Below are 72,089 nucleotides of genomic sequence, written 5' to 3'. Positions count from 1 at the left end.
AGGGAAAAGGCCTCATTACTCACAGGACTGGAACTCATAAGAAACAGTTAAGTCAAACCTACAGATATGATAGGGATAAATTACTATGGAATTTCATTAAAGTTATGGTGTTCATGAGTAGTCAGGGCTTTTTTTTGGTCACTTTTTTTACATCTTTCAAACTATGTTTGGATAGCTCAGTTTGTTTCTTTTTAATTAATTTTGTGTCATAAACTTCTGTTGTATTTTTAAAACAAAATCTGCAGTTTTATGTGTTTCAGTGAAAGACTTTGACATTAAATCTTCTAAAAATCCAACAAGCCGGATTTCATTCAGAAACACCAGCTGGGATTGTAACAAGCCTGATTCATTCTTTTAAATTCCCACAACATTTGAACTGGGAAGGGAAACTTAATGGACAAACTGTAAATGACGTTATGTTTACCCTCAGCATCACCTATCCCAGTGACCTGGTCCCTATGTTCCCGAAAACTGGAAAATCCATGACCAAGGGTCACAGTCTAAGGCTGCGGAGTTAGCCATTTAGGACTGAGATGAAGTGAAATTACTTCACCCAGAGAATGGTGAGCTTGTGAAATTCTCTACCGTAGAAGGTGGTTGAGACCAAAACATTGAATATTTTCAAGGAGGAGTTAGATATAGCTCTTAGGACAAAAGGGATCAAAGGATCTTGGGGGAATACGGGAACAGGGTACTGGGTTGGTTGATCAACAATGATCATATTGAATGGTGAAGTAGGCTCGAAGGGCTGAATGGCCTACTCCTGTTCCTATGTTTCTATGTTTCTCTGCAAATACTCACCAGATTCTTGATCCCTAGTTCATACGTGTCCGAGACAGAAACTTGCTAAAAGACAAACAGACCCAATGATGACTGTTCCACACAAGAATAACTTGCACTGATATAGCACACCTTTAACAAAGAAATGAAATGCCTACAAAGCATTCGGCAGAGGCTGGCGGAGGCAGATGCAAATTAATAGTTGGCTCACTCTGAAATGGAACGTTTCGGAGGGAATTCAAGAGCAGTGAGCTCAGGAGGCAGGGGGTGCTGAAACAGATGAGGACATCAACATTAATGGTGATGGGAGGGAGGGTGTTTGTGAGCACACCCCAATTATTGATAACCCTGTATACAGTGGCCATGCCCACAGCCCAAAATTCTTAATAATTTTATGTGGCCCAATGGATTGTCTTGTTTAGATGGAGCAGTGATGAGGAAGGAAGGTACTGGAGGAAACAATTCAGCCATTCAAGCCAGATCTGTCACTGTTCAGTGAATCATGGCTGATCTGCCACATAACTCTATTTAACTATCTTTGCCTCATATTCCCTTGATATCTTTGGTTGACTAAAATCTATCAATAGATGTCCAATGAACAATTGACACAGGACCAGTTGCTGCTTCCAGAAAAAAAATCCCAATTCCTTTGCACCTGGAAAATTTTCCTAACTTCATTCTTGAAAGGTCCAGTTTGAATTTAACTATGTCCTCGAGTTGTTAACCAGTCACAATAGTTTCTCTCTATTCACCCAACTGTTCTGCTTAATACCGTGAAAGCTTTGAGCAACTTACCTCTGAAGTTGCACAATCCAGAGAATACCAAAGTTACTTCTGGAATTGTTCCTTTTAATTTAACAGATGGAGACCAGTTGTCATTCCGGGAAATGGGCAATGCACTGTCTCCAAGGCCAAAACATGCTTCCTAAAAGGGCAGGGCCCGGAAAAGATTGTTTCAAAGCTGACTGGGGCTGCAATAAGAATTAATGCTTTGTGGGACATGACACCACAGAGTGTCTGTTGATCCAGCATGCTTCAGCTTTAGAGAAAGGGAATCCTTACTTGGTCTCTCCTCCATGTTACCCTAGACCCACAACACTGTGGTCAACTCTGAACTGCCCGAGTAAGGGGTGGGCAATAAATACTGGCCCAGCCAGAAAGTTCACATCCAATGAACAAATTTGGAAAAAAAACCTCGGCGCTCTTGACTTCTGTGGGGTAGCTACACGTCTTGGTAAACAAAGATGGGACAATAGGTAAAGGAGAATGACTGAACTCCCCCCTCCATCCTACCCACCCACCCCTCCCCTATACTTTTCTAATTGGACACACATTGTGAGGACTCTGAGGACCTTCCCACTGTCAGTGGTCTAATGGAAGAGGCTATTCTTTGTTCCATTCCTCCTGCCCCTCCCCTGACAGCTCAGTCAGACCAGGCCAGTTTGGGAGAGCCGATCAAGGGCAAGACAAGAGAACTATGATGTGCAGTTTTCTTCTTAGCCATCTCCCCTCCTTTGAGTGCACTCTCTCCCTGAAACATGCTCGGCCGGCCATTATCTGTGTTTGAGTGTTGATGGGAATGTTCTTGTCTGCCCTCCACACACACGTACTTTGGGTAGAACAGTGACTCAGAACAGGAGTTTGGTTCTCACAATTCCACCACCTAACAACCTGCAACCTCACCCCCAACACACCTACATCCATCCCCTCACCCCCTGCCACCAGCATACCCTCCAATCCCAGGCATTAAGAAACTACCTCCATGACTTTAAGGCCACTTGGCTAACTTGATGTAGGACAGCAAATAGAATGGACCTTTCATTTTGTGTGAATTAGTTACTCAAGTGTGTGACCTGTTACGGGAACAGGATGCCTCATACAACAACAACATGCATTTAACAGCTTAACACATTGTGCAAGAACCTTATTGGGGTCAATGTGTCACAGAATCACTTGGGACAGCTGACCAAAAACGTAGCCAATGAGATAGGAATTCAGGAGAAGAGAACAGGAGGATTGAGGAAGAGAATTCCAGGGCTGATGACCTCAACAGCTGAACATGGCCATTGATAGTGGAGTGAATGAAAGTTCTAGAAGCTTCTTCACCGGTTGCCTTTCAGTCTCAGATACCGTCACTGATGGTTGTTACATGAAGAGACTTACTTGGACAATGTCAATAAGCTGGAGATTTGTTCGCCCGAGGAGTATTTGGCTGTCACTCAGTCGCTCAATCCCCAGTAGCTCAACAATGACCTTGTTCCTTACATCGTTCTTCCCTCTAGGAATCTAGCAGAGAGCGAGAGTTGGAGTGACAAATCGAAATACTTAGTTGGTTTCCCTCCAAAAGTATCTGCTCTCCAAGTAGATGTTTTTATACAATACCTGGACACAGAAGTATTTGACTTCTTCAAAGGGAATGATCATTTTTGACTTTTTCATTTTCAGGGGTTCCCTCAGGTGGTGTGGCGTAGTACATTTCATGACTTCACCCACAGTGATCCGAATAACCAGCAGCATTCTCTTCTTTAGAACCACTGAAAATTGGATCACTTAAAGAGAACAATTCAGTTTCTGAGAGAGGGTGGGCAGGGGTCAGTTAGTTAATACCCCAAACCAACCTCCACTCGGATGATCAGCCTGACATTTCCCCCAGGGTACACCCGGCATAATTGGTTCACTCCTCACTCATCTCACCAGCAGGTGGCAGCACGTGGCTCAGTTGTTTGTGGTTTCAACAGCTTCAGATTTACCAACATTTTAAGTTGTCCAAGATCCCTATTGCTTTGGTAACTACTATCCCAATGCATCCTGGAATGTCCTTAACCCATCTGAGTAAACAAAACATCTGATCTCCTCACAATTTGCAACTTCAGGAGTCCGACCTCCATGGAGAAGGCTTATTTCATCCCAGCTTTCTGAAATATCACCTCCACTGTCTCCCCAATGGTCCTCCTAGCCCAACTTTACATGAATCTAATTTTTGACTTTATCCCTCTTGCTGGTGTTGTTTGCCAACTCCTGAACACAGTGGATTGAAACTAAGGTTTCAACAGACAAAAGGACAATAGTATAACTCACCAGGATATTGTCAGAGAGAAAAGGTCGATCAAACATTTGAGAACAGTCAAGCCTTCAGCTGATAAAAAGGATACAAGTATTGGAAAAGTCTTTACAGTGTTTTATATGAAACACCACACAACCAACCTGCAATGAAAAATGCAAAGTCATTAAGTTGAAGCAATGCCAAAGGTTCAGTCTTGTTAGCGCAGTTGTTCATATCTCTCCCTCGGGCCAAGTGGTCTGGATTCAAGTCCCAATTCAGGATAAGACCTGGCCAAACAAGATGATAACCGACCCAACATTCCTTTGGTGGTCAGTCAGAGCAGACAGTCTCCTGTTAGTTCCTGCAGAAGAGAATGGGAAACACTACATTAGCATTTGTTTTGGGGAGGTAATGGCCCAGTGCTGTTATCACTAGACTATTGACCCAGGTAATATTCTGGGGTGGATTCAAACCCCACCAGGGCAGATGGTATAATTTGACTTCAGTCAAAAAAAAGGTCAGGAATTAAGAGTTTATTGCCAACCATGTAACCATTGACAATTGTTGGAAAAATCTGTTCTGGTTCGCTTATGTAGAAAATCTGCTACCCTTACCTGATCTGGCCTACGTGTGACTCCAGACCAAGGAGCCAATATGGCAGAGCAAGCTGCTCAATGCAAGGGGCAATTATGTATGGACAATAAATGCTGACCTAGCCAGCGATACCCACATCTAAAAAATGAATTTAAAAAAAGCTTGCCAAGTATAACCAAGCGTCAACACAGGGAAGTCCATGGTCACCAAAGTCATCTTGGACACAGAACCTGAAGAGAAAGTGTGAGGATCTTTTTGTGACCATCACAATGTAGGTTAGGTGGGCTTCAGATTGGTTCCACAGATCGGCGCAACATCGAGGACCAAACGGCATGTACTGCGCTGCAATGTTCTATGTTCTATGTTACTGTGTGTCCACTTGACGTGAAAAATCTGAAACCTTTCGTTAGTGTCTCAGCTGAAAAATAAATTCTTCACGTGAATCCTGGAAAACTAGAAAATGGATGTGCCACTGACAAGAATCAGATGCACACAGAGCTGCTCTTGTCCCCTGCTTAATCTACTGCTACCAGGAAAAAGACACAGTGCTGAATGAGGGGCCATGGTTATGGTCTCATTCCACCGGACAGCCAGTGGAAACCCCACTGTGGCCATATCTAAGGGTCCCGATGGTGTTACACAGCCATCAGGCAGTTACCTACCTGCTGTCAGAGATGGGGCAGGCACTCTTCAGTCCCAACAGCACCACTGGGAGCAGTGGCCATTGCTGGGACTGCAGGGATTTCTGGAGCTGCAGAAGGAGATGGAGACCCCTTAAGAAGCTAAATGGAGTGAGCTGGCCCGAGCTGGTCAGCAAAATCCTGGCAAAAAAGACTGTAGCTGAGAGCCAAGAGTGGCTCTTCCACAGGGAGACCATCAGTTTATACTGGGCCTTTCTACATGGCACAAGGGGTCACTCCATTCCTGCTGCAATTCTCAATGAGCTGAGGGGCTGAATGACAACCTCAGTCTTCTTCAGATTTAATCAGGGTGAGGAGGGGTTCTTCTTACCCCCTAACTTCCCACACGGTCATATGGACTACCTTATCTCCCAGCCCAATCTTAGGGTGAGAGGAAAGGCAGGGACTGATGGAAAGCATGATATTCTGTCCATCTTGTGAGTACACCTTTAACATTGTGTAATATAATGGACTTGAATGGGTGAAAATTGGGCCTGTACAAGGTGCCAGCTTATCAGAATCTGCATTGGAGTTTTCCATAGTATGGTTTAGGGCCCTGTGGCACTGTGGTAGTGTCCCCAACGATGGACCAGGATGCCCAGGTTCAAGTCGCACATGCCCCTCTGGTGTTTGATCTTGTGTTCCTAACTTCTTTTTCAAAATTATTCTTCATTTGTGTGAATCAAAGTTGAAAACCTTCGAAAAGTTGAGAATTATCCTTCTATTATCCTCCTAAGGCAGGTATAGGGAATGCTGGATGGCTAAAGAAATTGAGGGTTTGGTTAAGTAAAAGATGGAAGCATGTGTAAGGTATAGACAGGATAGATCGAGTGAATCCTTAGAAGAGTATAAAGGCAGTAGGAGTATACTTAAGAGGGAAATCAGGAGGACAAAAAGGGGACATAAGATAGCTTTGGCAAATGGAATTAAGAAGAATCCAAAGGGTTTTGACAAATACATTAAGGACAAAAGAGTAACTAGGGAGAGAATAGGGCCCCTCAAAGATCAGGAAGGCGGCCTTTGTGTGGAGCCACAGAAAATGGGAGAGATACTAAACAAATATTTTGCATCAGTATTTACTGTGGAAAAGGATATAGAAGATGTAGAATGTAGGGAAATAGATGGTGACACCTTGTTGGAAGTCTTGAAATGCATAAAGGTGGATAAATCCCCAGGATCTGATCCGGTGTACCTTAGAACTCTGTGGGAAGCTAGAGAAGTGATTGCTGGGCTTCTTGCTGAGATATTTGTATCATCAATAGTCACAGGTGAGGTGCCATAAGACTGGAGGTTGGCTAATGTGGTGCCACTGTTTAAGAAGGGTGGGACAAGCCAGGAAACTAAGGACCAGTGAGCCTGATCTCGGTGGTGGGCAAGTTGTTGGAGGGAATCCTGAGGGACGGGATGTACATGTATTTGGAAAGGCAAAGACTGATTAGGGATAGTCAACATGGCTTTGTGCATGGGAAATCATGTCTCACAAACTTGATTGAGTTTTTTGAAGAAGTAACAAAGAAGATTGATGAGGGCAGAGCAAAAGACATGATCTATATGGACTTCAGTAAGGCGTTCAACAAGGTTCCCCATGGGAGATTGGTTAGCAAGGTTAGATCTCAAGGAATACAGGGAGAACTAGCCATTTGGAAACAGAACTGGCTCAAAGGGAGAAGACAGAGGGTGGTGGTGGAGGGTTGTTTTTCAAACTGGAGGCCTGTGACCAGTGGAGTGCCACAAGTATCAGTGCTTGGTCCACTACTTTTTATCATTTACATAAATGAGTTGGATGTGAGCATAAGAGGTACAGTTAGTAAGTTTGCAGATGACACCAAAATTGGAGGTGTAGGGGACAGCGAAGAGGGTTACCTTAGATTACAATAGGATCTGGACCAGATGGGCCAATGGGCTGAGAAGTGGCAGATGGAGTTTAATTCAGATAAATGCGAGATGCTGCATTTTGGGAAAGCAAATCTTAGCAGGACTTTTGCACTTAATGGTAAGGTCCTAGGGAGTGTTGCTGAACATCAGGGACTTTGGAGTGCAGGTTCATAGCTCCTTGAAAGTGGAGTCGCAGGTAGATAGGATAGTGAAGAAGGCGCTTGGAATGCTTTCCTTCAGTCAGAGTGATGAGTACAGGAGTTGGGAGGTCATGTTGCGGCTGTACAGGACATTGGTTAGGCCACTGTTGGAATATTGCGTGCATTTCTGGTCTCCTTCCTATCGGAAAAATGTTGTGAAACTTGAAAGTGTTCAGAAAAGACTTACAAGAATGTTGCCAGGGCTGGAGGACTTGAGCTATTGGGAGAGGCTGAACAGGCTGGGCTGTTTTCCCTGGACCGTTGGAGGTTGAGGGGTGATATTATAGAGGTTTACAAAATCATGAGGGGCATGGATAGGACAAAGTCTTTACCTGGGGTGGGGGAGTCCAGAACTAGAGGGCATAGGTTGAGGGTGAGAGGGGAAAGATATAAAAGAGATCTACGGGGCAACATTTTCACAAAAAGGGTGGTACATGTATGGAATGAGCTATCAGAGGAATTGGTGGAGGCTGGTACAATTGCAACATTGAAAAGGCATTTAGATGGGTATATGAATAGGAAGGGTTTGGAGGGATATGGGCCGGGTGCTGGCAGGTGGAACCAGATTGGGTTGGGATACCTGGTCGGCATGGATGGGTTGGACCGAAGGGTCTGTTTCCATGCTGTACATCTCTATGACTCTATGACTCGATTTGCGCTGAATATATTATTCTCAATTGCTTAAAGATGATCAAATTACTTTAAAATGAAGAAATGCTGTCTTAAAATTTCTCTCTTCACTTTCCCTTATTAACTGTTTTCACACCCTTTTCAACAACATATATGATTCTGGTCCGTTCTGCTTATTCCCTGAGTTAAGCGTGCCTTTTTTTGATTAAATGGCATGACATTGTTATCATATCTTTCAGGATATTTTAGTTGCGGAATCTAAATTAGATTTTCACTCAATTCAATGACATTTTAAAAATAAACTGATCTTCTTCGTTTGATTTATGACTCTAATTAGTTACATTATGTTGTTATTTTAGCAATTATGGGAAGTGAATGCAGTATCATGGCAATGCTAATGGGCCAGTAATAGCAAGCCCTGGACTAATGATCTCGGACATGAGTTGAATTCTCTCCAAAGCAGGTTGTGCAACTTAAATTGAATGAAATCTGGAATGAAATGCAAGTTTAACAGCAAGCATGATGATTCTCACAAAAACCCACAGCTTTCACTAATGTCCATCTGGGAAGGGCTCTTAACTGCCCCCTGAATTGGGGTGGCAAGGTCAAGGGTAGTTAGGGATCAGCAATAACCACATCCCATCCCAGAATAAAGGAAAAATAATCCTTTACGTGTGTCAAACTTTGCAGCTATTCCCAATAAAGTTAAATGATGTTTGTTCACTAAATATCATGATTTAAGCCTTCTAAGCTTCTCAGGCTAGAAGTTTTCTATAAATGTAAGAATTTTCACTCTTCCTCTAAGGGACTTAGCTTACATCCGGTATCCAATACCGTCTGCTATTTCCCAGGTTTCCCATGTTATTGTGCCCTTTGTGGTTTTGGTGAGAGTCTGCGTGTTCTTCTGTTTTCACTCTGTTTCTTTCTTTCCAGCTGAATAAATGTATTGAGACAGGGTTGCTAATGTTATCCATGTTGCTGCTCTATTAATCCCCGGCTGCTTCTTGCACAGTAGCTGACTGGCTCAGTGCGTTTTTGAGCTGCTGAGTAATTAAAGATATCCTCTCAGTTTTCTGGGTGCAGTTTTTCTTTCTCTTTTCTTGTCCTTGGATGGCTGTGGATTTTGTGGCTTTTCTTCCCACAAAGCACTGCGTTTCAGCAACCTATACGTGACAGTGGGGCCCACGTCTGCAGCCATGTTTGGTTCCCAGTGTTGGCAGCCTCTTATGCTCTTGTGACTGTGTTCACTTGAACTACCTCGAATGCCTTGTTGGCATAAGTCTACATCAGGGGTGCCCAATTTGTGTCTTAATGGGCAAAACCTATCTCCTGTTTCAGTTAACCCAATCAGGTACTAATATCTTATACAACATTGCCCGTTACCCTGGTCCCAGGAAAGCAACAAACTGCGTGGGACTCACAAGACGGTTACAGTCTATTTACTTATTGTCTATCTATGGTCTGACAAATGCTTAATTGTGCTTGCCCACTGCCTCCTCAGTCCTCGCACAGTCATTTGCCTCATGGTTTGGTGAATATGCTCCAGACTGCACTCCCCAAAGTGCCGTCACTCTCACTAGTATTCAATGCCGATACTGGTTTGCCAGTGCCTTCCCCCTGGAGGATCCCTGCCTTCTCTGACTTTGTTGGTTGGCCACCTGAAACCTCCCCAACATATGCGCCTCTCTCTTAATCCCACCCAAAGCAATGTCAAGTGGACCACACGGCCTGGTGTGTGAAAGATCACCGAGACTGGAGCAAATAACTCACTGGGTCATCCACAGCTATTAGATGGGCTTGGGAATGAGCCGCTGCATCGACTTCACCTTCTTCTGCTTGAGTTGGAATTCCCATGAAACGCTGTAAGAAGATAATGTGACAAAGTGAGATCAGAGTCGAAGAATGTGGTGCTGGAAAAGCACAGCAGGTCAGGCAGCATCCGAGGAGCAGGAGAGCTGATGTTTCATTCCTAATGAAGGTTTGATGCCCGAAATGTTGACTCTCCTGCTCCTTGGATTCTCCCTGACCTACTGTACTTTTCCAGCACCACACTTTTCAACAACGATGTAAGAGGATAATATCAGGGTGAGAGCCTTGTGCCATGCAGTATCTGAAATGGTTAACCAGTAACTGCAACCCCTTGAAGAGAATGGCTCAGAGATTCTCAGAAAAGATGAGGTTTACCTCTGAGTGTGATGATGTACTGAGAGAGAGAGAGAGAGAGAGAGGACCTGGGAACAATTCCATTGACTCCCTCATTCTGGAGGGAGTCAAGTTAATGATCATAAATTAATATCCATTTTAAAAAAACAGGCTGGGAAAGCTCTATGTGAAGAGCACTAAAGGTGACCAGTCATCAGAACATTGTTGACAAATGTCTTTTCATGTTCAACCCACCACTGATGCCATGAAATGAAATTTGACATAGAGCCAGCTAAAGTAATACAGTATTAGGGCACGCAATCAAAACCCCTTCCTGAAACGCCATAGGTTCTAAGAAGTAACCAAGAGGACAGAGAGAGAGAGAGAGAGAGAGAGATGTAAAAATGTTAAGGCAAGGAATTCCTTCTTTTTGGATCTAGTTAGTGAAAGGCACAGTGGCCAGTGGTGGAGCAATTAAAATTGGGGATTGATAGGAGACCAAAATTGGAGAAATTTGGAGGGTTTTAGGGCTGGAGAAGAGTATAAAGGAAATTGAACACAAGGCTGAGATTTCTAAAATGGAGATGTTGCTGGACTGGCAGCTCAAAATGAACATGGAGTAATGGGTGTACGACATTAACTGAAGTTGCAAGGTTATAAAATACATCGCCCCTAACCCTAACCCTAATGAAGTTTACGACTGCTGTGGGGAAAGAGGGCCATTTTGAAATGAATGTTCCGAATCATTTCAGCAGGGGCCAGGATTCAGGAATTCACCCTCAATACTTTATCTATACCCACTGCATAACCTTTCCACACAACTGCTATGAAGCTAATAACTTACCTTAATGAGTCCAGGGTTCTTCATGCTTTGAGACTGGCCCCAGTTAGATTGTGAAGTGTTGTATCTGGAACTGCTGGTTGTGGATCGCTTTCTATCTGTACCAGGTAAGGTTAAGTTCTGAAATAATTTCTTGGGCATACTTCTCTGGGACACACTGACATCAAGGATGTCAGTACTCACATCACTATGGCTGGTCATTTCTGCCAAAGTTGTTGGTAAAATGCTGCCATAAGAATGGCTCCTTGGTTGTGGAATATGCAGCTTATCCATGATTGAGTTCTGACAGCCTTGGATTCGCAGATGTTTGGCTCACAGCCCTTTTGTTGGTATTAACATTGCATCCAGTGCACACTAACTGACCAAACCAACTTGGCATATGTTTCTGACCCTCTGATTTTTTTATCCATGCACCAGGAGTGGTTTTGTTTTGAAACAAGTAACCGTGGCACTGCAGAATGTAGTGTCCTTTACATCATAATATTAATTCCAAATTCGTCATTGATCAAAGCAAGTGCTGTCTTTCAGAATTAGGTTATTATCAATTCATTTGCAACACTCCCACTCTCTGAGCTGACCAGTTTTCAAAATATTTCAGTTGACTAGTTGGTAATAGTGAAAATATTCTTAATATGACATTGTGGTTGATACGTTTGCTTTTACTGAATGTAGAAATTACAGAAGAGAAACAGGCCATTTGGCCCAATGGTCTATGCTAGGCTTCATGCTTCATGCTAGTCTCAACCCACTGCAGGCAGTATAATATTTCACCCTTCACTTACTTATTTAACTTCATAAACTCATTGACACTATTTACCTCAGCTTCTCGAATATGACAGTGAGTTCCGCATTCTAATCATTCAATGGGCCAATAAAATTTCTCCTGATTTATTGGTAACCTTTCTGTCTTTGTTTTACTTTTATTCATTCACGGGATGAGGGTGTCACTGGCTCGACCAGCATTTATTGCCCAAAGAGCAGTTAAGACTCAACCACATTGCTGTGGACTTGGAGTCAGATGTAGACCAGACAAGGATGGCAGTTTCCTTCCGTAAAGGACATTAGTCAATTGGTAACAGATTCTTGGTCATCATTAGATTCTTAATTCCAGATTTTCTTTTATAAAATTCTAATTCCACGATGGCATAATCTGGGTCCCTGGATTAACACCTCAGTGTTAACGCCATTAGGCCATTATTTCCCCTTCTGTACACAGTGCTGAGCTTTGGTCTCTCCACAAGTGCAAAGATCTTGTCTACATCCCCCACAGTTGAACTGCTTCGTAATTCTGGAGTTGAGACCTTTGTTTAAGAGATCAATCTCAGTTCTCTGGGATGGCATGTCTAATGTTTTGTTGACCTTTAAATCCATAGCCCTCCCCCTGACTACCCTCACATATCATTACCTCATCCCCTATACTGAATTGATGACAACCCATGCCCCAACTCAGTTTTGGCTCTCACTCTCTCCATGCTAACTCATCTGGTATCCTCCAAGGGCCAAGCTTAAGTATCCAAATCAGCCTTTGGTATAGTTAAAAACTCTTTCATTCATTAAAAAAAAATTAAAGTGTAGTCATTGTTTTAATGTAGAAAACACAGGAGCCAATGTACCCACAGCAAGATCCCACAAAAAACTGTTATAGTGACCCAGATTTTGGGTGAAAGAAAAATATTGATGGAAGAAATCCCCAGCTTTTCAGAAGAAATAAAATAAAAGCTGAAGTATCTAAATCAGCCTTTGCTATAGTTAAAAATACTTGTATTCATAAAAATCTTAGAAGTGTAGTCATTGTTTTAATGAAGGAAATATGGTAGCAAATGTACACACAGCAAGATCCCAAAACCCCATGTCACAATGACCCAAATTTTGGGTGAAAGAAAAATATTGATGGAAGACATGGAGGAAGAACTCACTAGCTTTTCTCTAGATAGCATCATGAGATCTTTATGTCTACTTATGGAGACAGTCTGTGCCTTGGTTTCACATCACATCAAGAAGACAGTTTCTCTGACTGGATTTCACCAGTTTCCCCATTTCCCCTCCCCCCACCTTATCCAGTCCCAAGCTTCCAACTTGGTACTGCCCTCTTGAATGGTACTACTTGTCCATCTTCCTTCCCACCTTTCTGCTCCAACCTCCTCTCTGACCTATCACTTTCACCCCCACCTTCACCCACCTGTCACATTCCCAGCTACCTTGCCCCCAGCTCCACACCCCCCTCCTATTTATCTCTCAGCCCCCTTGGCCCACAAGCCTCTTTCCTGATGAAGAACTTATGCCCGAAATGTCGATTCTCCTGCTCCTCAGAGACTGCCTGATCGGCTGTGCTTTTCCAGCACCACACTCTTCGACTCTGATCTCCAGTATCTGCAGTCCTCACTTTCTCTAGATTCTCTGACTATCCAACATCCTCTCAGTGTTCCACTGAGGGTGTCATCTGACATTAAATGCTCAAGCATCTGGTCTTGACTACAACAGTGAAGGCACTTCAAATGGGCACTTCATTGGCTGCAAGTGCTTTATGCTCTCTGAGATCATTAAAGATGATATAAATGTCTGGGTCCAGATCTTCACCACATCATGTCAAAATGTGGCCCAGAATTGTAAGTCCCTCAGCCAAACATGATACTTACCCATTTATCCTGTGGTGGGACTGGGTCAGGACATGCTTTGCACATATGTGTGCATTTGTGGAAGCACGTTCTGGACATTTAAATCACTCCTTAATGTGAAACTTGGATTTGCAGACTAGAGAAGGTCTTGTGTATTTGTGTATTTGTTTGGACAGCCAGAGTACCCCTTTGGAAGGATACGGTAGCCCTTTGGATTTAGTCCCTGGACACCTTTTACAAAGGGCACCTTCTGATTTGGTTTTTGGGGTGAGGTGCCCTTTAGGATTGTTGAAAGTGTATGTGAAAGTGCCTAAAAGGTGCTTAAGTACACCAGAGCTGTCAGTCTGTCAAAGAATTGGCACAGTTGTCAGAGATGTCACAGACGAGTTGTCAAGTGATTTATTTCTGCTGGATTTTGTCTTAAAACATTGTCTGTGGAGTTTTGTTTGAAGGAAAATCAACTACTTGCATTTCCCTTTGTCAATTGACATGAGCCTCAAGACCACCCTGTCATAGGGTTTGTGCAGTCTGACTGATTTTCGTACTTAACATTAACATAGTCAGATATAAGTGAACAGTTTGATTGACAGTTCCAAGTAGTTGCAGAATATTAATGTTTGTCTTTGTAAGACATAAAGCATTGGAGCACAACGTCTGAGAATAGTTGAAGGAATTTCAATGTTTTGATCTTTTCTCTGAGTGTTTTTTTTCAAAAAAAAACAGTGACATCAACAGACATATTGCTTTATACTATGGTAGCATGGCTCCTCAGGTTTGTCCATTTTGGATACCGGGTGAGTTGGTGTGGAGGGAGAGGGCAAAAAGTGGAGTCATGAATTGGCACATCAGCACCAAGTTGGCCCAGGATCCATAAAGAAACATAGGTGCATGTGTTTGAATTAGGAACTATGGGGGGAACATGGGTGTGGACACAGGGGGAAAACATTGACAACAACATGTTATGGTCCAACAGGTTTATTTGGAAGCACTAACATTCAGAGCAGAGGTCCTTCATCAGGTGATTGTGGTGTATAGAGTTGACAGTGTGATGTAACTGAAATTATATATTGAAAAAGATGTGGATTGTTTTTCAATATATAATTTCAGTAACCTCACACTGTCAACTTTTGCTATAAATTCTGTGGACAATCTTATAATCCACAACCACCTGATGAAGGAGCAGTGCTCCGAAAGATAGTGGTTTCAAATAAACCTGTTGGACTATAACCTGGTGTTGTGTGATTTTTAACTTTGTCCACTCCAATCCAAACCAACATCGCCAAATGATGTGTTATGGGATAGCTTTGAACAGAGTGCCAGAGTCCCGAGGAAGGCTTTTTTTTCCATCCTGTCTTCACACTGGGCATCTATCCTCAGCTCTTGCCAACATCCTGCACTAAAATTGAAACATCCTGGCAACCGGGGAGTCTCCTGTCACCACCCACCCCACCCCCCCAGGACTGAAAACACTTTATGCAAAAGTGAGGATTGCAGATGCTGGAGATTAGAGTCAAGTGTGCGGTGCTGGAAAAGCACAGCTGGTCAGGCAGCATCCGAGGAGCAGGAGAATCGATGTTTCAGGCAAAAGCCCCTCATCAGGAATGAGGCTTATGAGCCGAGGGGGTGGAGAGATAAATGGGAGGGGGGTGGGGCTGGGGGGAATGTAGCTGAGAGTGTGAAAGGTGGATGGACGTGGGGGTAAAGGTGATAGGTCAGAGGGGAGGGTGGAGTGGATAGATGGGAAGGAAAATGGACAGGTAGGAGAGTGGTAAGGGTGGTGCTGAGTTGGAAGCATGGAACTGGGATAAGGTGGGGGGAGGGGAAATGAGGAAACTGGTGAAATTCACATTAGTGCCGTGTGATTGGAGGATCCTAAGGTGGAAGATGAGGTGTCAGGTGGTAAGGGATTGGCGATGGAGAAGGCCCAGGACCTGCACGTCCTTGATTGAGTGGGAGGGGGAGTTGAAGTGTTTGGCCACAGGGTGGTGGGGTTTGTTGGTATGGGTGTCCCAGAGATGTTTTCTGAAGCACTCTGCAAGTAGGTGTGCTGTCTTCCCAGTGTAGAGGAGACCGCTTAGGGAGCAACGCATATAGTAAATGACATGTGTGAAAGTGCAGGTAAAACTCTGATGGATGTGGAAGGCTCCTTTCGGGCCTTGGATAGAGGTGAGGGGGGGAGGTGTGGACGCATGCTTTGCAATTCCTATGGTGGAAGGTCAAGGTGCCTGGAGGGGGAGGGTGGGTTGGTAGGGGGTGTGCACCCAACAAGGGAGCCATAGAAGGCTCCCATCCTCCCAGTCCCTTTTATCTCTCCATCCCCACGGCTCACAAGCCTCATTCCTGATGAAGGGCTTTTGCCTGAAACATCAATTCTCCTGCTCCTCAGATGCTGCATGACCAGCTGTGCTTTTCCAGCACCACCCTCTCGACTCTAATCTCCTTTATAGAAAGTAGATGGGGGTGGGAAGGGAAATATATCTCTGGTGGTGAGGTCAGTTTAGTTGAGGTGGGAGGTATGCTCAAGAAGGCATCTGCTGGTCTGCTCTTGTCCACTGGGAGGCGCGCACTAATGACTCACCCATAAGGAAGGGTCAATCTGAAAGCTGGAGCCCCCAGTTTGGGGAATGGAGAACGTTCCTCAGAAGCTGATACATAGCCAGAAGAACCTCGGGCTGCTGCAAGGCTGCCAACTCTATTTAAGATGAAACTAGATCAGCCCAGGATGTGAAAGTTGCTTACGCCATAAGTTGTTTACACGCCGCTGTTTATTGAGGTCGAAGTGCAGATGTTGTGGCTCGACGCTGGGTTGCTGCTCTGTGGTCAGCAGTGAATTATAACACGGAGGCTGGTTCACAGGGAAAACAAATACAGTTCATTGTTACAGAGTCATTGAAGGGTGAAAGTAACTTTGGAAGTTGCAGACAGATCCGGAGGTCGATCAGCAGGTCGGTTTAATTTGAAGCCCAGTTTAGATGTGTCCATTGAAATCGCCACAAAGGCGTCATTCAGGTGTTGACCTTTAGTCTATCTCACTCCCCTTCAATGTCAGGTTCAATTCTTCAGGTTTTGCTTGCGCCACCCTTTAATAAAAAGCGGAAAGAGACCACCCAACACAAATGGATAGTGTAACAACATGTTTGCTTGTCATGGTTTGTGAGGTGGAGGTTTCAAAGGCGTGCAAGGCGAGAGATTTTCTCCCATTCTTGAGTCGCGAGCGTGGGTGACAAGGTCAGAATTTATTGTCCACTTTTTTTTAAGCTGTTCTGTGAAAGTGAGAGCAGGCTGCCTTCTTGAACCACCGCAGTTCAAATGGTGAGCGTTTTGCTAGGTGGTCAGTTTTAGGATTTTATCTCAGCAACCATGAGGAGAAAGGGCTGTGGGCTGTACCTTCACAATTATTTTTGGCGATATGTCAGCTTCATTGGGTCTAGTGTGTTTTGGTGCCGCACATTACCAAATCTGCCTCATTACATGACCGACTCCTTGCCTTTGCTTTGCCCTTCTCTGCATTTAGCTCAATTCTACCCCTCGCTGTACCCTGATCACCTTTCCACCTCCAGAATATCCCAGAATGGATCACCATATCTGGTGCAGGTGCCATCTTTTAAAGACCATTGCATACCTGGAGAATTACTATCAATATTGAGCGAAGTCTGACATCTACCCCAGACATGGCAGATGGGGCGGGGGGGGGGGTGGGAGAGGATGGCACAGTGGCTCAGTGGTTAGCACTGCTGCCTCACAGCATCAGGGGCCCGGGTTCGATTCCAGCCTCGGGCGACTGTCTGTGTGGAGTTTGCACATTCTCCCTGTGTCTGCGTGGGTTTCCTCCGGGTGCTCTGGTTTCCTCCCACAGTCCAAAGATGTGCAGGTTAGGTGAATTGGCCATGCTAAATTGCCCATAGTGTTAGGTGCGTTAGTCAGAGGGAAATGGGTCTGGGTGGGTTACTCTTCGAAGGGTCGGTGTGGGCTTGTTGGGCCAAAGGGCCTGTTTCCACACTGTAGGGAATCTAATCTAAGCAATTGACACCCACTTGGCAGTGAGTAACCAGGAAATCCAGCTGAATGGGATGGTGCCAAGGTGGTGCACTCACTGCCTTCCCCCAGGACCATGCCAGTCTGCTCCGAGGTTGCCACCTGGAGGGATGTACAGCGCTGCACCTGCATCTTTTGACTATTTCCCAATGGAAGTTATTTAAAAGTAGACCTAAAGTTAACAAAAGCAGAAAGTGCTGGAAAAGCTCAGTAGATCTGGCAGTTTCTGTCTTTATTTCTGATTTACAGCATCCACAGTTCTTTGGGGTTTTAACCTAAACTTAAAGTTTGCACTAACGGTATTACAATGATCTGTCTGGGAATTGCAGTAGTTATATTCATTTTCAGAATAGCTGTGGTTAGATGCAGTTTCAGAATAGCTGTGGTTAGATGCAGTTTCAGAATAGCTGTGGTTAGATGCAGTTTCAGAATAGCTGTGGTTAGATGCAGTTTCAGAATGGCTGTGGTTGTGTTCAATTGCAGAATGACTGTGGTTGTATTCAATTGCAGAATGACTGTGGTTGTGTTCAATTTCAGAGTGACTGTGGTTGTGTTCAATTGCAGAATGACTGTGGTTGTGTTCAATTTCAAAGTGACTGTGGTTGTGTTCAATTTCAAAGTGACTTTGGTTGTGTTCAATTTCAAACAAGATGTTAACCTGCATCCTGTAGATATTGAAAGACAATTGGACATCCTACAGTCTCTCAGGCCTGGCCCATTAGGAATGAACACAAAAAGGTGGTCTTTTTGAAGTTGAATGTCAACCCAACAAAGGGAGATAGTGTCACATGTATATTATTTTTCATGTCATTGTTCGACCTGTATGAAATTGCTTTGCGCAAACTGTCAGAGATCAGATCTATTGAAATGTGCAAGTAACCCTACTCGAGGATTCACCAATTAATGATGGAAGTCAAAGGTTATCTTTTTAACTTGTCCCACCTTTAACTCATCTGGCTCAATATCAAATTTTGGTGGATGCTGCTCTTGTGTAGCAACCTGTGGCATTTTTGCCCAGCTAAGAACATCACATAAATCCATGTTTTTCTTGTTGCCCCAATGGCAATCCTGTGTTCACACTGGCCTTTGAAACTGAGTACCTACCTGCCCACTCATAAAATGTCTAACATTACTATTTTGAAATAGGCAAAAAGAATTGTCACCAATATCAGCATTGAAACTAATTATCTGGTCATGACTGCATTACTGTATGTAGAAGCTTGCTATGCAAAAATGGACCATTGCATTTCCTAAGCCCAACAGTGACCACACTTCACAAGTACTTCATTCAGCATAAACCACTTTGGGATGTTTTGAGGTTGTAAAAAGCTCTAGAAACACAAGGCGTTCTTTCTTTGATGTGTAATATCAACATTGAGAAATATCATTGATATAAACACACACCAATAAAAGAAAGTGGCACTGAATCATTCAGAGACAGAACACCAAGAGCCAAATAATATCTTATAGTTCATTCCACACCGGTTAGTGTATTTGTGTATGTCACTGAAGCTGGTTTAATGCTATTATAACCAACAAGTTGGAGAGAAGGGCAGTGACGTGGTATGGTGGTTCAGTGGTTAGCATTGCTGCCTTACAGCATCAGGGACCCAGGTTGAGTTCCAGTCTTGGGTGACTGTCTGTATGGAGTTTATACATTCTCCCTGTTTTGTGTGTGTGTTTCCTCCCACAGTCCAAAGATATGCAGGTTAGATGGTGGCCATGCTAAATTGCCCATTATGTGCGGGCTAGATGGATTAGCCATGGGAAATGCAGGGTAACAGGAATAGGCTGGAGAGATGGGTCTGGATGGGATGCTGATCGGATGGCTGGCATGGACTCAATGGGCCGAATGACTTGCTTCCACACTGTACGGATTCTCTGATCTACCTGCAACACACACAAAATTTGGTCTTCCTTCTAAATATCACTTTCAACGTAGCCTCCATAAAATCCAGAGTTCGCTCCCAGGTTCTGGGGTCTTTATGCAGCAGAAGGTTTACATTTTCCAGCTTTTGTTTTCACTTTGCAGGAGCTCTACCAGAAATAACATTCTGAGGAGAGTCAAAATGAAACGCAGGGCGCTACTGGTTTCAAACTCAACAATGTATGGAGGCAGCTACCTGGAACATTGCCAGGAACAAATAGTCAAATTTTTTGGCGAGTAAGTATTCGAAAGCATACGTGCATGTGATATCGTTGGCCTCATTGTGCCCCTAAGTAATATTTAAATGATCTGCTTAAGAAAGGAAGGGCTAAAATATCTCCCCCACAGTCAGCCCTGGAAACTGACTAATAACCACAGACAATTATTGTCAGGCTGGCATCTATATCATGAACTGAAAATGTGTTGCTGGAAAAGCGCAGCAGGTCAGGCAGCTTCCAGGGAACAGGAGAATCGACGTTTCGGGCATAAGCCCTTCTTCAGGAAGGCTGATCTGCATCTTAATTCCATTCCACCTGTCTTGCTTCAAAAACCTTGAATAGCCATTCCTGACATAAACTTTTTAATTCCCGTAGGAATAGGAATGAGCCATTCAACCCCTGGAGCCCAGTTCACTATTCAGTAGGATCATTGCTGATCTGTGGGCTAACTCCATATACCTGCCTTTGGCCCATATTTAGTAACATCTTTGCTAAACAAAAATTATCTATGAAGAGAAAACAGAGTTAATGTTTGAGGCCAGTGACCCTTCCTCAGAACTGATGGTAGCTAGGGAAAAGTTATGATTTGGAGGAGCCAGTGTTGGACTGGGGTGAACAAAGTTAAAAATCACACAACATCAGGTTATAGTCCAACAGGGTTATTTGGAAGCACTAGCTTGCGGAGCGCTGCTCCTTCATCAGGTGGTTGTGGAGACTGGAGCACAGCTAGTGCTTCCAAATAACCTGTTGGACTATAACCTGGTGTTGTGTGACTTTTAACGAGGAACAAGTTTTTTATGCAGACGAAAGGGTGGGGGGTGGAGGTAAGGAGTAAATGATAGGTGGAGGTAGAGTCCAAGAGAGAGAAGAACAGTTGGAAAGACAAAAAGAGTGGATAGCGATCAGCAAGAGAGAATGAAAAGCCATTAACGTTAGTGGCTAACAATGGGTTGTATGTGATAGTCAGGGAGTCCCTCTCCCACTGCAACTCCCAGGTACTCTATGCTACTTTCTCCCCACCCCCACCCTCCTCTAGCTTAACTCTCCACCCTTCAGGCTCTCTGCCTTTATTCCTGATGAAGGACTTTTGCCCGAAACGTCGATTTCGCTGCTTCTTGGATGCTGCCTGAACTGCTGTGCTCTTCCAGCACCACTAATCCAGAATGTATGTAATAGCAGATCATGTGATAACAAGGCCTGGTGTGTGGGGGTGGGTAAAATAGGAGAAGATACCTCAAGGCCTAAAATTGTTGAACTTAATATTGAGTCTAGAAGGCTGGTAAGGTTCCCAAGTAGAAAATGAGGTTTTGTTCTTCCAGCTTGTGCTGAGCTTCGCTGGAGCACTGCAGTAAGCCTGAGACAGAGATGTTGGCCGGGGAACAGGGTGGAGTCATGAAGTGGCAGGGAACTGGAAGCTCAGGATCTTTTTTGTGGAAAGAGCAAGTAGATGTTCTGTGAAGCAGTCACCCAGTTGTTTCCCCAATGTCGAGGAGACCACATTGTGAGCAGCGAATGCAGGAGATGACATTGTGTGAAGTGCAGGTAAAGTGCTGCTTGATCTGGAAGGTATGTTTGGCCCCCTGGGTACTGAGGAGGGAGGAGGTAAATGGGCAGGTGTTACACCTTCTGCTGTTGCAGCGGGAGGTGCCATGTGGCTGTGGGAGGAGAGGTGCTGGAAGTGAAGGAGGAATGGACTAAGTGTCCAGAAGGGAAAAGTCCTCGTATAAGGCTGCCAAGGGAGGGGAGGGGAATATGTGTCTGGAGGTGGCATCCCCCGTGGGGTTGGCGGAAATGGTGGCTAATGATCCGAATGATGGATTGCACATCCTGGGTAAAGAGAAGGTGGCTGGAACCCGCAGACGGAAAATTCTGAGACTGACATGAAGCATTAGAGGAATTGCAGATGTAAGTGGGACTGGTCAAGGGGAGAAATAAATCCCAAGTTGAGGTAGGAAGAGATGGTTTCTGTGGGGCAGGCGCAGGCAGAAACAATGGGTGTGCCCAGGGAGGTCCTGTTTGTAGGTTTTGGGAAGGAGGTAGAAGCAAGTGAGCACTCAATCTCCCATCCCCCGCACAGCTCGCAGCCCCTTCAGAATTTCTGGTTCGCAGGCTCTAGCTGCCTCCTCTTTACCGTGGAGCTGCAATCCCTTTACACGTCCATTCCCCTTCAGAGCTCTCTGCATCTTCCTGGAGCAAAGGCCTGAACCACCACCACCCTCTGCCTGGCCGAGCTCATCCTCACCCTCAACAGCTTCTTCTCTTTTAACTCCTCCCATTTCCTTCGGGTCAGACGGGTGGCCATGGAAACTTGCGTTGGCCCCAGGAATGCCTGTCTCTTTGTGGGGGTACGTAGAACATTCCTTGTCTCAGTCCTATTCTGGCCCTCACCCACAACTCCTTCTCTGAATATATCGATGATATCATTAGTGCTGCTTCCCCTCTCATCCGGAATGAGGGAAGTTTATCGATTTGGCTTCCAATTTCCATCCTACCCTCTATCTCTGACTCCTCGTTTCCCTTCCTCGACATCTCTGTTTCCATTTCTGGGGATAGAGTAGCCACTGATATCCATTATAAACCCACTGACTCCCACAGTTACCTTGACTATACATCCTTGCAGCCTGTTCCCTGTAAAGACTCCATTCCATTTTCCCAATTCCTCCATCACACTTGTTCTGATGAGGCCAACTTTGACAAAGGAGCTTCCAAAGTGTCCACCTTCTTCCTCAACCGAGGATTCCCCAGCACCTTGGTTGACAGGGCCCTCAGTCAGGTCTGACCCATCTCCCGCACTTCTGCCCTCACCCCTCTCTCTTCCCTCCCACAACAGCAATAGGGTCCTACTTGTCCTCACCTACCAGCATCAACAGCCAGAGGATCATTAGCTGCCATTTCTGCCACCTCCAGCAAGATGCCACCACTAGACGGATATTCCATACACACACATCCCCCCCCCCCCGCCTTGCCTGCCTTCTGCAAGGACCCTTCCCTCTGGGACACTCTGATCCACTCCTCTTCCACTCCGGACACTCCCCACAGCCCCATAGCACCTTCCCCTGCAACTGCAAAAGGTTTAACACTTGTCTGTTTACTTCCTCCCTCCTCAATATTCAAGGGCCCAAAAACACCTTCCAGGTGAAACGCTCCATTACCTGCACTTCACTCAATCTAGTCTACTGCATTCGCTGCTCACAATGTGAGCTCCTCTACACTGGGGAGATAAAGCATAGACTGGATGATCGCTTTGCAGAACATCTACGTTCTGTCCACAGAACGGACCCTGAGTTTCCAGTTCCCTGTGTCTTTAACACCCCAACCTGTTCCCAGGCCAACATCTCTGTCTCAGGCTTGCTGCAGTGCTCCAGTGAAGCTCAGTGCAAGCTGGAAGAACAACCCCCCGTTTTCTGCTTGGGAAACTCTACAGCGTTTTGGACACAATATTGAGTTCAACAATTTTAGGGTTTGAGACACCTGCCTCCCCACAGCCCAGGCCTTGTTATCACATAGTCTGCTATTACATAAAACTCACTGTTAGCTAATAATAGTTCCCATTAGTAGCTATTCATCCTCCTCGGCTGACCATTATCCACTTGTCTGTCCAGCTGTTTTCTCTCTCTGGGCTCTATCCCTATCTATCATTTACTCCTTTCCCCCCTCCCCTCACCCCATTTTCTGCATATAAACTGACATTTTCTGAGCTACCATCAATTCTGAGGTAGGGTCACTGGACCCGAAACGTTAACTGATTTCTCTCCACAGATACTGCCAGATATGCTGAGCTTTTCCAGCAATTACTGTTTTCGTTTCTTATTCCAAACATCCTCAGTTCCTTCAGTTTCTAAAATATTGCCTACCTCAGATTTAAGGGTGGCATGGTAGTTCAGTGGTTAGCACTGCTGCCTCGCAGCGCCAGGGACCTGGGTTCAATTCTAGCCTCAGGTGACTGTCTGTGTGGAGTTTGCACGTTGAATTGAATTTGTTGTCACGTGTACCAAGGCACAGTGAAAAGCTTTGTCTTGCGAGCAATACAGGCAGATCGCACAGTTAGGTAGCATAGATAATAAATAATAGGTAAGCAGCGGCAAAAGCACAAACACAAGTACAGGCGAATGTTAAGAGTTTGTGAGTCCATTCAATATTCTAACAGGAGGGTAGAAACTGTTGCGAGACCAGCTGGTACCTTCTCCCCGATTGTAGACACTCTCCCCATGTCTGCTTGGGTTTCCTCCTACAGTCCAAAGATGTGCAGGTTCGGTGGATTGGCCATGCTAAATGGCCTGTAGTGTCCAGGGATATGTAGATTAGGTGCATTAGTCAGGAGTAAATAGAGGGTAGGGGAATGGTTCTGGGTTGGTTACTCTTCGGAGGGTCAGTGTGGACTTGTTGGGCTGAAGAGCTTGTTTCCACATTGTAGGAATTCTAAAGAAACTTAAACTTAGCTCGTAAAAGCTTATTCAGGTTTTCAACAGCTTCCAAGGGGGACAGAATTCTTGAATTCCTCTGTCCTTTGCGTTTCCTGACAAAACGTTTCCTGACATGATTCCCAACTAGCCTTGCTCTTCTGGATTCCCCATAGACGAAGTTGGTTCTCATTGTCTACCTTATTAAATTCTTTTTCATCTTCTCAATGGGATCGTCCATCAGTATTCTATACTGACAAAGCCTAGCGTATGCAGCCTGGCAGCACCATGGCCCAACGGTTAGCACTGCTGTGTCAACGCCAGGGACCCAGGTTTGATTCCAGCCTCAGGTGACTGTACCAACTCCACGCAGACATTCTGGATTAGGGTAGTACTGGAAAAGCACAGCAGGTCAGGCAGCATCCGAGAAGCAGGAAAATTGACGTTTCGGGCAAAAGCCCTTCATCAGGAATGAAGGCAGGGAGCCTCCAGGGTGGAGAGATAAATGGGAGGGGGTGAGGTTGGGGAGAAGGTAGCAAAGAGTACAATAGGTGAATGGGGATGGGGATGGAGTTGATAGGTCAGAGGGGAGGGTGGAGCGGATAGATGGGAAGGAAGATTGGCAGGTAGGACAGGTCATGAGGATGATGCTGAGCTGGAAGGTTGGAACTGGGGTAAGGTGGAGGGAGGGGAAATGAGGAAACTAGTGAAGTCCACATTGATGCCCTGGGGTTGAATTGTTCCGAGGCAGAAGATGAGGCGTTCTTCCTCCAGGTGTCGGGTAGTGAGAGAGTGGCGGTTGAGGAGGCCCAGGACCTGCCTGTCCTCAGCAGAGTGGGAGGGAGAGTTGAAATGTTGGGCCTCGGGGCGGTGGAGTTGATTAGTGCGGGTGTCCCAGAGATGTTCCCTAAAGCGTTCTGCTCCCCAATCCAGTCTCCCCAATGTAGAGGAGACCACGTCAGGAACAACGGATACAATAAATGACATTGGCGGATGTGCAGGTGAAACCTTGATGGATGTGAAGGCTCCTTTGGGGCCTTGGATGGAGGTGAGGGAGGAGGTGTAGGCGCAGGTTTTGCAATTCCTGCGGTGACAGGGGAAGGTGCCAGGACAGGAGGGTGGGTTGTTGGGGAGCGTTGCCCTGACCAGGTAGTCACAGAGGGAATGATCTTTGCGGAAGGGGATGGGGAGGGAAGGGAAATATATCCCTGGTGGTGGGGTCCGTTTGGAGGTGGTGGAAATGTCGGCGGATGGTGCGGTTTATGCGAAGGTTGGTATGGGTGGAAGGCGAGGACCGGAGGGTGGTGGGGGGGAGTTCTGCCCTTGTTACGGTTGGAGGGGTGGGATTCGAGGGCAGAGGTGCAGTGTGTGGATGAGATGCGTTGGAGGGCATCTTCAACCATGTGGGAAGCGAAATTGTGGTCTTTAAAGAAGGAGGCCATCTGGTGTGTTCTGTGGTGGAACTGGTCCTCCTGGGAGCAGACAGAGCGGAGGTGGAGGAATTGAGAACACGAGAACATTTTTGCAGGAGGTAGGGTGGGAAGAGATGAAATCCAGGTAGCTGTGGGAGTCGGTGTGGGTTTCTTCCGAGTACTCCACTTTCCTCGCGCAGTCCAAAGATGTGCAATAGGTGGATTGGCCATGCCCATAGTGTCCAAGAAAGTGCAGGCTAGGTGGATTCGCCATGGGAAATGCAGGGTTACAGGGTGGGTCTGACTAGGATACTCTTCGGAGGGTCGGTGTGACCTCTGGGCTGAAAGGCCTGCTCCCACACTGTGGGATGCTGTGATTTCTGTGTCACTGGGATTCTAATCCATAACCCCTGAACTAGTCCTTTGAACACGTGTTCAAAACCCGCCGTGGAAGCTGATGGAACTTAAGCTGAATTAATGAATCCGTGATTGTAAACTCAATCTCAGTCATGAACGCTTTCATTGATTGTTGTTAAAAACTCACTTAGTTCATCAACCTCCTTCAGAGAATGTCTGCCATTCTGACCCAGTCTGGGCTGCAAAGGACATCCGACCGACAGCAATGTGATTGGTTCTTCTCTGTTCTCTGAAATGGTCCTGACAAGCAATTTAATTCAAGGGCAGTTAGGAATGGTCAACAAATAATGGCCTTGGCAGTGGTGTCCTAATCTCATTAAAGAAGAAACTTAAAATAAATCGAAAAACTGGAGATCTGAAACACTATTAGATTTGACAAAGGGAGTCAACATCCTACCCCAATTAGTTCCTAGTTCAATTTAAATTGGAAAACATTTTTACTGTGACAGCAGTAAGAGAATGAAAGTAACACCTTGTACAGTCATCAAATTTAACAAACTTTACAGCATTGTCCCACCATGATTAGAATGGTGCTGGAAAAGCACAGCAGGTCAGGCAGCATCCAATGAGCAGGAAGATCGATGTTTTGGGCAAAAGCCCTTCATCAGGAAAGCCCCGTGAAGGGCTTTTGTCCGAAACATCGATTTTCCTGCTCCTCGGATGCTGCCTGACCTGCTGTGCTTTTCCAGCACCACTCTAATCTCCACTCTAATCTCCAGAATCTGCAGTACCACCATGGTATTGTCCAGTCATTTATAACTTATCAAGTGTGTTGAGATTACTTTTTAATTGCTCTCCAGCTGACTCTTATTAATTTGCTTTCTTTTGCAGCCAAGTGAAGAGAATTTTATTTATCCCATATGCTTTGCATGACAGAGATGCATATGCCAAGAAAGCACGGCATAAATTTGAAAGTTTGGGTAAGAAAATTGTCCACTGAGTGTATAGTTCTAGTTAATGCTGTGCTGCTCTTTTCAAATCAATTCTCTGATCACTTGCACCAAGAAAAGCAGACACACACCCCGGATTGTAGGTGTCAGAAGTGGTTCAGTTGTTAACGTGCTCATCTCTGAGTTTAGAAGACTGTGGGACTTGATGCTCCAAAGACTTGAGCATAAAATGTAGACTGCTGCTGCAGTGCTGTGTTGACAGAGTGCTGCACTGTTGGCAGTGGCATCTCTTGTTTGAGGTGTTCAACCCAGGGTCACCAATATCCTTCCAGACGGGGTGGGAAGGAGAGGAGTGAGAGGAGGAGAGATGGGAGGGAGGGAATGTGGTGGGGAGGTCTGAGAATGGAGGAGAAGAGATACAGTAGGAGGGGAGAGGTGGTGAGGGGGAAGAGAGAGAGAACGTGTGATTTCCCTTGTGCTCCAGCAAATATTTATCTCTCAGCCAAGATTATATGAATGGGGGCTCCGTGTGCGAAAATTGACTGAAAGTCACTTCGGAGCTTTCTGAATTCATGAAAGATTTATATAAACGTGGGTCTTTCCAAGTCTCTCACTTAGCAGTAATGTTGAAAATTAGTTTGGTGCAAATGATGCTGTCATTGTCTAACCCTATGTTGTTGATCTGCATGGTGCTCCCATGATGCTCTCTGACAGGACATTTGGCCTAGTAATGAAGAAACAATGATACATATCCAAGTCAGGTGGGCATGCAGCATTGATGTATTTAATACAGTGCTGCTTTTGTTGGGATTAATGTGCAGGAGCATCTTGTTGTATCCAACTGCTAAATAGACATGACTTAGCTTTGAAGTAATTAAAAAAAGGTTGATGAAGGGTGTGTGGTTGATTCACATAAATGTTCAGGAAGCATTTGATAAATTGCCAATTGTTCTCAAAGTTGGATCTCCTAGGAGTAAAGGGACAGTGGCCGTGTGAGTATGAAATTCGCCAAAGAACAGATGGTAGTGTACAGAGGGAAGGATGCAGGGATGACCCCCAGGGGTCGGGTGTTGAAATGAATGCAGTTTGTGATACATTGGTGACCAGCACTTGGACGTGTGCAAGATATAATTTCAAAGTTTACAGATGACAGAAAACCGGGAAGAATGGGACTGGATTTACCCTGGCTGGCCTCTTGCTTGTTCTCACTGGGAGAAGGACTGGTCAAAGGATTGCGTTACATGCTGTGGACGACCTTAACAAGCTGAAGGTCAGCAGCACCAGAACCCTAGCATTCACAAGCAATTTGGACAATCCCATGAGGAAGTGTCAGGGTTGCTGAGACAGGTACACCCCTGCCACCTTTTAGATGGGCAAGGCTCAGTCATCCTTGAAGGTGTGGGAGGGGGGAATGTGTTGTGGGGGTGAGGGGATAGGGATCATGGTTCTGAAGCTGTGCAGAGAGGAAGAAAAGTGATTTTGATTTGAGGGGAGAGCTGCCACCAATGCACACACACAATAATCCCTTCAAAGGAAATATCTCACCCTGTGGGTGGCACGGTAGCACAATGGTTAGCACTGCTGCCTCACAGTGCCAAAGACCCGGGTTCAATTCCCACTTCAGGCAACTGTCTGTGTGGAGTTTGCATATTCTCCCCGTGTCTGCGTGGGTTTCCTCCCACAGTCCAAAAAAAAATGTGCAGGTTAAGTGAATTGGCCATGCTCAATTGCCCGTAGTGTTAGGTGAAGGGGTAAATGTAGGGGAATAGATCTGGGTGGGTTGCTCTTCGGAGGGCCTGTTTCCACACTGTAAGTAATCTAATCTGTTTCTTCCCTGTCTTTCACTAACTTGGGCAAGAACACAGCTTTCTCACACCCTCGCACATGATGGCAGTGGAGGTGTCTTGAGGGTAATGACTTGACAACAGTTGCCTAATTGTGGGCACCTCACCAACTGCACCACATTATGGGAACTGGGCTGGGAGTGAGCAGATCCATAGTAGATTAGACACCCAACATAGTTTACATCCCATGCCTCAAGCACAACTCCCCCCTCCCCCAACATCACCACTGCTGAAATGGTGGGGGACGGAATGTAAAACTCTGTGAGTTGGGAGCAGATTTCAGGAGATACAGAACAGCCTGAGAAAGTTGGGCAGGTATATGGTGGACATCAGTGAAGGGGAGAAGTGTGAAGTGATACATGTTGTTCGGAAGAATGAGGAGTTGTGGTATGAAGTGGTGCAATTTGGAAAAGGCATTTAGGAGCAGAGATACATTGACGTGAGTCTTTGAGCTCGTGTTTACCAGGGCCCTGAAAGGCAGGAGGCTGGCCAGATAAACCTGGTGGCAAAACCAGAAAGCAGAAGGAGTGCAATAAGGCCAAGTACTTACTGCTGAGATTCCTAAACTAGAGATTAGGCATTGGTTTGACTCCACTTTCAAGGAGCTATAAACCTGCCACTCCAAGGTCTCTTTGTTCAGCAACACTCCCCAGGACCCCTAACCAGGCAGATGGACATCAGACCAGAAGAGGCGAAACATCGAGGGAAGAGTTACCTAACATCTTGGCTGAACCCACTACCTTAACCACATCGAAACATTCCGTTTTGCCTTCTCTTATCAGTGAACCATCCTCAAGTGGCACAGTGCTATATTTTCTTTATCTAATTATCTATTCTATCACATCTAAACTGCTGCGTCTGAATAAAGTCAACAAACTATCAGAAAATGACTTGCAAATCATTATCTGCATGTGTTAGGTAACTGTGATCTCATAGCGCCAAGGACCCTGGTTCAATGGGTCTGGATGGGTTGCTCTTCAGAGGGTCGGTGTGGACTTGTTGGGCCAAAGGGCCTGTTTCCACACTGTAAGTAATCTAATCTAATAAACTTGCAGCTCAGACTCGCGGTCGGATGTGGAAAGTGCAGGCAATCAAGTTAGCGGAAAACAACATTTGGCTTTGGTCTTCCCAACAATGCAGGCAACACTGTTTTATTTGTCAATTCATTCCTTTATAAATCTGCACCTTTCTTCTTCAGGTTATGGATTGGACAGTATTCACGAAGTTCCAGATCCTGTGGTGGCAGTACAGAAAGCACAAGGAATCTTTGTGGGTGAGAATCTGGAACTATCTGACAGGGTTGAACATAGATGTAATTAATCATCAATCAATAAAGTGTTACTTCCACTTTCATCATTAGGAATGTGGAGGCATGACACACTTCATGGGCAAGGATAGAAAGCAGATTTGTTTTGAGGGCTAAGTTTGGGATAGCCGGACAGATAGAGTTAACCATAATGCAGGAGCTTAATGGAATCATTTACGCACGCACTAAGCTGGAATGTGCAGTTGCTGACAGAACTGAGAGCATTCTCTCTTGTTAATATATAAAATTGACTACAACGTCTAGTGTCTACACGGAAACACACAAGTGCCTATCAATGATATCCTCCTCTCCCACATGGTGCATTGTTGCAGACTTTGCAAATATGATCAGCACAGAATTTGCATATTAGTGTACAGCTCAATATTTAACATATTTTGCTGTATAAACTATTGAAAAAGTTAGGCTTTGTCAAATGAGGACTAAATTAACAATCTCCTTGGCCTGAAAAGCCTGATTTTAGAAGTTGAGTATTTTTCTGTCCATTACATGGCGAAAGAAAAAAGATGTTTTTCAAGGGTATCTTCTTCCATAATTCTCAACTTCCACCTTCATCTCGTAAGCACGTCACAATATTTATTCTATTCTCCTTAAAATAGTTTGGAAAAAGAATAATAAACAGGACTTTCTACTTGCTGAAACAAAAACAGAAATTTCTGGAGAAACTCAGGTGAGTTAGGTGAATTAGTCTGGGGTAAATATAGGGTAGGGGGAATGGGTCTGGGTGGGTTGCTCTTCGGAGGGTCGGTGTGGACTTGTTGGGCCAAAGGGCCTGTTTCCACACTGTAGGGATTCTAAAAAAAGATCTGGCAGCATCTGTGGAGAGAAAGCAGTGTTAATCTTTTAGATCCAGTGACCATTCTTAAGAATTTTGCTTTTGATTTCCAGTGTCCACAGTTCTTTATTTTATTTTAGTGCTTCCTATTTCCTTTTTCTTTGTCATCTGCGAGATGTATTCCATCTGATGCCAGAGTTATTCATTAGTTTTTGATTTGATTTGATTTATTATTGTCACATGTACCGAGATACAGTGAAAAGTATTATTTTGCATGCTAACCAGACAAATTGCACCTTACATAAGTATATCAACAAAATGCAGAATGTAGTGTTGCAAGTACAGAGAAGGTGCAGAGAAAGATCAACTCTAATATCTGAGAGGTCCATTCGCAAATCTGATAACAGTGGGGAAGAAGCTGTACATAAATCTGTTGGGGCCAGAATGAAATTGTAATTGTAATGAGATGCCAGAGAGCTCTCTGTATCCTTGGCAACAGCTTTCTTCAAGGTCAGTAGCAAACATTATCCTTTCATTTGGCCAGTAACTATAAAGTTAAGAAGGTGAAATCAGAAAGAAAGCTCCCACCCATTCAAATTTATTTTCCTCTTGGTCAACCAGACGTAGTTTAAACTTGGGAAAAGCTTCAATGAGAGATTACTCTAATAGTTAAGTTTCATCAAAGTGCTGGCAAGGATACAATAGGCTAAATGACATCATCTGTGCCACTTAGTGATTAGATACATTCTTCCTTAATTGCTTTTGTTTTGGCAAAATGATGAGTTGCACATTATGAGATAACACTTCCTCGCAATAGTGGATTACTAACGTCTGGTCATAAACTTGCAAATACAAGTTGTTCTCCAATATAATGCATACCTTAACTTTGCAATGCTGTAATTAATGCTCTGTGATTCCTAGGGACATGATATGGCAGTTGTGAGCTTTTTTCCTTTGCTGGGTCAAGCCCAGCTGTGGTATCGTGGGGAACATTTAGATTAGATACCCTATAGTATGGAAATAGGCCCTTCGGCCCAACAAGTCCACACTGACCCTCCGAAGGGTAACCCACCCAGACCCATTTCCCTACCCTATATTTACCCCTGACTAACACTATGGGCAATTTAGCATGGCCAATTCATCTGACCGGCACATCTTTGGATTGAGAGAGGAAACCGGAGCATCTGGAGGAATCCCACTCAGACACAGGGAGAATGTGCAGACTCCACACAGACAGTCACCCGAGGTGGGAATCGAACCCGGGTCCCTGGCACAGTAAGGCGGCAGTGCTAACCACTGAGTTACCATAAGATACAAGCTGTTCTCAATTTTGCTTCCACTTTTTACGTCTTTTCAAAGGAAAGAATGTCATTTATATACTTTAAAATATGCAGAGAAGTGACAGATTATGATGAAATGTTTACCATCCATAGCACTGAACTTTGATGAACTGCTGCCACTGAATGTTGGTGGTGAAGGGAGTGGATGTGGTGCCAGACAAACAGGCTGCTTTGCCCTGAATGGTGTCAAGCATCTTGACTGTTGTCTGTGACCATGTGTAAAACCCACTTAAATATTAATTGGATTTTTATGGAAAAGCTGCATGAGTTATTTGGAAAATTATGCTGTAACCATCCCTTTCAGTCAGTTAAATACTAAAATCTACATATCCTCACATCTTTTGCTTTTAATATCTTGCTTTGGCAGCAAATTTTGTGAGTTTCCTATGTCTGATTCCATCTTGGTAAAAACAGTGACAGATCTGAGCTTTACCTATGCAGCAAAAGTAGTCTCTGTGTAAGGAAATAAGTCAAACCACTTAGAATTTTTTTTAACAATTCAAACACTACTTTCTCCTTTAGCCATTTTACTACACAGATCATTGTTTGAAGTAATTTTTTCATTTAAACCATAAAGACTTTTAAAAATGTATTTTCCACAGGAGTTGGTGACAGCTATATTGTGCCTTAAATCCCAAAATTCTGCAGTTTAAGCAGGTGCACTGTCGTCAGTTTTGCAGCCCAAGTCAGTATGACTAACTTCATATATAAGATATTGAAACCCTCTTGGTGCAGAGATACCTAAGGAAAGCTGCAAATGAATTGACCGTTCTCAGCTTGCCACATTGCTGTTCCTTGTTGGGAATCTGTGATGAATCTGTGATCTGTCCCCAAGGTATGTGTTGTTCATGAAGGATATTTGAATCTATGTGTCTATGTTTCAGAACAGTTGTATCTTCTATTCTTTATGGTATGTTTCATTCAATAATCAGTGTGATTGGGAACGATGCCAGCATCAGATGTGGGATATGTAGAGCTGGAATAAACTGCGTCTAGGCAACAGGCGATATTCAATAATATTCAATGAGTCACTGTGATCAATACCCACACTTCCCTTTAGTCCCACACATGATCAGACGTACTTCCATCTTCTTGGCTCCTGTTTACGTTTGACCTGGATAGTCACTGCTTGTTGGATCTAATTTTCTATTCCCTCTAATGTTTCCTACTCCAGGTGGTGGGAACACATTTCGCCTGCTGAAAGTTCTGTACGACAACAAACTGGTTTCGGAGATACACAGGACAGTCTTCCAGGTATGACCCTCTGAAGAAAGAGCTACATATTATAGACCAGAAAGCCAACATTTTCTATGCTGAATTTCTGTAGCTATGTTTGCATTGTAACTATATGTGAACGTCCGACACTGTAAGTCCATTCCCTACTGGAGACTTTGCAGTGTTACCATGGGCTGGAGGGTCTAATTACAGTGTTACATAGTTATATATGTAGTTCCCGAACTGTGTGTGGACAGGAAGATTTATTCTAAAAGTTAAGGACAAAATATCCAATCTTAAACTTAAAGTAAGGATTGAATTAAATCTACACACCTTGGTTTAGTTATCTTTTGTCCCCCCTCAAATACCATCAATAACATGTCACCTGGAGACTAGAATTGGTTGTGCAACACAAAAGAAATCTCCCTGTGTCTGTGCTGTTATCTTAAACACCCCCTCAGGATCAAATATGATATCAAAGTTAGTTACTTTGAATAGAAAATATAGTCGCTGCTTAGAAAATGCTGCTTATACCTGCAGCCTGGCTTGGTCATAACTCAATGTCATGGAAGTGTCATTCCTCGCAACTAACTCAAACTCTCACTGAGTTACGCTTCTCTGCAGATGAGAAGCAAATTCAGTCACTCATTGTACATTGGCTGCCTCAGATGGTGGACTGGTTTGTGTCATGCAGTCGTTTTAAGGCAAGATGCAGTTTTTGGAGATTGATCATTTACTGTTTACATTATAGGATGGTATTCCTTACCTGGGGTCAAGTGCTGGGACAAACGTAGGCACTGTCAGTATCAACACTACCAATGATATGCCGATTGTCTATCCACCTTCATTCAAAGGCATTGGTCTGGTTCCATTTAACGTAAACCCTCACTACCTGGATGATGATCCCAACAATCAACACATGGGGGTAAGTGCAAACATTGATACAAACTGAAGTGATACAAAGTACTGCAGTCTGCTGTCATTTTGTAGGGACTTTGTTAATTGCAGAAGCTCAAGGCTGGTGTCCACATTGGTGAATAGTAAGAGTTGCCTGAAAGATGGTTAGAGTTGTCTTTCAGTGTATGTCTATAAAGAGACTTCAAGTCACATTTATAAATGATTGGATGTTTTGTTAACTACGCGTTTGATATAAAAACAGGAAGGTGAGCTTTTATGGAGCTACATGTATTAACTACTCAAATGCAGGTCAACAGTCCAATAAGTTGTTTTTCATTTAGAACATTATGATAGAGTGGACATTTCAGTCTGAGCTTGCCTTGAAATTTGAGATTCATTTGGTGCATTTCTGATTTCCTTTCCTGGGAATGGTTTGATGGATATAATGTGATTTGTTTCATTATCTCCCAGTACAAATGTTTGTTGCACCTCAATTTATCAAGTAAAATAATGAAAATATTCCAATTCATGAAAAAGAGTAGAGTTCAGCTTTGCCAGCTTCCAATGTAAGCCATGTTCATCTTTTCAGTGTCTCCCAATGGAGAGGATTCTGAGTATCTACATTCCTCTTTACTGCTTGAAGTGACATATTCCATACTCATTATATCAGCCATTTCCTGAAGGCTTTTGTGGTTCAGGGGTAGGTGTATACCTCTGTGTCAGCATGCCTGGCTTCAAGTTCCAGATGAGTGCCATAACATGTCTGAGCAGATTGATTAGAAGTATTGAGAAGCACACTGTTTTTGGAAGGATGCATTAAAGCTTTACTGTGGGCTGTGATAATCTGATGCTTATAGTCGAGTTCCAATATGAATAATGTTGGTTAAACAGGGCCTTTGCAAATGAGCACATAGAATTTAAAAAAAGCAAATTGCACAGAACCTTTTTAAACCTGGTAAAGCTGTCCAAATCTGAGCATAACACTTTGACAGGGTGGCACGGTGGCTCAGTGATTAGCACTGTAACCTCACAGCGCCAGGAACCTAGGTTCATTTCCAGTCTCAGGCGACTGTCTGTGTGGAGTTTGCACATTCTCCCTGTGTCTGTGTGGATTTCCTCCCACAGTCCAAAAATGTGCAAGTTAGGTGGATTGGCCAAACTAAATTCCCCATAGTGCTCAGGATCATGTAGGTTAGGTGCACATTAGTCAGAGGTAAATGTACAGTAAGAGGGTAGGGGAATGGGTCTGGGTGGGTTACTCTTTGGAGGGTCAATGTGGACTTGTTGGACCGAAGGGCTTTTTTCACACTTTAGGCATTCTCTGAAAAACAGTAAGGCCTTTGAGAATGCATATTGAAAAAAATCCAGGTTGAAACCAGAAATGAATCAGCTCAGTTATGTAGTGAGACCAAGTAAGCTGGAGTTGTTCCGAGGACAGAGAGGAGCTTTAAGAGAGGTGTTTAAAAAGGTGAATCGTGTTGCTAATGTAGAGATGCAAAATCTGTTTCCATGGACAGGAAGGTTGATAACTAAAGGTCCCAAATATGAAAGAGCAGAGGAGAAATGATTTTTACACAGAAAGCTCTGATCCTGAATGTACTGCTGGGAATCTCCATGGGAATAGGTTCAGTAGTGATTTCCAAAGAGGAATTAGATAAATACCAACATAAAGTTGGTAAAAACAAGGACTGCAGATGCTGGAAACCAGAGTCTACATTAGAGTGGTACTGGAAAAGCACAGCAGGTCAGGCAGCATCCGAGGAGCAGGAAAATCCTGCTCCTCGGATGCTGCCTGACCTGCTGTGCTTTTCCAGCATCACTGCAACATAAAGTTGACAGGATAATGGGAAAGGAGTAGAGGAGAGGGAATAGTCAGATTGTTCTTCCAATCAACCAACACAGAAATGGTGGGCTGACTGGCCTGTTTCTGTGGTGTAAGATTGTACAGTGATCACACATTAACAGAAATCTCCCCTCTGCTTATTAGGAAACACGGGAAAAGCGCATTGAACAATACCACGAGGAACCTGATACACCACCAGTCATGGTGAGTATTTTCACTACAATACTGTGAGCTGAAGGATTTTGACCAGAATTCCAAGTGTCATCAAGTGAGTCATTGGCCTGTACCTCAGAGCAGCAGCTCATGTCTGAAATTCCTTGCTTAACACGTCCTTTATCTCAGGGTGAACCTGGACAGGTTAGCAAAGAGAGTGCAACTGCTTGTCTTGTCCTATGAATCAGGAGGGTTGCGTGATATTAAAGAAGAAAATCAGATGAGGTAGGCAAGAAACAGGAGCAGAAGTAGATATTGGTCCATTGAACTATCGCACCGTTCAATATGATTGTGTAATTTAAAAAAATATATATTTATTGAATCCCCAAATCCTCTTGGACAGGATGAGTTACTGCTGCTTTCAGTTGAACAGAGAACCATGTATGTCACCAAGTTTTTTAAAAATTCATACATGGCGGGAGGGTGCCACTGGCCCATCTCTAATTTCTCAGATTGCAATTCAGAGTCAACCACATTGCGGTGGGTCTGGAGTCACATGTAAGCCAGTCCAGGTAAGGATGCCAGTTTCCTTCCCACATTAATGAACCAGATGAGTTTTTTCTGACAACCAACAATGGATTCACATCATCAATAGACTCTTAATTTTGTTTTTGTCGAATTCATAATTGGGATTTGAACTTGGGTCCCCAGGAAGTTACCCTGAGTCTCCAGCAGTAGTATCACAAGGTCATCGCCTCTGCTGTTGCCAGCAAATTATCTTGTTTTAATGCATTCACGAAATAAAACAGAAATGATCTCCATCAAGCACTGTGTTGTCTTCCTCGTTGCCTGAACGTCAGGCACACAGTGACTGGAGAATCATTTGGTTCAGTTTTGTGAAGCTGTGTGACTCAGGTGGTACCGTGACTTTCTCTGTTGATGCGGCAGGGCTTGCGAGAGGGTTCCATGCTCCTGGTCGAAGGTGATAAGGCCACACTGCTAGGAACCACCGGTGCTCGCTTGTTCATCCGGTAAGTGTTGTCCCCCTTAACTCGCAGCAAGCTTGTTCGTATTCAGAAGTCCCTCCCCTTCAAGTTAATTATTTAATGGTTCATTTACCTGGAGAGCTTGGTGAGGGCAATATGGTGCATACAACCAAGGAAGTTGAGAGAAGATGCTATGGAGTATTCAAAATGTTGACAGGTTTTAATAAAGGTAGAAGGGGAGAAATTGTCTTTACTGATTGCAATATCAGTAACTAGAACATGATTAGTAAGAGTAGGCCATTTGATCCCTCAATCCTGCTCTCCCTGCACATATGTGCTTGTGGCCTTAACTCCACTTTCCTTCCTCCCTTTTGTATCTTTGACTTTCGAACACAACTTTCAGCATATTGAATGACCCAGCTTTCATTGTCATCTGTAGAAGGAATACCAAAGTTTACTGATTCTCTGAGAGAAGAAATTCCTCCTCAAAAAGGCAAGAGCCAATATTTTTAAAACGTGTTTCCTAGTTTTGGAATAGGAACTATCCTCTTAGCATCTATCCTCTTCCACTCACCCAAGAATCTCAAAAAGCTCAATAAAATCACCTCTCAATCTTCTAAACTCCAATGAGAACAGGGTCAACTTGCTCAACTGCTGGGAATCAACCTGATGAACCTATTCTGAACTCCCTCTGATGTAAATATGTCTCTCCTGATTTAAGACCACAGTTATACACTGTATAGGTATGGTGTCATCAATGCCTAGTACAGATGTAGCAAGCCATCTCTATTTTAATACTCTGTCTCCCTTTCAACAAAGGCTAACATTCCATTTGCCTTCCTAATTACATCTGTACATTTACATTAACTTCTTGTGATTCTTTTACAAAGATACCCAATTCCCATGTATGATTTGGAGGCGCCGGTGTTGGATGGTGGACAAAGTTAAAAATCACACAGCACCAGGTTATAGTCCAACAGGTTTATTTGGAAGCACTAGCTTTCTGAGCACTGCTCCTTCATCAGGTGGTTGTGGAGAGTAAGATTGTAAGACACAGCATTTATAGCAAAAGTTTATAGTGTGATGGAACTGAAATTATATATTGAAAAAGACCTGGGTTGTTTAAGTCTCTCATCTTTTAGAATGACCGTGTTGGTTTTAGTTCTTTCATAAGTAAATCGCAAAACCTTTTTTAAAAGTTACATTCTCAAGTGAACTTTAACAATTGGTGTCATGTCAGCCCAGATAATGCATTGAAGGTGTCAGCTGCCCTGTGTGAAACTCTCTGTGCCACTATGGTCAGACTGATTCTAATCTAAAAAACAGATTTACTTGAGAATGTAACTTTTAAAAACAGTTTTGCGATTTACATATGAAAGAGCAGAAATCAACATGGTCATTCTAAAAGATGAGAGACTTAACAAACAATCCAGGTCTTTTTCAATATATCATTTCAATTACATCACACTGTAAACTTTTGCTGTAAATTCTGTGTCTTACAATCTTATTCTCCACAACCACCTGATGAAGGAGCAGCGCTCCGAAAGCTAGTGCTTCCAAATAAACCTGTTGGACTATAATCTGGTGTTGTGTGATTTTTAACTTTGCAGTTCCCATGTAATGTAACATTTTGCAGTCTCTTTCTCTGTTTAAATAACATTCTGTTTTTCTATTCTTCTCACCAAGTTGACAATCTCACAATTTCCCAAATTTCTGATTCTAAGACTTTACATATTTCCCATAAACTGTCTACAATTTGCTTTCAATTTGCCTCCTTTAGTTAGTCATGTTGGGGGTATCCTTCTTCCAGTACCTTTCTTTCACAGTGGAATATGTATTTGTTCAGAATGATGAAGCATCTCTATGAATGTCTGCCAAGCAGTGAGCAAAAGAACCTGAAAACAGAAGATTGTTTTTCTTGGCAAATTATGATCTGGATTGCAATGCCTGAAAGGATGGTGGAAGCAGAGTCAATAATTACGTGCAAAAAGGAAGACATGAAACAGAATGATATCTAGGACAATGGGGAAAGAGCTTTCTCAAAGAGCTGGCATGGACATTATGAAACAACTGGCATCCTCCAGTACTTTATCACTTCTCTCCTGAAAGTGTGGTCACTTGCCAGTTCCACAGAGAAGAGGGTGCCATCTCATATGCCATTCAAGTGACCACTTCAGTCTCCCTGGTATGTGCCAGTGGCTATGGAGAGGCAGAGCAGTGCTGAAGGGGAGGACTGCAAAGTGAGAATTAAAGCCCTCTTATTATGATACTATACTCAACTATAAAAGTGACGAACTCAGCTGTCGGAACAGTAATGGAGTTGGATTCCGAGGCCATTCAACCCTTTTGTGCCTATTCTGGCTCTTTGAAAAACAATCTAATTAATCCCAACTCCAGCACTACCCCATATCTTTGTAAGCTTTTCCTATTTAAGTATCTAAATAATCCCCTTTTGAAAGCTATTACTGAAACTGCTTCCACCATCCTTCCAGACAGCCCAATCCAACTTAATAGGGAACAGCCAATCATAGAGTCGTAGAGATGTACAGCATGGAAACAGACCCGTCGGTCCAACCTGTCCATGCCGACCAGATATCCCAACTAAATCTAGTCCCACCTGCCAGCACCCGACCCGTAGCCCTCCAAACCCTTCCTATTCATATACCCATCCTAATGCCTTTTAAATGTTGCAATTGTACCAGCCTCCACCACTTCCTCTGGCAGCTCATTCCATACACGTCCTCTGCGTGAAAAAGTTGCCCCTTAGGTCTCTTTTATATCTTTCCCCTCTCACCCGAAACCTATGCCCTCTAGTTCTGGACTCCCGACCCCAGGGAAAAGACTTTGTCTATTTATCCTATCCATGCCCCTCATAATTTTGTAAACCTCTATAAGGTCACCTCTCAGCCTCCAACGCTCCAGGGAAAACAGCCCCAGCCTGTTCAGCCTCTCCCTATAGCTCAAATCCTTCAACCCTGGCAAAATCCTTGTAAATCTTTTTTGAACCCTTTCAAGTTTCACAACATCTTTCCGATAGGAAGGAGACCAGAATTGCACACAATATTCCAAAAATGGCCTAACCAATCCTCATCTCTCCTCTGCTTCAGGTTATCCTCAATCTATTTCCTTTCGTCACTCCTATTCATGCCAATGAAAATTTCTCGCTATCTAGTCCGAGTGACAAAGCGAAGAGGTGAGATTCAAAATTAAAGTTACAGTGGGTCTGCTGCTTTCATTCTAATTTTTCAAATACTTTCTACTGGAATGATAAGTTATCGGAGGAGACAGAATGCCAAAGTATCCATTGAATTTCTGGTGACATGGGCGAGAATGAAAATAAAAGCAAACCAACTGATACACCTCAGTGATTCAAAGTGCACTATTTGATTATTGCTAGATGTAAAAAGAACAAAGTCTATTCTGTTCACATTCTGTTCACCTTGGTAATGTCATGCTGCAATGATTTAGCTGGCTAATCCTAACAATCAATCTTGAGAAATTTGATTATAGAGTCTTATCAATCATTGCAGCCACTAGCTAACAAAACCCATGGAAACATAATTACAGTGTGTCCATGAGCTCTCCCCTTAAGATTGTATGAAGCACTGCAATTCATCAATAAACATGAGGGTGAAATCAGCGGTTACTGATACATTGTTTTGCCCATTCTCCCTTGCCACTATAGTACAGTCCGACATGTGAATCACAAAACATTATCTGGAAACCACAAGCAATAAACCTTTCCCTTGTTCAATGTGTTTGATAACCTTTTGTCAATTGTCAGTGACTTAGCATACCTTCTGCAGTGTTATTTCTTCAGAGAAATATAATCCATAAAGACTTGCATTTATAGATTATCATTAACTTTCTCAGGACTCAGTCTCCAAGTTGCACATTATTTGTGGTCACGCGCTGGTTACATTGTCTCTCCTCCTGTATTGGAGGTGATAGCACTAAACCCTCTGCAATGTCACTATTCCATAATCCAGTAATCCAGGATCATAAATCCTTAGAAATGGGCAAAATGTATGTTAAGCCATAGCCTCTTGAAAAAAGATATATTGCATCAGTCTTTGCAGTGGAAGACACCAGTAGCATACCAGAACTTCAGTTGGTGGAGGTGACAATAGTGGTCGTTGCTAGGGAGAAAGTATTGGGGAAGCTGAAAGATCTCAATTGGGTAAACAACCTGGACCAGATGGACTAAACACCAGGGTTCTGAAGGAGATAACTGAGGAAGATAGTGGAGGCATTGATGGTGATCTTTCAGGAATCACTGGAGTCAGGGAGGGTCCCAGAGGACTGAAAAATGTCTAATATAACACTCCCTATTTAAGAAGGGAGGGAGGCAGAAGACAGGAAATTATATGTTAGTTAGCCTGACCTCGGTCATTGGTAAGATCTTAGAATCTATTGCAATGGATGAGATTGCAGAGTACTTGGAAATGCATGGTAAAATAGGACTGAGTCAGCATATCTTCATCAAGGAAAGATCATGCCTGACAAATCTAATAGAATTCTTTGAGGTGTTGGACAAAGGAAAGAAAGTGGATGTCATCTGCTGGATTTCTACAAGGCCTTTGACAATGTGCCGCACAGGAGACGGTTAAATAAAACAAGTGCCCATGATGTTAGAGGCAAGGTACTGGCATGGATAGAGGGTTGGCTGACTGGCAAGATGATAAGAGAGTGGGGGGAGGTAAAGGGGTCTTTTTTTCAGATGGAAGCCTGTGACGAGTGAATATCCGTAGGGATCAGTGTTAGGACCACAACTTTTCATGTCGTATGTTAATGATCTGGTTGAAGAAACTGAGGGCATTGTTGCAGGTGACACAAAGATAGGTAGAGGGACAGGTAGTGTTAGGGAAACAGGAAGGCTGCAGAAGGACTTGTACAGACTGGGAGAGTGGGCAAAGAAGTGGTAGATGGAATACGACGTGGGAAAGCGTGAGGTTATGCAATTTGGTCGGAAGAATAGAGGCATAGACTACTTTCCAAATGCGGAAAGGCTTCAGAAATCTGAAGCACAAAGTGACTTGGGAATCCTAGTTCAAGATTCTCTTAAGGTTAACAAGCAGGCTCAGCTGGCAGTTAGGAAGGCAAAAGCAATTTCAGGATTCATATCAAGAGGGTTAGAATACAAGAGCAGGGATGTACTGCTGAGGCTGTACAAGACTCTGGTCAGACCGCATTTGAAATACTGTGAGCAGTTTTGGGCCCCAAACTGAAAGTGCTGGCATTGGAAAGGTTCCAGAGGAAATTCACAAGAATGATAAGAGCTTGTCATAGGGGCAGCAGTTGAAAACTCTAGATCTGTGCTTAATGAGTTTGAAAGGATGAGAGGGGAATCTCATTGAAACTTACAGAATACTGGGAGGCCTAGATAGAATGAACATGTCCCAACTATTGGAGAGACAAGGATCCAAGGGCACAACCTCAGATTTAAGGAACAACTCTTTAGAACTGAGATAAGGAGGAATTTCTTCAGCCAGAGGTTGGTGACTCTGTGGAACTCACTATCATTCCTGATGAAGGGCTTTTGCCCGAAATGTCGATTTTCCTGCTCCTTGGATGCTGCCTGACCTGCTGTGCTTTTCCAGCACCACTTTAATTTGACAGCTCACTATCACAGAAGGTTGTGGAGGCTATGCCATTGAGGGTTTTTATTGCAGAGATAGATGGGTTATGGATTAGGAAAGGGTTCCAGGGTTACATGGAAAGGGCAGAAGAATGAGGTTGAGAAACATATTAGCCATGGTTGAATGGTGGATCAGACTTGATGGGTTAATGGCCTAAATCTACTCCTCTATCCTATGATCTTATGGACGCCTAAAGCACTTTGAGACAATGAAATATATGGCATTGTCATTGCCATCTAAGACATGCAATGGCCAATTGACACACAGCAAGCTTCCACAAACAGCCATGTTACAACAAGCAGGTAATCTAGTTTTGTAAATAGTGTGTGAAAGTACAAGTGACTGTTGGGGCATTGACTGCAATTGTGTTCTCATTCCCTAGGGGAGAGAAAGCCACTGAGCATGAACCTGGAGCAGACTTCAGCTTCCTTCTGACAGATTCTCACTGACTGAATTGCTAATAGGAGTCCAAATACAATAAAGGAAATAATATTGAATGAATAAAACTATCGAATGAGATAATACAAATATTGAGAAGAGTTGTTAGCAAATAATGCCATATCTAATGAAAATAAACTGATCCAATTCAGACTCGTGTGTGAATCTGGGGCTTGACTGGTTTGGTCACTTTTGATTGGCTAGACCACATTAAGCATCGTTGTTGTGATGACTGCACCCCATATTCTCCCAGTACATTCCCAATCCCAGGAATGCCCACAAGCTGCCTGCAGGAAGGCAGTCACTGTATTTGTCAATGGCAGCCCAGGGATATTGCACAGGGAGAGAGGTGGCTTTGAGTGGGGGACAAGGAGTGGTGGAGAGATGAAGTGAAACCATACTCTGAATCCTGGGGGGTGCACCTTTAAGCCGGTCTTCTTGGTTTTCTCAGTGAACTAAAGCTCAATGCATCTGGTGGTTAAAAGTCTCACTGACCCCGATGACGTAGGATCAACATCCATTCTTTCATTGTCGATGTGCTTCACCAGTGTGATGAGGAGAAGGTGCCAGGAGGACTCTCCAGCCAAATAGAGTGAGGGCTTTGTGCGATTGTAGGTTATTGCTCTCTGGAGCTTGAGGGCTCCTGCTATACAAGGCCTTTATGTAATGTTGCGTTGGTAGCTGCATGGATGTTTGACAGTGTTACCTCAATACTGTTTATGCCAATCTGAAAGTAAATACAGCACACTGGCATTATGCCAATGCTGACATTGAACGCCCACATTGTTTTGAATAGCAGAATTGGGAAATGAGATTGTTAACATGCCCAATAACGCCCAGTGAAACTGCTGCTGCTGCTCTTTCTAATGTAGACTGTGCCTCAAACACATGCACGTATCCATACGTGGCGAGCGCACACACATCCACATACACATACACACACATAAATATGCACACAGACATACATACACACACAGAGAAATAAACATGCTCCTGCAATAAATATGGTGGCAGAAATCATGTCTGGAATTCACCATCTTTCAAGTGTCAAACTGCCACCCTGTTCCTTCAAAGCCGCTTACAAAGAATACAAGCAACAATAGCTTTCAGTAGATTGACCAGCCCCAGTGCCTGTTGACAGACACGACTCTGTATGAGGAATAGGGACAGATTCTCAGATCACTTGGACAAGGAGCCCTCAACCACTGATGAACCTAATCCCTAATGTAAGCCACTGATCAACCCTTACGTCTCACTGCCCACCTCATTGCTCACCTCAACCAACAACCCATGTACAGATCTCACAGTCCCCCCACCCCGATTCACCTCACCCAGTCACTCACTCATCCACTGATTCACCCACTACATCAGGACATTACAGCTATATAGACGAGCCTGAGTGCACAGTTATTATCATAATCCTCCGTATTGTCCATTCACTGGACCTATCCTGGAGACACTGTGTTGCCCATATCTGCTTCAGTCAGAATCGGACAATCGCAGACAAAATAGGCGGTGTCACCAGGTCAGGAATAACATTGCAGGCAGCGGCGATGTACCCAGCATTGTCAATGAGCAGAAGATTTCAGGCCAACAAATGTCCAATTCCCATCCTGCATCTTCTGACGATGAGATAAAAATGCAGTCACCATTCCAGTTATCATCAGGAACCACCCATTCATTAATGGGGGAAGGCATGACCAAGTAAATCTCAAACCATTGTGATGGGAAACACAGCAGGTAATTTACGTAAGTAGTTACGAAATTTTCAAAATTGCAACATTTCAAGTCAGTTTGGTATTGACAAGGGACCTCTATTGCCATTTGCATAAGTGATGCTGCCATTATAGCCCAGGCATTGTTCCTTTCTTCCTGGCTTCCCTGTGCCCGATACGCCACGTTGCATATATCCAGTTTACATTTCAACAAACAAGCACAAAAGGTCAGTTCTGATGTGGAAAAATAAACCTTGAGGTTACTCTCCCAATGTCCTTTGTTCACATTGCTCCCAGAAAAATGGTGATCTGGAGAATGGCCCATTTAATGCATTCACAGGACATGGGGATCAGTGTCCGGACCAGCATTTATTGCCCAAACCTGCTTGTCCTTGAGGCAGTGGTGGTGAGCTGCCTTCTTGAATCATTGCAGTGCATTTGCTGTAGGAACACCCACATTGCCGTTAGAAAGGAATTTCTAGGATTATTACCAAGCAACGCTGAAGGAATGTTCAAGTCAGGATACTGAGCGATGGTAAGGTATTTCTAATGTTACTGGTGGTTTTCTCCAGAGTTATCATCTCAAAAGTCAAAACATCATTCTTTCTTTTGCCCAATTCATTTTAAACAATCAATTTTATCAACATTTCTCAGATGGCTCCTAATCACCCAGTAAAATATTCAAAGGGTTGTCCCCAGTTTCAAGAAGGAGAGTGCAGGCGTATTCAACAGAAACATGAAATGCTAAGAAGTATATATACACCTTTTAGAAAGTGATACTGGCACTGAAATGAAGAAAAGATTTTTTCAATGAGGCAGCAGCTTTTATGGATCTCAATAACAGTAGCAGGTAATGGTATTAGCAATGGACTGTCAATCCAGAGACCCAGGTAGTGTACTGGGGACCTGGGTTCGAGTAATGGCATTGAGTTGAAAAATAGTCTGGAATTAAGAATCTAATGAATGTCCTTTGTTGAAAAAAACCCACACCTGGTTCATTAATGTCTGACAAAGAGTTGTCTAGACTCAAAACATGAGACATGTCAGATTTTGATACCATATTTGTTCATCCACGGGATGTGCATGCTGCTGGCTCACCCATTTCTACTTGACCTTGAGAAGATACAAGTAATCTGAAGACCATGAGCTGTAGGGACATCAGCAGTTCAGTTTGGGCGAGTTCCTGGACTTTACCCCAATGATAACAAGAAATAGTCATATACTTCCATGTCAAAATGGTGCGTGGCTAAGAGGGGACTTTGCAGGAGACAATATTCCAATGTTTCAAATATAAGGAGAGGCTGGATAGATGAACCTTCTCTCATTGGAGCGTAGGAAGTTGAGGGGTGACCTTATTGAGGTTTATTAGATCATGAGAAGGGTGGAGGAAAGATCATGAGTAGGGTGTATGGCAGGTGTTTTTTCCGAAGGATTTTGAGAGCCGGGAGCATATTTTTAAAGTGAGATGAGAAAGATTGAAAAAAGACATAAGGGTCAACTTTTTTACAAACAGTTCATGTGTGAAATTAACTGCAAGAGGAAGTGTTGGGTGCGTGTACAGTTAGGACGGTTAAAAGACATTTGGTAAGTTCATGAATAAGAAATGTTTGGAGGGATATGGGCGAAGCACAGGCAGGTGGGACTGGTTTAGTTTGGGATCATGGTCAGCATGGACTGGCTGGAGTGAAGGGTCTGTTTCCATGCTGTATGACTCCATGACTATGACCATTAGCTTGCCCTTTCTCCATGGATGCTGCCAGACCCAGTGTGATTTCCCACATTTTTTGTTTTCACGGAATGATTATCACAAGAGAGCCTTTCTCTGTATTTAGATAAAAAGTATAGTTTTGTTGTCTATGTTTCATAAAGAAGGTAGTGTTTAACTCTTTGTCTATTTAAATATTGCTAATGTGAATGAAGCAGATGGAGTTGAACCATGTTTATAATTTTTTTACTTACGATTCATGAGAAGTTACAGAAAACACATCAGTTCCATCTAGAAGGTCTTATTGGATCTGAAAGACAGATTCAAAACCAGGACCACAGCACAATCTAAAGTTATCATTAAAAAGTATGTATTGTGGGCAGTACATCAGTAATCATATATTCAAGCACCACTGGACCATCAATCAGTGAATTTTTTAATGAAAGGTTCTGGTGAAAGGGATGATTGGACTGGTTACCTCCTTCCGACAGAACATTTTTCCTCCCTGAGGATATTGAAGTCCAGTGCTAATTTGCATATGATTAAGGTGACAGGAGAAACATTTAGACGGGGTCTGAGAGACAATTTTCTTATGTGGAGGGTGGTTTGTGTTTGTGTAATGAACACCCTGAGGAAGTGGTAAGTGAGGTATAGTTACATTAAAAGATATATGTACAGGTACATGGATAGCAAAGGTTTAAAGGGATATGAACCAAATGTAGGGACCAGTTTAGGTTGGGAAACTTGGTTGGCATAAATGAGCTGCGTCGAAGAGTGTGTTTCTGTGCTGTATGACCCTGATATTTGCCAGTCAATCTCTGACCAATCAACTCTCCCCACAAAAGCTCAACTATTCCACTCACAATCCAGAAAACCTGAAGACCAGGCTGGGCTACTCTCACAGCTATACCTAACCACAAGGCTACTACAACCATCACTTCCCCAACACCAACCATAGAACCAGGCCCCAGGACTGAACAGACTTAACTGGATCCCAAACTCCCCCAAACATCTTACTACCCAAGAACAGGACCTGATTATTCCCCTGAACCAGACCCAAATACCCCCCAACCACTCAACGACTGTCAACTCGTACCCAAGCAACTAATCACCATCCTACCACATCTGACTATTACCAGATTTAACCTTTCAATAATATATTTCCCTCAACCACTGATGAACCACTGACTCCCAATTTAAACCCCTGATCAACCCTTACGTCTCACTGTCCACCTAGCTGTTCACCTCAACCAACTACCCACTTACAGATCTCACCCTTGATCCACCTCACCCAGTCACTCACTCATCCACTGATTCACCCACTACATCAGGACATTACAGCTATATAGACGAGCCTGAGTGCACAGTTATTATCATAATCCTCCGTATTGTCCATTCACTGGACCTATCCTGGAGACACTGTGTTGCCCATATCTGCTTCAGTCAAAATCGGACAATCGCAGACAAAATAGGCGGTGTCACCAGGTCAGGAATAACATTGCAGGCAGCGGCGATGTACCCAGCATTGTCAATGAGCAGAAGATTTCAGGCCAACAAATGTCCAATTCCCATCCTGCATCTTCTGACGATGAGATAAAAATGCAGTCACCATTCCAGTTATCATCAGGAACCACCCATTCATTAATGGGGGAAGGCATGACCAAGTAAATCTCAAACCATTGTGATGGGAAACACAGCAGGTAGTTGACGTAAGTAGTTACGAAATTTTCAAAATTGCAACATTTCAAGTCAGTTTGGTTTTGACAAGGGACCTCTATTGTCAATTGCATAAGTGATGTTGCCATTATAGCCCAGGCATTGTTCCTTTCTTCCTGGCTTCCCTGTGCCCGATACGCCACGTTGCATATATCCAGTTTACATTTCAACAAACAAGCACAAAAGGTCAGTTCTGATGTGGAAAAATAAACCTTGAGGTTACTCTCCCAATGTCCTTTGTTCACATTGCTCCCAGAAAAAGGGTGATCTGGAGAATGGCCCTTTTAATGCATTCACAGGACGTGGGGATCAGTGTCTGGACCAGCATTTATTGCCCAAACCTGCTTGTCCTTGAGACAGTGGTGGTGAGCTGCCTTCTTGAATCATTGCAGTGCTTTTTTGCTGTAGGGACACCCACATTGCCATTAGAAAGGAATTTCTAGGATTTTTACCAAGCAACTCTGAAGGAATGTTCAAGTCAGGATACTGAGCGATGGTAAGGTATTTCTAATGTTACTGGTGGTTTTCTCCAGAGTGATCATCTCAAAAGTCAAAACATCATTCTTTCTTTTGCCCAATTCATTTTAAACAATCAATTTTATCAAAATTTCTCAGATGGCTCCTAATCACCCAGTAAAATATTCAAAGGGTTGTCCCCAGTTTCAAGAAGGAGAGTGCAGGCGTATTCAACAGAAACATGAAATGCTAAGAAGTATATATACACCTTTTAGAGAGTGATACTGGCACTGAAATGAAGAAAAGATTTTTTCAATGAGGCAGCAGCTTTTATGGATCTCAATAACAGTAGCAGGTAATGGTATTAGCAATGGACTGTCAATCCAGAGACCCAGGTAGTGTACTGGGGACCTGGGTTCGAGTAATGGCATTGAGTTGAAAAATGGTCTGGAATTAAGAATCTAATGAATGTCCTTTGTTGAAAAAAACCCACACCTTGTTCATTAATGTCTGACAAAGAGTTGTCTAGACTCAAAACATGAGACATGTCAGATTTTGATACCATATTTGCTCATCCACGGGATGTGCATGCTGCTGGCTCACCCATTTCTACTTGACCTTGAGAAGATACAAGTAATCTGAAGACCATGAGCTGTAGGGACATCAGCAGTTCAGTTTGGGCGAGTTCCTGGACTTTACCCCAATGATAACAAGAAATAGTCATATACTTCCATGTCAAAATGGTGCGTGGCTAAGAGGGGACTTTGCAGGAGACAATATTCCAATGTTTCAAATATAAGGAGAGGCTGGATAGATGAACCTTCTCTCATTGGAGCGTAGGAAGTTGAGGGGTGACCTTATTGAGGTTTATTAGATCATGAGGAGGGTGGAGGTAAGATCATGAGTAGGGTGTATGGCAGGTGTTTTTTCCCGAGGATTGGCAATTTTGAGAGCCGGGAGCATATTTTTAAAGTGAGATGAGAAAGATTGAAAAAAGACATAAGGGTCAACTTTTTTACAAACAGTTCATGTGTGAAATTAACTGCAAGAGGAAGTGTTGGGTGCGTATACAGTTAGAACGGTTAAAAGACATTTGGTAAGTTCATCAATAAGAAATGTTTGGAGGGATATGGGCGAAGCACAGGCAGGTGGGACTGATTTAGTTTGGGATCATGGTCAGCATGGACTGGCTGGAGTGAAGGGTCTGTTTCCATGCTGTATGACTCCATGACTATGACCATTAGCTTGCCCTTTCTCCATGGATGCTGCCTGACCCAGTGTGATTTCCCACATTTTTTGTTTTCACGGAATGATTATCACAAGAAAGCCTTTCTCTGTATTTAGATAAAAAGTATAGTTTTGTTGTCTATGTTTCATAAAGAAGGTAGTGTTTAACTCTTTGTCTATTTAAATATTGCTAATGTGAATGAAGCAGATGGAGTTGAACCATGTTTATAATTTTTTTACTTACGATTCATGAGAAGTTACACAAAACACATCAGTTCCATCTGGAAGGTCTTATTGGATCTGAAAGACAGATTCAAAACCAGGACCACAGCACAATCTAAAGTTATCATTAAAAAGTATGTATTGTGGGCAGTACATCAGTAATCATATATTCAAGCACCAATGGACCATCAATCAGTGATTTTTTTAATGAAAGGTTCTGGTGAAAGGGATGATTGGACAGGTTACCTCCTCCCGACAGAACATTTTTCCTCCCTGAGGATATTGAAGTCCAGTGCTAATTTGCATATGATTAAGGTGACAGGAGAAACATTTAGACGGGGTCTGAGAGGCAATTTTCTTACATGGAGGGTGATTTGTGTTTGTGTAATGAACACCCTGAGGAAGTGGTAAGTGAGGTATAGTTACATTAAAAGATATATGTACAGGTACGTGGATAGCAAAGGTTTAAAGGGATATGAACCAAATGCAGGGACCAGTTTAGGTTGGGAAACTTGGTTGGCATAAATGAGCTGCGTCGAAGGGTGTGTTTCTGTGCTGTATGACCCTGATATTTGACAGTCAATCTCTGACCAATCAACTCTCCCCACAAAAGCTCAACTATTCCACTCACAATCCAGAAAACCTGAAGACCAGGCTGGGCTACTCTCACAGCTATACCTAACCACAAGGCTACTACAACCATCACTTCCCCAACACCAACCATAGAACCAGGCCCCAGGACTGAACAGACTTAACTGGATCCCAAACTCCCCCAAACATCTTACTACCCAAGAACAGGACCTGATTATTCCCCTGAACCAGACCCAAATACCCCCCAACCACTCAACGACTGTCAACTCGTACCCAAGCAACTAATCACCATCCTACCACATCTGACTATTACCAGATTTAACCTGTCAATAATATATTTCCCTCAACCACTGATGAACCACTGACTCCCAATGTAAACCCCTGATCCACCCTTACGTCTCACTGTCCACCTAGCTGTTCACCTCAACCAACTACCCACTTACAGATCTCACCCTTGATCCACCTCACCCAGTCACTCACTCATCCACTGATTCACCCACTACATCAAGACATTACAGCTATATAGACGAGCCTGAGTGCACAGTTATTATCATAATCCTCCGTATTGTCCATTCACTGGACCTATCCTGGAGACACTGTGTTGCCCATATCTGCTTCAGTCAGAATCGGACAATCGCAGACAAAATAGGCGGTGTCACCAGGTCAGGAATAACATTGCAGGCAGCGGCGATGTACCCAGCATTGTCAATGAGCAGAAGATTTCAGGCCAACAAATGTCCAATTCCCATCCTGCATCTTCTGACGATGAGATAAAAATGCAGTCACCATTCCAGTTATCATCAGGAACCACCCATTCATTAATGGGGGAAGGCATGACCAAGTAAATCTCAAACCATTGTGATGGGAAACACAGCAGGTAGTTGACGTAAGTAGTTACGAAATTTTCAAAATTGCAACATTTCAAGTCAGTTTGGTTTTGACAAGGGACATCTATTGTCATTTGCATAAGTGATGCTGCCATTATAGCCCAGGCATTGTTCCTTTCTTCCTGGCTTCCCTGTGCCCGGTACGCCACGTTGCATATATCCAGTTTACATTTCAACAAACAAGCACAAAAGGTCAGTTCTGATGTGGAAAAATAAACCTTGAGGTTACTCTCCCAATGTCCTTTCTTCAAGTTGTTCCCAGAAAAAGGGTGATCTGGAGAATGGCCCTTTTAATGCATTCACCGGACGTGGGGATCAGTGTCTGGACCAGCATTTATTGCCCAAACCTGCTTGTCCTTGAGACAGTGGTGGTGAGCTGCCTTCTTGAATCATTGCAGTGCTTTTTTGCTGTAGGGACACCCACAATGCCATTAGAAAGGAATTTCTAGGATTTTTACCAAGCAACGCTGAAGGAATGTTCATGTCAGGATACTGAGCGATGGTAAGGTATTTCTAATGTTACTGGTGGTTTCCTCCAGAGTGATCATCTCAAAAGTCAAAACATCATTCTTTCTTTTGCCCAATTCATTTTAAACAATCAATTTTATCAACATTTCTCAGATGGCTCCTAATCACCCAGTAAAATATTCAAAGGGTTGTCCCCAGTTTCAGGAAGGAGAGTGCAGGTGTATTCAACAGAAACATGAAATGCTAAGAAGTATATATACACCTTTTAGAAAGTGATACTGGCACTGAAATGAAGAAAAGATTTTTTCAATGAGGCAGCAGCTTTTATGGATCTCAATAACAGTAGCAGGTAATGGTATTAGCAATGGACTGTCAATCCAGAGACCCAGGTAGTGTACTGGGGACCTGGGTTCGAGTAATGGCATTGAGTTGAAAAATGGTCTGGAATTAAGAATCTAATGAATGTCCTTTGTTGAAAAAAACCCATACCTGGTTCATTAATGTCTGACAAAGAGTTGTCTAGACTCAAAACATGAGACATGTCAGATTTTGATACCATATTTGTTCATCCATGGGATGTGCATGCTGCTGGCTCACCCATTTCTACTTGACCTTGAGAAGATACAAGTAATCTGAAGACCATGAGCTGTAGGGACATCAGCAGTTCAGTTTGGGCGAGTTCCTGGACTTTACCCCAATGATAACAAGAAATAGTCATATACTTCCATGTCAAAATGGTGCGTGGCTAAGAGGGGACTTTGCAGGAGACAATATTCCAATGTTTCAAATATAAGGAGAGGCTGGATAGATGAACCTTCTCTCATTGGAGCGTAGGAAGTTGAGGGGTGACCTTATTGAGGTTTATTAGATCATGAGGAGGGTGGAGGTAAGATCATGAGTAGGGTGTATGGCAGGTGTTTTTTCCCGAGGATTGGCAATTTTGAGAGCCGGGAGCATATTTTTAAAGTGAGATGAGAAAGATTGAAAAAAGACATAAGGGTCAACTTTTTTACAAACAGTTCATGTGTGAAATTAACTGCAAGAGGAAGTGTTGGGTGCGTATACAGTTAGAACGGTTAAAAGACATTTGGTAAGTTCATCAATAAGAAATGTTTGGAGGGATATGGGCGAAGCACAGGCAGGTGGGACTGATTTAGTTTGGGATCATGGTCAGCATGGACTGGCTGGAGTGAAGGGTCTGTTTCCATGCTGTATGACTCCATGACTATGACCATTAGCTTGCCCTTTCTCCATGGATGCTGCCTGACCCAGTGTGATTTCCCACATTTTTTGTTTTCACGGAATGATTATCACAAGAAAGCCTTTCTCTGTATTTAGATAAAAAGTATAGTTTTGTTGTCTATGTTTCATAAAGAAGGTAGTGTTTAACTCTTTGTCTATTTAAATATTGCTAATGTGAATGAAGCAGATGGAGTTGAACCATGTTTATAATTTTTTTACTTATGATTCATGAGAAGTTACACAAAATACATCAGTTCCATCTGGAAGGTCTTATTGGATCTGAAAGACAGATTCAAAACCAGGACCACAGCACAATCTAAAGTTATCATTAAAAAGTATGTTTTGTGGGTAGTACATCAGTAATCATATATTCAAGCACCAATGGACCATCAATCAGTGATTTTCTTAATGAAAGGTTCTGGTGAAAGGGATGATTGGACAGGTTACCTCCTTCCGACAGAACATTTTTCCTCCCTGAGGATATTGAAGTCCAGTGCTAATTTGCATATGATTAAGGTGACAGGAGAAACATTTAGATGGGGTCTGAGAGACAATTTTCTTACATGGAGGGTGGTTTGTGTTTGTGTAATGAACACCCTGAGGAAGTGGTAAGTGAGGTATAGTTACACCATTAAAAGATATATGGACAGGTACATGGATAGCAAAGGTTTAAAGGGATATGAACCAAATGCAGGGACCAGTTTAGGTTGGGAAACTTGGTTAGCATAAATGAGCTGCGTCGAAGGGTGTGTTTCTGTGCTGTATGACCCTGATATTTGACAGTCAATCTCTGACCAATCAACTCTCCCCACAAAAGCTCAACTATTCCACTCACAATCCAGAAAACCTGAAGACCAGGCTGGGCTACTCTCACAGCTATACCTAACCACAAGGCTACTACAACCATCACTTCCCCAACACCAACCATAGAACCAGGCCCCAGGACTGAACAGACTTAACTGGATCCCAAACTCCCCCAAACATCTTACTACCCAAGAACAGGACCTGATTATTCCCCTGAACCAGACCCAAATACCCCCCAACCACTCAACGACTGTCAACTCGTACCCAAGCAACTAATCACCATCCTACCACATCTGACTATTACTAGATTTAACCTTTCAATAATATATTTCCCTCAACCACTGATGAACCACTGACTCCCAATGTAAACCCCTGATCAACCCTTACGTCTCACTGTCCACCTAGCTGTTCACCTCAACCAACTACCCACTTACAGATCTCACCCTTGATCCACCTCACCCAGTCACTCACTCATCCACTGATTCACCCACTACATCAGGACATTACAGCTATATAGACGAGCCTGAGTGCACAGTTATTATCATAATCCTCCGTATTGTCCATTCACTGGACCTATCCTGGAGACACTGTGTTGCCCATATCTGCTTCAGTTAGAATCGGACAATCGCAGACAAAATAGGCGGTGTCACCAGGTCAGGAATAACATTGCAGGCAGCGGCGATGTACCCAGCATTGTCAATGAGCAGAAGATTTCAGGCCAACAAATGTCCAATTCCCATCCTGCATCTTCTGACGATGAGATAAAAATGCAGTCACCATTCCAGTTATCATCAGGAACCACCCATTCATTAATGGGGGAAGGCATGACCAAGTAAATCTCAAACCATTGTGATGGGAAACACAGCAGGTAGTTGACGTAAGTAGTTACGAAATTTTCAAAATTGCAACATTTCAAGTCAGTTTGGTTTTGACAAGGGACATCTATTGTCATTTGCATAAGTGATGCTGCCATTATAGCCCAGGCATTGTTCCTTTCTTCCTGGCTTCCCTGTGCCCGGTACGCCACGTTGCATATATCCAGTTTACATTTCAACAAACAAGCACAAAAGGTCAGTTCTGATGTGGAAAAATAAACCTTGAGGTTACTCTCCCAATGTCCTTTCTTCAAGTTGTTCCCAGAAAAAGGGTGATCTGGAGAATGGCCCTTTTAATGCATTCACCGGACGTGGGGATCAGTGTCTGGACCAGCATTTATTGCCCAAACCTGCTTGTCCTTGAGACAGTGGTGGTGAGCTGCCTTCTTGAATCATTGCAGTGCTTTTTTGCTGTAGGGACACCCACAATGCCATTAGAAAGGAATTTCTAGGATTTTTACCAAGCAACGCTAATGGAATGTTCATGTCAGGATACTGAGCGATGGTAAGGTATTTCTAATGTTACTGGTGGTTTCCTCCAGAGTGATCATCTCAAAAGTCAAAACATCATTCTTTCTTTTGCCCAATTCATTTTAAACAATCAATTTTATCAACATTTCTCAGATGGCTCCTAATCACCCAGTAAAATATTCAAAGGGTTGTCCCCAGTTTCAGGAAGGAGAGTGCAGGTGTATTCAACAGAAACATGAAATGCTAAGAAGTATATATACACCTTTTAGAAAGTGATACTGGCATTGAAATGAAGAAAAGATTTTTTCAATGAGGCAGCAGCTTTTATGGATCTCAATAACAGTAGCAGGTAATGGTATTAGCAATGGACTGTCAATCCAGAGACCCAGGTAGTGTACTGGGAACCTGGGTTCGAGTAATGGCATTGAGTTGAAAAATGGTCTGGAATTAAGAATCTAATGAATGTCCTTTGTTGAAAAAAACCCACACCTGGTTCATTAATGTCTGACAAAGAGTTGTCTAGACTCAAAACATGAGACATGTCAGATTTTGATACCATATTTGTTCATCCATGGGATGTGCATGCTGCTGGCTCACCCATTTCTACTTGACCTTGAGAAGATACAAGTAATCTGAAGACCATGAGCTGTAGGGACATCAGCAGTTCAGTTCGGGCGAGTTCCTGGACTTTACCCCAATGATAACAAGAAATAGTCATATACTTCCATGTCAAAATGGTGCGTGGCTAAGAGGGGACTTTGCAGGAGACAATATTCCAATGTTTCAAATATAAGGAGAGGCTGGATAGATGAACCTTCTCTCATTGGAGCGTAGGAAGTTGAGGGGTGACCTTATTGAGGTTTATTAGATCATGAGGAGGGTGGAGGTAAGATCATGAGTAGGGTGTATGGCAGGTGTTTTTTCCCGAGGATTGGCAATTTTGAGAGCCGGGAGCATATTTTTAAAGTGAGATGAGAAAGATTGAAAAAAGACATAAGGGTCAACTTTTTTACAAACAGTTCATGTGTGAAATTAACTGCAAGAGGAAGTGTTGGGTGCGTATACAGTTAGAACGGTTAAAAGACATTTGGTAAGTTCATCAATAAGAAATGTTTGGAGGGATATGGGCGAAGCACAGGCAGGTGGGACTGATTTAGTTTGGGATCATGGTCAGCATGGACTGGCTGGAGTGAAGGGTCTGTTTCCATGCTGTATGACTCCATGACTATGACCATTAGCTTGCCCTTTCTCCATGGATGCTGCCTGACCCAGTGTGATTTCCCACATTTTTTGTTTTCACGGAATGATTATCACAAGAAAGCCTTTCTCTGTATTTAGATAAAAAGTATAGTTTTGTTGTCTATGTTTCATAAAGAAGGTAGTGTTTAACTCTTTGTCTATTTAAATATTGCTAATGTGAATGAAGCAGATGGAGTTGAACCATGTTTATAATTTTTTTACTTATGATTCATGAGAAGTTACACAAAATACATCAGTTCCATCTGGAAGGTCTTATTGGATCTGAAAGATAGATTCAAAACCAGGACCACAGCACAATCTAAAGTTATCATTAAAAAGTATGTGTTGTGGGTAGTACATCAGTAATCATATATTCAAGCACCAATGGACCATCAATCAGTGATTTTCTTAATGAAAGGTTCTGGTGAAAGGGATGATTGGACAGGTTACCTCCTTCCGACAGAACATTTTTCCTCCCTGAGGATATTGAAGTCCAGTGCTAATTTGCATATGATTAAGGTGACAGGAGAAACATTTAGATGGGGTCTGAGAGACAATTTTCTTACATGGAGGGTGGTTTGTGTTTGTGTAATGAACACCCTGAGGAAGTGGTAAGTGAGGTATAGTTACACCATTAAAAGATATATGGACAGGTACATGGATAGCAAAGGTTTAAAGGGATATGAACCAAATGCAGGGACCAGTTTAGGTTGGGAAACTTGGTTAGCATAAATGAGCTGCGTCGAAGGGTGTGTTTCTGTGCTGTATGACCCTGATATTTGCCAGTCAATCTCTGACCAATCAACTCTCCCCACAAAAGCTCAACTATTCCACTCACAATCCAGAAAACCTGAAGACCAGGCTGGGCTACTCTCACAGCTATACCTAACCACAAGGCTACTACAACCATCACTTCCCCAACACCAACCATAGAACCAGGCCCCAGGACTGAACAGACTTAACTGGATCCCAAACTCCCCCAAACATCTTACTACCCAAGAACAGGACCTGATTATTCCCCTGAACCTGACCCAAATACCCCCCAACCACTCAACGACTGTCAACTCGTCCCCAAGCAACTAATCACCATCCTACCACATCTGACTATTACTAGATTTAACCTTTCAATAATATATTTCCCTCAACCACTGATGAACCACTGACTCCCAATGTAAACCCCTGATCAACCCTTACGTCTCACTGTCCACCTAGCTGTTCACCTCAACCAACTACCCACTTACAGATCTCACCCTTGATCCACCTCACCCAGTCACTCACTCATCCACTGATTCACCCACTACATCAGGACATTACAGCTATATAGACGAGCCTGAGTGCACAGTTATTATCATAATCCTCCGTATTGTCCATTCACTGGACCTATCCTGGAGACACTGTGTTGCCCATATCTGCTTCAGTTAGAATCGGACAATCGCAGACAAAATAGGCGGTGTCACCAGGTCAGGAATAACATTGCAGGCAGCGGCGATGTACCCAGCATTGTCAATGAGCAGAAGATTTCAGGCCAACAAATGTCCAATTCCCATCCTGCATCTTCTGACGATGAGATAAAAATGCAGTCACCATTCCAGTTATCATCAGGAACCACCCATTCATTAATGGGGGAAGGCATGACCAAGTAAATCTCAAACCATTGTGATGGGAAACACAGCAGGTAGTTGACGTAAGTAGTTACGAAATTTTCAAAATTGCAACATTTCAAGTCAGTTTGGTTTTGACAAGGGACATCTATTGTCATTTGCATAAGTGATGCTGCCATTATAGCCCAGGCATTGTTCCTTTCTTCCTGGCTTCCCTGTGCCCGGTACGCCACGTTGCATATATCCAGTTTACATTTCAACAAACAAGCACAAAAGGTCAGTTCTGATGTGGAAAAATAAACCTTGAGGTTACTCTCCCAATGTCCTTTCTTCAAGTTGTTCCCAGAAAAAGGGTGATCTGGAGAATGGCCCTTTTAATGCATTCACCGGACGTGGGGATCAGTGTCTGGACCAGCATTTATTGCCCAAACCTGCTTGTCCTTGAGACAGTGGTGGTGAGCTGCCTTCTTGAATCATTGCAGTGCTTTTTTGCTGTAGGGACACCCACAATGCCATTAGAAAGGAATTTCTAGGATTTTTACCAAGCAACGCTGAAGGAATGTTCATGTCAGGATACTGAGCGATGGTAAGGTATTTCTAATGTTACTGGTGGTTTCCTCCAGAGTGATCATCTCAAAAGTCAAAACATCATTCTTTCTTTTGCCCAATTCATTTTAAACAATCAATTTTATCAACATTTCTCAGATGGCTCCTAATCACCCAGTAAAATATTCAAAGGGTTGTCCCCAGTTTCAGGAAGGAGAGTGCAGGTGTATTCAACAGAAACATGAAATGCTAAGAAGTATATATACACCTTTTAGAAAGTGATACTGGCATTGAAATGAAGAAAAGATTTTTTCAATGAGGCAGCAGCTTTTATGGATCTCAATAACAGTAGCAGGTAATGGTATTAGCAATGGACTGTCAATCCAGAGACCCAGGTAGTGTACTGGGAACCTGGGTTCGAGTAATGGCATTGAGTTGAAAAATGGTCTGGAATTAAGAATCTAATGAATGTCCTTTGTTGAAAAAAACCCACACCTGGTTCATTAATGTCTGACAAAGAGTTGTCTAGACTCAAAAAATGAGACATGTCAGATTTTGATACCATATTTGTTCATCCATGGGATGTGCATGCTGCTGGCTCACCCATTTCTACTTGACCTTGAGAAGATACAAGTAATCTGAAGACCATGAGCTGTAGGGACATCAGCAGTTCAGTTCGGGCGAGTTCCTGGACTTTACCCCAATGATAACAAGAAATAGTCATATACTTCCATGTCAAAATGGTGCGTGGCTAAGAGGGGACTTTGCAGGAGACAATATTCCAATGTTTCAAATATAAGGAGAGGCTGGATAGATGAACCTTCTCTCATTGGAGCGTAGGAAGTTGAGGGGTGACCTTATTGAGGTTTATTAGATCATGAGGAGGGTGGAGGTAAGATCATGAGTAGGGTGTATGGCAGGTGTTTTTTCCCGAGGATTGGCAATTTTGAGAGCCGGGAGCATATTTTTAAAGTGAGATGAGAAAGATTGAAAAAAGACATAAGGGTCAACTTTTTTACAAACAGTTCATGTGTGAAATTAACTGCAAGAGGAAGTGTTGGGTGCGTATACAGTTAGAACGGTTAAAAGACATTTGGTAAGTTCATGAATAAGAAATGTTTGGAGGGATATGGGCGAAGCACAGGCAGGTGGGACTGATTTAGTTTGGGATCATGGTCAGCATGGACTGGCTGGAGTGAAGGGTCTGTTTCCATGCTGTATGACTCCATGACTATGACCATTAGCTTGCCCTTTCTCCATGGATGCTGCCTGACCCAGTGTGATTTCCCACATTTTTTGTTTTCACGGAATGATTATCACAAGAAAGCCTTTCTCTGTATTTAGATAAAAAGTATAGTTTTGTTGTCTATGTTTCATAAAGAAGGTAGTGTTTAACTCTTTGTCTATTTAAATATTGCTAATGTGAATGAAGCAGATGGAGTTGAACCATGTTTATAATTTTTTTACTTACGATTCATGAGAAGTTACACAAAATACATCAGTTCCATCTGGAAGGTCTTATTGGATCTGAAAGACAAATTCAAAACCAGGACCACAGCACAATCTAAAGTTATCATTAAAAAGTATGTGTTGTGGGTAGTACATCAGTAATCATATATTCAAGCACCAATGGACCATCAATCAGTGATTTTTTTAATGAAAGGTTCTGGTGAAAGGGATGATTGGACAGGTTACCTCCTTCCGACAGAACATTTTTCCTCCCTGAGGATATTGTAGTCCAGTGCTAATTTGCATATGATTAAGGTGACAGGAGAAACATTTAGATGGGGTCTGAGAGACAATTTTCTTACATGGAGGGTGGTTTGTGTTTGTGTAATGAACACCCTGAGGAAGTGGTAAGTGAGGTATAGTTACACCATTAAAAGATATATGGACAGGTACATGGATAGCAAAGGTTTAAAGGGATATGAACCAAATGCAGGGACCAGTTTAGGTTGGGAAACTTGGTTGGCATAAATGAGCTGCGTCGAAGGGTGTGTTTCTGTGCTGTATGACCCTGATATTTGCCAGTCAATCTCTGACCAATCAACTCTCCCCACAAAAGCTCAACTATTCCACTCACAATCCAGAAAACCTGAAGACCAGGCTGGGCTACTCTCACAGCTATACCTAACCACAAGGCTACTACAACCATCACTTTCCCAACACCAACCATAGAACCAGGCCCCAGGACTGAACAGACTTAACTGGATCCCAAACTCCCCCAAACATCTTACTACCCAAGAACAGGACCTGATTATTCCCCTGAACCAGACCCAAATACCCCCCAACCACTCAACGACTGTCAACTCGTCCTCAAGCAACTAATCACCATCCTACCACATCTGACTATTACTAGATTTAACCTTTCAATAATATATTTCCCTCAACCACTGATGAACCACTGACTCCCAATGTAAACCCCTGATCAACCCTTACGTCTCACTGTCCACCTAGCTGTTCACCTCAACCAACTACCCACTTACAGATCTCACCCTTGATCCACCTCACCCAGTCACTCACTCATCCACTGATTCACCCACTACATCAGGACATTACAGCTATGTAGACGAGCCTGAGTGCACAGTTATTATCATAATCCTCCGTATTGTCCATTCACTGGACCTATCCTGGAGACACTGTGTTGCCCATATCTGCTTCAGTCAGAATCGGACAATCGCAGACAAAATAGGCGGTGTCACCAGGTCAGGAATAACATTGCAGGCAGCGGCGATGTACCCAGCATTGTCAATGAGCAGAAGATTTCAGGCCAACAAATGTCCAATTCCCATCCTGCATCTTCTGACGATGAGATAAAAATGCAGTCACCATTCCAGTTATCATCAGGAACCACCCATTCATTAATGGGGGAAGGCATGACCAAGTAAATCTCAAACCATTGTGATGGGAAACACAGCAGGTAGTTGACGTAAGTAGTTACGATATTTTCAAAATTGCAACATTTCAAGTCAGTTTGGTTTTGACAAGGGACATCTATTGTCATTTGCATAAGTGATGCTGCCATTATAGCCCAGGCATTGTTCTTTTCTTCCTGGCTTCCCTGTGCCCGATACGCCACATTGCATGTATCCAGTTTACATTTCAACAAATAAGCACAAAGGGTTAGTCCTGATGGGGGAAAAATAAACCTTGAGGTTACTTTCCCCCATCAATGTCCTTTGTTCACATTGCTCCCAGAAAAAGGGTGATCTGGAGAATGGCCCTTTTAATGCATTCACAGGACGTGGGGATCAGTGTCTGGGCCAGCATTTATTGCCCAAACCTGCTTGTCCTTGAGACAGTGGTGGTAAACTGCCTTCTTGAATCATTGCAGTGCTTTTGTTGTACGGACACCCACATTGCCGTTAGAGAGGAATATTCAGGATTTTAACCCAGAAACACTGAAGGAATGTCCAAGTCAGGACACTGAGCGATGGTAAGTTACTTTTAATGTTACTGGTAGTCTTCTCCAGAGTTATCATCTCAAATTCCAAAACATCGGGTTATTTGTGTCCAATTCAATTTAAACAATCAATTTTATCAACATTTCTCAGATGGTCATAATCACCCAATGAAATATTCAAAGAGTTGCCCCAGTTTTGAGAAGGAGAGTGCAGGCGTATTCAACAGAAACATGAAATTTTAAAAAGTGTATGTACGATTTTTATTCAGTGATACTGGCTCTGAAATGAAGAAAAGAGTTATTTTATTGAAGTGGCAATTTTTATCATTCTCAATGACAGTGTCAGGTGATAGTCTAGCAGCATTGTCACTGGAATGTTAATCCAGAGACCCAGGTTGTGTACTGGGGACCTGGGTTCGAGTGGTGGCATTTGAACTTTTAAAATATCCAGAATTAAGAATCTAATGATTGTTGATTGCCAGAAGAAAACCACATCTGGTTCATTTATGCCCTTTAGGAAACAATACTGCCATCCTTATCTGGTCTGGCCTGTATGTGACTGCCAACCCACAGCTTTGTGGTTGCACCTTAATTGCCCTCTAGGATGGGCAATAAATGCTGGCCGAGCCAGAAATGCCCTCATTCCATGAATGAATAATATAAATTCCATTTTGATTCATAGCAATTCATAGTGGAATGCACTGCCACTGGTGGTAATAGAGTCAGATACATTAGGGCCGTTTTTTTGTGACTCTAGGGTAGGCACATGGATGATAGTAAAATGTGGGAATGTCGGTTAGTTAGATCTGAGAGTAGGATGAAAGATCGGCAGAACATTGAGGGGTGAAGGGCCTGTACTGTGCTGTTGTTTTCTATGTTCTATGTTCTAAAACCAGGCTGCCCAAAGAACATAATAGTCATGACTGACACTTAGAACAGCTGACTGTTGCCCACACGTATGGCTGCATTACCTCACCTTAGTTGCTGTTTAACCACCAGGTCACTCAATTTACCTGACACTAACTACATTGTGTCTAGACACCCTGTCTATATCAACATTACTCTGTTCCTAGTGCCCACTGGGGACCTATGACTTGTCATTGCCCAGTCGGAGAATATCACACACAGGCAAACAACTGGACATTTCCAAACACAAGCTTTATTTTACCGAACACAAATAGAGTCTGTGACTGTCCCCCTACAATGCTTACTAAATATTGGCATAGTGATCAATAACTATTGACCATTCCATGATGGTCCACTGTACCCAGTTCTCATCTACTCGAACCGGGTAACACCTAATGCAGCCAAAGCCTGGAATACTCCAGGAAAGCTTCTTCCTCCAAAAGACAAACACCAAAGGATGCTGGAAATCAGAAACAAAACCAGAAATAGCTGGAGGAGCTTAGCAGGTCTGGCAGCACCTGTGGAGAGAAAGCACAGTCAGTGTTTTTTATCCACTGACCCTTCAGTACCAAAGAAGTGTCACTGGACCCAAGGTTTTAGCTCTGCTGCCAGGGCTGCTCAGTTTTCCCCAGCACTTCCTCTTTTTGCTCCTTTTTCCCCAGTGTCTCATCCTCCTCCCAGGAAAACTGATCCCACTCCTCAGTTCCTCAACATCCAGCACTTCATCTCATTGTCTATTCCAGCTGTGTGAACACAGCACACCAGGATGATGCAGCACACATCATCCGGTCTATACTAGAGCTTCCCCTATAACCTCACACCCCCAGACAAATCCATGCAGTAGAACCACACCTTCTGCAACTCCATGTATGCTCCAACACAGCCCTGATCGAATCATAGGCAGCATTGCATCCACAATGCCCATGTCATCCAATGCCTGGAAAGATTCCACCCTATAAAATTAACAGACTACGTCTTGCTCTTTTTAACCATACATAACACAAGTTAAACATAAAGTTAGATATTGTTCTTAAAGCAGTGTGGCCATGGGTGGAGGAAATGCAGCAGTGCAGTGAGCTTACGTAACTGCTCAGCTCTGATACAAAATAAGGCCATGGGTTCTTTAACGTCCAGCCAAGCAGATCGGTCGGACCTCAGTTAAGCATCACATACTAAAGACAGCAATTCTTAGCAATGCATTAGTATGGAGTAACAACATAGCTAAAGCACCATTGCTGAATAAGGTGGCCATAACAAACATAAAGATCAAGAAGAAATGTTTTCATCAAGACAAGCAAACCAAACTGTAAGGACAATGGGAGCCTTATAAAGGATAGCTAAAATGGATATCAGAAGAAGCAAAACACAAAGTTGCAAGTTTTGTATTCAGGTATTAAATGACAGGCAGATGGTGTTAAAGAGCAGACAACATATTCTGCTACTTAAGAAATTGCAATAATACAGAAGACAAGAAAATGATAGTTAAGGAAGCATTAGCAAAAGTCATCATGAATCTGCTAGAAATCTTTAAACACGTAAATTATGAGGAAGTGAGTGTTGTGCAATGGATAAAAATATGTGAACTTTCAGGAGGCATAATGGCTTTAAAAATTACGCAACTAACATATTTATGTGAATTTAAGAATGAGGGAATTAAGTATAATTAATGTTCACCATGTATTGTCCTCCACATTGCACAGCAGTTGGAGGAAGCATGGAGGGTGACAAAAGGCACATAATGTACTCTGGGGGGGGGGGAATTTCAATATTCACCACCAAGAGTTAATTGGCAGCAGCACTAGATTTATTACCTTGCTGAATGGGACAGACTTTGAATGGATCTAGCAACTGAAAACTGGGCTTCCCTGAGACACTGTGGGCCATCAACAGCACAATCTGTAACCTCATGGCTCAGCATATCCCCCACTCAACTGTTACCATCAAGCCAGGGAAACCATCCTGGTTGAATGGAGAGTGCAGGAGCAGCACCAGATGTACCTAAAAATGAGGTTTCAACCTGGTGAAGGCACCAGACAGCATAAGTAGCAGGTGATAAACAGAACTCACCAATGGATTCGATCTAAGCTTTGCAGTCCTGCCACTACAGGAATGATGGTGTACAATTAAATAATTCACTGGAGGAGGAAGCTCAACAATATACCCCTTTTCAATGATGGGAGAACCCAGCAGATCAGTGCAAAAGATAAGACTGAAGCATTCACAGCAATCTTCAGGGTGAACTGCCGAATAGATGATTCACTGCCTCCTTCAAGGCAACTAGGGATGGGCACCAAATGCTGGCCTAGCCAATGACACCCACATCCCATGAGTGAATAAAGTAAAGATAAATTTTCTTTCTTGATGTAAGTTGGTTTGATAATAGGAAGCATCATCTGAAACTGAATTGAAAATCTTAGCACAGAGGATAATAACACAAGTCTTGTCAGTCAATTTTATTGATGAGACACCTTCCTGTTTGAGTTGTTTCCCTTTTCATATAGAATTCCTCATAGACTCCAGAGCTGTGAACCACCCACAGGAGCCTTAGCTCCACAATCTAAGCCACCCCCATCTCATTCCACTCCGCGCAGAGAGGTTTCCTTTCCAGGCTGCGGCTGCTGATCCTTCACTTCCCCTCCCTTTCTCCAGCAGGGATTAGGAGTTAGAGGCAGACGTATATGACAGTCCTGTGTGTTAGGGCTTTACAATGATCCCTGGATTCCCAGCTGGTGATCGGAGGGTTTTGTGCTCCAGGTTTTTGTTGATTGTGTGACTCTGCAGACCTTGCTTCAATATCTGAGGGTGTAGGGAGGTTGGCTGTTCAGTTCATGTTTGCAACTCAGCCCAACCTCCCGTTGGTCTTTGGCTCCCCAGTTTGGGTGGGGGGAAGGGAGGGGATACAAGAGGTAGATCAAAAGCCCTCCTCCTCATTCTGCTGTTCAGCCTAGCCACGCAGGGGTAGTCAAGGGGGTCATTGGATTTCACGGTGAGGTTAGCACCAAGTATGAGTGGAGAGTGTGGTGCTGGAAAAGCACAGCAAATCAGGCAGCATTGAGGAGCAGGAGAATCGACGTTTCGGTCATAAGCTGTTCACGCCCGGAATGTCGATTCTCCTGCTCCTCAGATGCTGCCTGACCTGCTGTGTTTTTCCAGCACCACACTCCTGACTCTGATCTCCAGTATCTGCACTTTCTCCTCCTTGGCACCGAGTATCCTTGGAGAGGGTAGTTGTGGTGCCTGCGGGTACAGTTGAGGCATTTCCATGACTGATGGGCACCACAGGGGCTGCAGTGTGTCATCAATCACCATTACTTTAGTAAATTATTTTCTTTTAATGTTTTTGCTTTTATTGCAATGATAGTTAAGTGGCCCTTAAAAGGGATTATTGATTTGTTGATTAATGCATCAAGACAGTTAAAAAGAGACACTTATTGACATTGGTAGCAGCTGGGGATTTAAGGGATACACACATGCAATGTTTCACTTTGTGGCTACATTAAACTGAAGTGAAGATTGACTTTCCAACTGACTGTAAAATGTTTAATGTGATGAAATGTATTTTTGAACTACAGGGGCATTGGATTGCACAGGATGGAGCAGTGAAATGCCATTTCTAAAAAGGATTCCACATGACCCCATGTTTCTGTACCTGTCATTGTAAAGTACCATAAATGTTGTGCTACCTTCCTGGTGCTAGGGTGCAGGATGTCACAAAGAGATCCCAAAGAGGGTGCAGATTATTCTGTAGTAGAGGCAGGGGAGCAGAATGAGCCAGGACCTGTGCTACACTTTGTATGAAAACAACATAGAGAGGGGAGGTTTTAAGGTCATACATGTCTGGCAAAGTACAGAGGTAGGATCTGGCTATCTCTGGATTACACCCAGCTCTACACAGAGCCACGGAAAACTGTAAGATAAGGAGGATCAATATGTGGCTTGAGGCGTGAGGAGGAGGAAGGGAGGCCCCATATTATAACTCTAATATATCAGATGGATCAGTTTTTGTCCAATGTGTGCAGGAAGGTTTCCTGACACAGTATGTCGAAGGGCCATCAAGAGGGGAGGCCACACTGGATCTGGTACTTGGTAATGAACCAGGCCAACTGTTTGATTTAGTGGTAAGTGAGCACTTTGGAGAGAGTGACCATAACTCGGTTACATTTAGTTTAGCGATGGAAAGGGATAGGTACATGTCACATGTCAAGAGTTAGCGATGGGAGATGGGCAAATATAATGCACTTAGGCAAGACTTAGGAGGCATAGAATGGGCTAGCCAACTGCAGGGGATGGGGACAATCGAAATGTGGAGCTGGTTTAAGGAACATGTATTGCATGTCCTTGATAGGTTTGTCCCTGTCAGGCAGGGAGGAAGTGATAATGTAAGGGAACCGTGGTTTACTAAAGAAATTGTATCTCTTGTTTAGCGGATGAAGAAGGCTTATGTGACTTTGAGACAAGATGGTTCAGATGAGGTGATGGAAAGTTACAGATTAGCTCGGAAGGATTTAAAGAGTGAATTAAGAAGAGGAAGGAGGGGACATGAGCAGTCTTTAGCAGGTAGAATAAAGGAGAACCCTAAAGCTTTCTATAGGCATGTGAGGAATAAAAGAATGACTAGGGTAGGAGTAGGGCCAGTCAAAGACAGAAGTGGGAAGTTAAGTGTGGACTCTGTGGAGATCGGAGAAGTGCTACACGAATATTTCTAATCTGTTTTCACTCAGGAAAAGGAGAATATTGTAGAGGAGAAGACTAAGATACAGGCTATTAGACTTGAAAGGATTAAGGTTAGTAAGGAGGAGGTGTTATCAATTCAAGAAGGTGTGAAAGTAGATAAGTTCCTGGGCTGGATGGGATTTATCCGAGGATTCTCTGGGAAGCTAGAGAGGAGATGGCAGAGCCTTTGGCCTTCATCTTTGAGTCATCATTATCTACAGGTTTAGTACCTGAGGACTGGAGGATTGCAAATGTTGTGCCCTTGTTCAAGAAGGGCAGTAGAGATCACCCAGGTAATTATAGACCAGTGAGCCTTCTGTCTGTTGTAGGAAAAGTTTTGGAAAGGATTATAAGAGATAGGATTTATAATCATCTCGCAAGCAACAATTTGATTGGAGGTAGTCAACATGGTTTCATCAAGGGCAGATTGTGTCTCATAAACATCATTTAATTTTTTGAGCAAGTGACCAACCATGTGGATGAGGGTAGGGCAGTTGACATGGTATACATGGACTTCAGTAAAGCCTTTGGTAAGGTTCCACATGGTAGGCTATTGGAGAAAGTGCGGAGGCATGGGATTGAAGGCGATTTAGCAGTTTGGCTTTCTGTAAGAAGGCAGCGAGTGGTGGTTGATGGAAAATATTCAGCCTGGAGTCCAGTTACTAGTGATGTGTCACCACTAGTGGAACCACTGCTGTTTGTCATTTTTATAAATGACTTGGACACAGGCATAGGTGGATGGGTTAGTAAGTTTAAAGATGACACGAAAATTGGTGGAGGGTGGACAGTGTGGAAGAATGTTGCAGGTTGCAGGGGGACTTTGTGAGATACGACCTGCCCTTGACGAAACCATGTTAACTATCTGAAATCGAATTGTTGCTTGCTAGATGATTATAAATCTTATCTCTTATAATCCTTTCCAAAACCTTTCCTACAACAGAAGTAAGGCTCACTGGTCTATAATTACCTGGGTCATCTCTACTGTCCTTCTTGAACAAAGGCACAACATTTGCAATCCTCCAGTCCTCTGGTACTAAACGTGTACACAATGACGACTCAAATATCAAAGCTAAAAGGTTCTGCTATCTCCTCCCTGGCTTTCCAGAGAATCCTTGGATAAATCCCATCCGGCCCAGGGGACTTCTCTACTTTCACTCTTTCTAGAATTGATGGCACCTATTCGTAACTAACCTTGGTCCTTTTCAGTCTAATATCTCGTACCTCATTCTTCTCCTCTACAATATTCTTCTTTTCCTGAGTGAACACCAATGAGAAATGTTCATTTAGCACCTCTCCGATCTCCACAGGGTCCACACTCAACTTCCCACTTCTGTCTTTGACTGGCCCTATTCCTACCCGAATCATCCTGCATACCTACAGAAAGCATTAGGGTTCTCCTTTATTCTATTTACTAAAGACTGCTCGTGTCCTCTCTTTGCTCTTCTTAACTCTCTCTTTAAATCTGCCCTAGCTGATCTGTATCTCTCCATCACCTCATCTGAACCATCTTGCCTCATCAACACATAAGCTTCCTTCTTCTTCTTAACAAGAGATGCGATTTCTGTTGCCTTACCTTATCACTTCCTCCCCGCCTGACAGGGACATACCTATCAAGGACGCGCAATATCTGTTCCTTAAACCAGCTCCACGTTTCCATTGTCTGCATCCCCTACATTTTGCTATCCCATTCTATGCACCCTAATTCTTGCCTAATCGCATTATAATTGCCCTTGCCCCATCAATAACTCTTGACCTGTGGCATTTGCCTATCCCTTTCCATTGCTCAACTAAATGTAACTGAATTATGGTCACTCTCTCCAAAGTGTTCACCCACCACTAAATCAAACACCCGGCCTGGTTCATTACCAAGCACCAGACCAGTATGGCCTCCCCTCTTGTCGGTCCTTCGACAAACTATGTCAGGAAACCCTCCTGTACACATTGGACAAAAACTGATCAATCCGATGTACTAGAGCTATAGCATTTCCAGTCAATGTTGGGGAAGTTAAAATCCCCCATAATGACCATTCTGTTCCTTTCACTCCTACCCAGAATAATTTTGGTCATCTGCTCTGCCACCTCCTTGGAACTCTTGCAATTCACCTGACCTGCCCATCTTTGGACCGCAAGAGGAAACCCACACAGACACAGGGAGAATGTGCAGTCGCCAGAGGCGTGAATCGAACACGGGTTCCTGGCGCTGTGAGACAGCAGTGCTAACCACTAAGCCACCGTGCCACATGATGATGAGATAGTGAAGGGGGATGGGCTTAGATTAGTTCACAGGTTGGCACAACATCGAGGATTGAAGGGCCTGTTCTGCGCTGTATATTCTATGTTCTATGTTCTAACCATGGCAAATGTCCTTTCTGCACCTGCGCTGTCGAGGTTCTTAAGAATTTTTGAAGTTTCTGTGGGCTCACTTTGTTTTTCTAAACACCAGAGAATGTCGGCCCAGTCTCCTCAAACATTCTTCAAAGGATAATCCCACAGTTCCTGGTCTCTGATGAACCTCCACTGTACTTCCTGTATGGAAAATATACTCTTTGTTTGGTAAAGGCACCTAAATTGCACTTGGTAACCCAAGGTGCAGCTCCACCAAGGTTCTATATAAGTGAAGCCAGACATGAGTGTTCTTGCATATGTTCGAGTTGGTGGATCCCACTGTGAGCCACAATGATCACATCTGCATTAAGTGTCCATAGTTCGAGGAAGTTTGGCTCAAAGTTGATAAGCTGGAATCTGAGCTTCAGATACTGCAACACATCTGGGAGTGGGAGAGTTACCTGGACACCGTGTCCTAGGCAATCACACGCTCTAGCTTAAAAATTTCAAATTTGGCTGCTGGTCAGAGGAAGGTACAGTCTTTCATTGGTTGGCACTGAAGCCTCATAGCACCAGGGACCTGAGTTCGATTCTACCCTCCGGCAACTGTCTATGTGGAAATGCACATTCTCCCTTTGTCTGCGTGGGTTTCCTCTGGGTACTTCAGTTTCCTCCCACAGTCCAAAGATGTGCAGGTTAGGTGGATTGGCTGTGCTAAGTTGCCCATAATGTCCAGGAATGTGCAGGCTAGGTGGATTAGCCATAGGAATTGCAGGATTACAGGGATAGAGTAGGAGAGTGGATCTGGGTGGGATGCTGTACAGAGGGTCGGTGTGGACTCAATGGGTCAAATGGCCTGCTTCCACATTGTGGGGATGCCATGATATGATAGTTTTACGAAGCTAACACTGGTCAGAAGGGTAGAAGGATTCTGAACATAGCATTGTAGGAGCCTCAGGTTTGATCTAGTCCAACAGGTATGAGGTACTTGCTCCCTTTATGGATGAGGAAAGAGTCTGTGGGAGGATAGTCAAATGGATCATTGCACCATGGTCCTGGAAGACAGTGAAGTGTGGGGAGCCCAAAGAAAAGTGACAGTGGTAGGGGTTTCTATATTTCGGGGAACCGGTAGCATCCTTTGTGAGAAGGATCCAGGGTGTGTTGCCTTTTTGGTGCCAAGGTGAAGGGTATCTCGAGGCAGCTTGAAAGGACATTGGGGAGGGAGAGGTAGCATCCTATTGTTGTTGTCCATGTTGACACGAATAACATAGACAAGTGGTCCTGTTTGGGGAAGATCAGGAATTAAGAACAAAATTGGAGACAGGATCTCAAAAGTTGTAATCTCTGGATTATTACCTGAGCCACTGCAAATTGGTAAGGGACATAAGAACACGAAGGAAGTGACATATGGACGGGTGGATGCAGTGTGAGGCGGAGCAGGCATTAATATCCCATCAGCACCATGAGACACAATGTTTGGATTCTGGTGCATGTGCAGCTTCATGGTTGACAGTCATTCATCAGTTATGGTCTCAATGAATGGCAGAATAGGTTTGTGGGGCGAAGTTGATGATTCCTGTCCCTCTAAGCCTCTGATCTTTCAATGGCTATCCATTTGACTTCTCAGCTAACATTAAGGTTAACCTTCCACACATGATCTATAATGACATATTGGAGACATTTAACATCAACACCTCACCTCCCCCCCCCCCCCCCCCCCCCCCCCCCCACCCATCCTTACCTCTACAAGACCCCAGAATAAACATCTGACTTTTTTTTCCTGGATCACATTCACAAGGCTGGGCATTTTTTTTTTTTAATTGC

The 72,089-nt window shown here is 43.5% G+C and overlaps 1 protein-coding gene across 4 annotated transcripts; it reads left to right on the top strand.

The window, feature by feature from the left end:
• Positions 1–16,065: 16,065 nt before the first annotated feature.
• On the top strand, positions 16,066–43,306 carry LOC122551911 (alpha-aspartyl dipeptidase). Of its 4 annotated transcripts, none has more exons than XM_087988600.1 (10): positions 16,066–16,409; positions 19,468–19,599; positions 26,641–26,729; positions 29,742–29,816; positions 33,157–33,236; positions 33,949–34,122; positions 36,082–36,141; positions 37,039–37,121; positions 40,184–40,269; positions 43,098–43,306. In XM_087988600.1, the coding sequence occupies exons 2-10, from the start codon at positions 19,505–19,507 to the stop codon at positions 43,148–43,150; spliced, it is 795 nt and encodes a 264-aa protein (XP_087844726.1). In that variant the 5' UTR covers positions 16,066–16,409; positions 19,468–19,504; the 3' UTR covers positions 43,151–43,306. The 4 variants fall into 4 exon arrangements, with proteins under 4 accessions (XP_087844726.1, XP_087844725.1, XP_087844728.1 ...); XM_087988599.1 differs by having other exon boundaries at positions 16,067–16,345; XM_087988601.1 differs by lacking the exon at positions 40,184–40,269 and having other exon boundaries at positions 16,071–16,345.
• The last annotated feature ends 28,783 nt before the right edge of the window (positions 43,307–72,089 follow it).

The sequence above is a fragment of the Chiloscyllium plagiosum genome, unplaced genomic scaffold, assembly GCF_037043375.1.
Source record: "Chiloscyllium plagiosum isolate Xiang-an unplaced genomic scaffold, Cpla_swu_hap1 HiC_scaffold_7, whole genome shotgun sequence".
Lineage (NCBI taxonomy): Eukaryota > Metazoa > Chordata > Chondrichthyes > Orectolobiformes > Hemiscylliidae > Chiloscyllium > Chiloscyllium plagiosum.
Note: the sequence above shows the minus strand (reverse complement) of the source record. Positions and strands in the feature narration are given on the sequence as shown.

Bases quoted from the DNA above. Each gene is read 5' to 3' on its own strand.
- LOC122551911 (XM_087988600.1), top strand. From the start codon at position 19,505: ATGAAACGCAGGGCGCTACTGGTTTCAAACTCAACAATGTATGGAGGC. The intron at 29,817-33,156 runs GTGAGAATCTGG...TTCCTACTCCAG, and splicing joins AGCACAAGGAATCTTTGTGG to GTGGTGGGAACACATTTCGC. The intron at 34,123-36,081 runs GTAAGTGCAAAC...TCTGCTTATTAG, and splicing joins CCAACAATCAACACATGGGG to GAAACACGGGAAAAGCGCAT.